Raw genomic sequence first — 72,089 nt, forward strand, 5'->3', positions numbered from 1 at the left:
CGAGTATTCTACTCGGGGTCGTAGCCGACCTATGAGGGAACCGACGTGATTTTGCGCAACCGACGTGACTTTTCGTGACTTTTGATTTTCACAGTTACGTCTAATCGAACGTCGCGTCCGTTAGAGGTTCGCGTAGGTATTAATTACCTTGGTAACGGTGCACCCATTAATGATAGGTTCATTGTTCCATCTATATATATGTTAGATTCTGGAATGGATTTTATCATAGGCAATAACTTTTTAAAGCTATATCATCCATTCATTCAAGAATTAACATATATAGTTTTAAAAGTTCCACACGATTCTTCAATAAATCAAAAATCAAAACGTATAAAAATACCAACTACTACTATAGATAAGATCTTAAAATTTAAAATATTTTCTATATTAGAAACATGTTATTTAAATTTATACTTTCAGATAAATATTTCAAAAAATAATCTTGAAATAAAGATAGAAGAACTTTTGGATGAAATTTGTGCTGAAAATCCTTTAGATATTAAAAATACAAATAGCGAATTAGTAAGCATTAAATTAAAAGATCCTACAAAAGAGATAAATGTTCCAAATAAAATTCCTTATTCCGCAAGAGATAGAGAAGAGTTCTCATTAGAATGTAAAGATCTTTTGGAAAAAGGAATTATAAGATTAAGTAAAAGTCCTCATGCGGCTCCAGCTTTTTACGTCGAAAACAATAATGAAATTAAAAGGGGAAAACGAAGAATGGTTATTAACTATAAGAAGATGAATGAAGCAACTATTGGTGATGCTCATAAACTTCCAATAAAAGATTCTATTTTAGAAAAAATCAAAGGAGCAACTTGGTTTTCATCTCTTGATGCAAAATCAGGATATTGGCAACTTCGTTTAGACGAAGAAACAAAGAAATTAACTGCTTTTACTTGCCCAACAAAAGAATCAACAAGTGTGTTGCTCTATGAATGGAATGTATTACCATTCGGATTAAAACAAGTCCCAGGTATTTATCAAAGATTTATGGAAGAAAATCTAAAAGAGTTAAATGAATTTGTTTTAGTGTACATTGATGATATACTAATTTTTACAAAACGGGATAAAGAAGATCATCTTCAAAAATTATTAATAGTTTTAGAAAGATGTAAAGAAAAAGGATTAGTTCTTAGCAAAAAGAAAGCAAGAATAGCAAAACAAGAAATAGAGTTTCTTGGATTAATTCTATCCACTCAAGGAAAGCTAAAACTTCAACCAAATGTTTTAGAAAAGGTAAATTTATTTCCTAATAAAATAGAAGATAGAAAACAATTACAAAGATTTTTAGGGTGTATAAATTATATTTCTGATCAAAGATTTTTAAAGAATATAACAGAATACACTAAAAGCTTATTTCCAAAAATAAGTACTAAAAAAGAATGGAAATGGGATGAAAAAGATAGTATGCAAATTCAAAGAATTAAAGAATTATGTGAAAAACTTCCAGAACTTTATATTCCAGAAGAAACGACTACTTAATAGTGGAAACAGATGCTTCAGACATAACCGGGTCAGGATGTCTAAAAGCTAAGAAAGCTATAAAAAGTTTGGAACAAGAAAAAGAATCACTAAATTCTAAATATTCCCTAAAGGAATTACTTTACAGGTATATTTCAGGGACTTTTACTCCAACAGAACAGAGATATATCACTCATGAAAAGGAAACTCTAGCAGCAATTAAATCTCTTAAGAAATGGAAAATTGATTTACTACCCAGAGAATTTACATTAAGGACAAATTCAAGTTACCTAACAGGTTTTATACGATATAATTTAAAAGTTGATTATAATCATGGACGATTGATAAGATGGCAATTATTTTTGTTACAATATTCAATAAAAATTGAATATATTAAGGGTGACAAAAATGTTATTGCAGATACATTAACAAGAGAATGGAGTTCGTCTACAACGCATTAGATCAAGAAATTCAAAAATATGAGCAAGAACTCGAAAAATGCAAGCATTGTCAGCAAATAAGGACACAGATCCAATCCCTCAAGAAGGCCATTGAAGCAATGAAATCAACACAACAAACAAAACCATCAGAGTTCAGCCAGCTAAGCATGGTGGACAAATCAGGTGAAGAAAAAATTTCAGAAATAAAACAATTGCTGAAATCATTAAAAAATTCACCCAAGATAAAAAATATTATGTAATTTATAATGGCCCCATGAAAGGAGTATATGATGCCTGGGAAAAAGCAGCACCATTCACACATCAATCAAGGATAATTCATAAAGGAGGGTTTCTAACACTGGAAGAGGCAAAGGAATCCTTCAGGGAATATGAAGCTCTCCATCCAGAGCAAACCCTAAAAAGAGCAGATAAAGCTCCAATTCAAACCCAGAGAACAGGGATAATAAGAAACATTCCTACAAGGGCTGAAATTAAGGAAAAGAAAAGGGTCTGTAGATCTAATCTCAGAGAAACCCTTAACATAGTCCTGAATTGGACTGAAGAAAAAAGGGCAATTTTGGGATATTATCCTATTACCAAAAAACAGCTAACAAAGCTGGTTATATTTCCAGATGCTTCCCCATCTGACACCTATCAGTTTTTTCAGTATGAATTAATTGATACAATTTTAATTTTTAATGATCTAAAGATTATTAGTGAGTTTCTTGCAGGATTCATTGATGCAGTAAAGAGATTTAAAAATATGATTGACAATGTAAATCCAAGGGATATATCCCTAAAATTTACAAACAGTCAACCTATTTTTAATGAAGAAGAAGAATGCTTGGTTCCAGCACACCAAGTAATATTCATGTCCGTCTTCCCAGAAAATTTTTAACCAATTGATCAGATTCAAGATTTAACAATTTACAGTCATGAAGGAAGGCTAGCCAGCACATTAGCAAGGGTCTTTGAAAGAACTCAAAAAATAACGAAGGAATCTCACACAAGGATTAATTATAAAAGTAGAAATACTCTACTTGTGTCCAGTAAAAGAAATGAAATTGAAGAAAGAGAGATGAGACTCTTGGTGGAATTTGAATCAGCATTCTACAACTTATCTGGACTTTTAGAAAAGCTCCCTGAAGGGATAAAGAGGAATCTCTGCTATTTGATAAAAGACAGAGAAGACCACAAGTGCCAGCTATGTGCCTCAAAGATATCTGAAGAAAGCAATAATGAAACGGAATCAACTCACATGATGAAGGAAGAAGACAATGCATCTGAGGGTCACATGATAAAAGAGGAGGACAGTGCATCTGAAGCATCTCTCAACATTATTGCATAGTGACGTAAGCACTTAGGTCATAGAGCACCAACAATGTAACTGGTGCAAGAGAACAAACAATGACGTAAGCAATGACGTCATAAGAAGGGTAAGGATGGGAATTGTCCATCAAACTCAACTATTATAAATAGGTTGCTTAGGCAATAGTAAAGGCATCAGACAATAGGAAGCAGGAGGCTAAGAGTACTCATATGCTAGGAGAGCAAGGAGGAAGCTGCCGAGGCGATTCTATAGTCTGAGGAAGAATTCCCTTAGGAAAAAATTCTAAACTCCCATCTGGAGTTAGTATCTACAATCTCCCCTCTGGAGATAAAAACACCTTATGTAAAATATACTAAATAAAGGAAGTTTTTCTCCAGAAAGGTACATCTGCATCCTAGTCTTTCAATTATGAATTATTTAGAAAGTTTAGAATTAACAGAAGAATCTGATTATTATAGATTAACTGCTTTATTAGATAATGAAAACAGGCTGTTCTAAAAACAGAATTAAATCTCAAATCAAATGAAAATTTTAATAAACAAAACCTTTTAAAAGAAGTTTTTAATAGAAAAAATATAATATACTATGGAAAAATTCAACTTGAAGCCCCTATAAAGATAAAATCCGCTAATGGAGAACTTGAAATAGCTTTGATAAATGATGAAGAATTGAGTAAACAGATTGAGAAAATTAAGGATCAACAAAAAAGATCTAAAATTGGATGGATTCATATTAGTACTATACAAGTCTTAATCAAATCTACATATATGAAAGGAATTAATTCACCAATAAGCTTAGCACTCTGTGACAAAAGAATTACTGATGACCCAATAGATCAAATAATTGGAATTGTTCATGGAAACTTGGCAAACGTAAATGTTAAATTCAATGCCCATCTTGGATATGCTATACCTTTATCAACTAAAAATCTTGGAAGATCTATAAGTTTGGCTTATAAATTTCATAGAAAGAATCTAATGGAACAAGATGATGAACCATTTTCAATTACATATGCAATAAATTATGCTTTAATAAATAGTCATCATAGTATAATATTTAAAAACAGAGAAAGAATTTATGTCGATGAATTATTTCAGAAAATTGTAAAAACAGAAATATCAAAATTTAAAGCTATTGAAAACCCAGTTCTATTATTAAAAGAACCATCAGGAAAATTAGTTTCATCGAATTTTCAAATAAGAGAATCTAAAATTAATAGCCCTTTAAGTTTATCTAAGTTAAAGATTAAAGAAGAAAACTCTGAAATAAAAGAATTAACAAAAAAGGTCGAAAAATTAAATGAAACCCTAAACACTAAATTATGACAATAAATAAAGAAAAAATATATGTAACTTATCAAGACAAGAAACAAGAGCTCTTTGAAAGAGAAAATCGGTTGAATTATTTACAGTTTTCTGAAATAAATCAAAGAGCATTTGAAGCTCTAAAAATAATCTATGACAAGTTGAAAAGAGAAGTTGAAGAGTTAGAAAAATTAATAGAATCTCTAGAAAATAGTGATAAATCGATGATAGAATTTGCAGAAATTCTAAAATAAATAATGAAGCATACAAAGATTGAAAGACCAGAAAATAAAATAAAAAGAAAAAGGGCGAAAAAATTAAAAAGTAAAATAAAGGAGTATAAAAGGGAATTAGATAATCTTCAGATCGAAATTGATGACCTTATAATAAAAATGATAGAAATAAGAATAAATATAAACAAATTGGAGTTAAACTTAAAAAATTTATAAATGCATGGAAAACCATATTATGACTTAAAAGAATTAAAGCTGTTGAAAGAAAAAAAATGGAGAATGAAGTTGAAAAACTAAAAAGATATTTAGAAACAACAGAAAGTGTAGAAATAAAAGAAGTTATTGAAGATTTGAGAAATTATATTAAAGAAAAAGACAAACAGATAAAAGATTTTATATACAATAATCCATGCAAAAAAGAATATTATAAATTAAAACAAGATTGAAAAATTATAAAAATGAAATCAGAATTATAAATACTAGTAATAGTAGAAATGGACAACACTTTTGATTATGAATTTGTAAATTATTCTATACAAATTATAAACTTATTCGAAGTAAAATATGAAGAGTTAATAGAAATTTCGAAAAAGAAATTAAAAGAAAAGTCGACTTTAAAAAATTGGTATTAAAGCCAAGTTAACGATTAAGGGTAATATTTTCTCTTTAAGCAACACTTTTAGTGATACGCTTTTAAATCAATAAACAACCAAATAAAAACAAAAATCTATAAATCTGTACCAAAATACATCTGTACACTAGATGGACCCTTGATATAAATATACGAAATTTATAGTATACGAAATTTGTTGGTTTAAAATAAAGATCTTCTTAGTCAAACTCGCTAGTGTAAATAGATGGGAAGTTATGAAACACCTTTATTAATAGAATCCATCCAACTTAATTTGGATGTGAAAAAGAAAAAGATAAATTCAAAAGTGAGCAAGCCTTTTTAAAATGTCAACAGTGTTTTGGAATTCTTAGTAAAAATGAAAAAAACAATGTGGCTTTTGTATTCAGATCTTTTAAAGTAAAAAAAAATTAATAAAATAGTAAAATAAAAGATTAATTACTATTATTTTTATAATTTTTATAATATATATTTTATTATCTGAATTAATTTAAGAATGATTAATTTTTTATTTTATTATTTTAATAACTTTTTTTATTTTAAATAATCTTGATCCATCGCTGTTGTTGAGAGTAATTAGTAAGGATTAATGTTACTGATATTTTAATCAAAAATTGGTTATGTTGTGAAAGCATATGTATTTTTAAAATAATTATTATAATAATTATCTATAAAAGATTATCTATTTTACAGTTATTTTTGACAAAAATTTAAATAAAAAACAGCCTCATAAACACATACATATTCTCTCCGTAATATTTAAATATAAAATTTAAACTTCTTTCTAATATTTAAAATCCAAATACAAAAATTTATCAGTTTGTTTAACATTCAATTCAAAAATCAAAATTATAATCTAAACAAGTCCAAAATTACGTAAACAGTGTCATAATCAAATTAAAAAAAAAAATCCAAAACCCTAAATCCAAAAGGAAATAAATAAGCTATTAAGGTATTAAATTTTCCAATGGGTCACTTGCTCTCCTTTGTTGATGGGAGGAACAATATAAGATGTGTAAATACTTGAAGCAACTCAGTTGTATGTGCTTAATGGCCTCCACTTCCCACGCCACTTATGAGAGTAACATTAATGAATATAAACATATAAATAATGTCAATGATGCTAACATAATAATATTTACAATTGTTTCAACTCAATTTTAAATTAACAACAAGCAAATACAACTCAAAATTAAACAATATCAAAAAAACTTTTCCTCCTTTCAAATCTTCGTTAAGAAAGTTGTTGTCTTCAAACTTTTAAGAAAGACTTCACAAAGTGTCACTACAAAAATAATACCATTAAATATAAATAAAAACATTAAAAATAAAAATTCAAGTTTTGATGACGCCTAACTAAAGAGATAGATTCTATAATGTAAATTATTTAAAATATCCACACATATAAACATTAGTTTCTCGTTATATGTCCATAATAATAGATGTGAATTATTATTTTGTTACAACAAATAAAGTACGTAAGACTAGTCAAAATATTTAGTAAAGATTAGTCAAAAATAATATAGTTAAAGAATAAAATTAAAAGTTGGTGAAACAATTTTTCGATCATCATCACTTGAAAATTTTATCTTAAAAAATCTGGCTTGAAAAGTTGGTTTCTTATTAAAAAAAATAAATAAATAAATTGATAAACATAAGTTATTGTATATCTAATAAATTTATCTCAAAATTTATTATGATATTTAGTTAACTCGATAATTAACCTATGAGGAGGAAATATGAAAAGGTGTAAAAAACGTAAGTAGTGATATTTGAATAACATACTTAATAGTCAACCCTTAAATCATTGCATATAACAGCCAAAATGAAAAAATTAATTCTCAAAATCTTTTTATCTATAATAAAAAACAGAATTTTATAAAAATTTTATTCAATGGAATTATAATAATATTATAAAAGAAGAATATTTCTTTGATAATAACAACGAAAATACATATTTTTATTATAAAAATATGAAAAGTTAAACCGTGTTATAGATCTTAATTTTAAGACGATGAGTTATATCATTCTAAAATTTTATATAGTATTAGATTTTATCCACACAAAAAATTTATGTATTATTAAGTTTTATAAAAAAAATTTTGTACTACAAAAAAGAAGTCATACCGTAAAAGAATGTCTTATTAGTGTGAGTCTAAAATCAATTGAACAGATACAAAGTCTTGCACAAAATAATATCAAAGATAATTTAAAAAAACTAACACTAACAATTCAATAATGTCTCCGTCCAAATCAGTTTACATCACAAATGCATTACTTTTGAATTTTATTTTACTTTTGTTTAAATACTTGTATACAACTTTAAATCTATTTAATTGGCTTTAAACTCACACTAATAACTTAATAAGACATTTTTCTATGGTATGACTTCTTTTTTATAGTACAAAATTCTCTTTATAAAATTTAATAATGCATAAACTATTTTTGTGAATGAAATTTAATACTATATAAAAAAGATTTAGGGCAATCACTATATTAAACCAAGAGAAGAAAAAATGTACACAAATAAGCCAAATGAAAAACTGCTTCATAAATCTACCAATATCCATTTTTATATAGTTCGAATCTACTTAATTCGAACTCTATTTACATATAATTCGAATCGTATTGATTCGAATTATACACATGCACACACACTAATTTGAATCAACCTGATTCAAATTACACACATACAGTAATTCGAATCAGGGTAATTCGAATTACACCCTGATTTATTAAAAAAATTAATAATTTATTAAAAAAATTTATTAAAAAATAATAATTTAAAAATTAAAAAATATATATTTTATTTCATGCATTAAAAAAAGCTAACAAAATATTTAATTACGAGACTTCTTTAAAATATTAATGAGCTATCAATTTGAATTCCATACAATACACTTTTGTCTTTTTTTAATAGCTCATAAATATTTTTTAATAATTTTTTTTAATGAATTTATTTAAATTATACTACAAAAAATATTTTATTCTATGCAAAATAATTTTAAAAAATAGCTTAAAAAATGTTAGGAGTACTATAAAATTTTGTAATGTTCTAATGACTTAGGTAAATACATGCATGTACTCAAATTTTAAATAAAGTACTCTACATAGTCAATAATAATTTAGAAATTAAAAAAATATTTTATTCTATACAAAATAATTAAAAAATATATTTTATTTATTTTTCCACACATATTTCCTGTCATTATATTGCCATTGGAATCCTCATGTATTTCTAATTTCTCAACCTAACCTTCACAAATTCTAACACAATCTTCATATAATTTTACTTGAGATATGTGTCTCATTTTTTGTGATTTGTATAAGTGAGTCGGCTCAGGATTCGGTGGTCCAGGAACCTTTGGACCACTTAGTGGTCCAAGTAAAAAACATGTTTTTGGAGTTTTTTTATCAATTGTTACGTAGTCCTTGAACTAATTTTAATTACAAATCAACCCCATATATTTTATTTAATTATAAAAATAGTTTTTTATTTTATAAATTATCTATTATATTTATTAACAATCAAATACAAAAATAATAACCAATTATATCCTCCATTCATCCTAATAATTCCAATTGATTAAAAAATTAACTTTGATCTCGTTACGTTCGTCCATGGCTTCCAAATCGTGTTTCCTTGAAATTCAATCGATTGGTTTACACTATATCACAAAACAATCGATTGAAAGTTGTAAGGTAGAATGGTAAAAAGCTTAAACCAATCGATTGTTTATACTTTCCAATCGAATGAATGCCTCAAAACAATCGATTGTTGTTGTTACTCAATTGATTGAATTCACGAAAACAACATGGATTTGCCAAATACAATCGATTGGAAGGTGATGAAGTTGAATGTTTTGCCAATTTCAATGGATTGGTAATGGAATATCCATCTACTCAATCAATTGGTAATGTTCTTATTTTTCAGAATTCTATAGGATTTTGCACAATTTATTCTATTCTACATTCATAAATCACAAATAGGTTGTACAAATCCTCATTAATCCAATTTTTTTTTCAATCACCATGATCAGAATCTTATTATCTTCTTGCACCAATATCAATGTATTAACATAAGAACAATTTTTATCACTTAACTTAAATCATTGATCCTGTAGTTTGGTCTAGTTTGGACGAAGGAAATGTATTTTTACTAGTATTAATTAAATCCGTGATACTACATGACGAAATTATTTTGGTAACCAAGTTTAACCAAGTTGGTTCAATAGCTTATTGGTATAATAAAAAACAATTGATTGAGTAGATGGGTACCATTACCAATCGATTGAAATTGGCAAAACATTCAACTTCATCACCTTCCAATCGATTGGATTACATTACCAATCGATTGAATTTGGCTAAAACTTCAATGTCATCACTTTTCAATCGATTGTATTTGGCAAATCCATGTTGTTTTCGTGAATTCAATCGATTGAGTAACAACAACAATCGATTGTTTTGAGGCATTCATTCGATTGGAAAGTATAAACAATCGATTGGTTTAAGCTTTTTACTATTCTACCTTACAACTTTCAATCGATTGTTTTGAAAAACTAATCGATTGAATTTCAAGGAAACACGATTTGGAAGCCATGGACGAACGTAACGAGATCAAAGTTAATTTTTTAATCAATTGGAATTACTAGGATGAATGGAGGATATAATTGGTTGTTATTTTTGTATTTGATTGTTAAAAATATAATAGATAATTGATAAAATAATAATTTATAAAATAAAAAATTATTTTTATAATTAAATAAAATATATGGGGTTAATTTGTAATTAAAATTAGTTCAAGGACTACGTAGTAATTGATAAAAAAACTCCAAAAACATGTTTTCTACTTGGACCACTAAGTGGTCCAAAGATTCCTGGACCACCGAATCCTGTGCCGAGTGAGTCAATATATATAAATGGGTAATAGACGTACCAGTACAAGTTTTATTATTGACTAATGATAACTCTATTTATATTAATATAGAAAGTAAATCGAATAAATATTTAAATTATTGGTCTCTAAAACTTGAAAAAAATATTATTTTTCGTTATAAATATGTTTATTATAATTTTTTTAAATTTTAAAAGCTGTTTTACCAAACACAATTATAGTACTTGTGCTTATTAAAAGTTATTTTTAATGTGATTATACAATACTATTTGCCCATTCTTGATAGCTCATAAATATTTTTTAATAAATTTATTTAAATTATACCACAAAAAATATTTTTAAGCCATTTTTTAAAAATTATTTTGCCTAGAATAAAATATTTTTTGTAATATAATTTAAATAAATTTATTAAAAAATTTTATTAGAATTTGTTACGAAAAGGAAGTAATTTGAATCAATATGATTCGAACCCTTGTCACGTGATGCATGTAATTCGAATGGACTAAATTCGAATTATGGTTGTCTAATTCGACTCTACTTAATTCGAACTATTTGTATGCTTGGGTTGGTCATAATTCGATCTAGGTTGATTCGAATTACGAAGAAATATAATTCAAATTTAATTGATTCGAATTACATTATAGTGTACTCGATTCTTATTTGACTGATTTGCATAATATCAATCTCCCCTTGGCATATATGTGTTTTTTACCCAAAGATTTATAACACAGTCAAACTTTTCATAATTTTTATAATAAGAGCATGTATTTCCATCGTTATAATCAAAGAAATATTCTTCTTTTATAATATTATTATAATTCCATTGAATAGAATTTTTATAAAATACTATTTTTTATTATAAATAAAAAATTTTAAATATGCCAATGAGTTATAGTTTAAATGACATAGTCTCCCCATACTCAATTAAGAGATTGCGGGTTCGAATCTCCTATCTTTGGAAAAAAAAAATTGAATATTAATTTAATTCATAATTTTAAAAAACATTTTTTTCAATAGCAATAGTTCTTGTTACACACAATGATAATAGAGCACCTGATGCATACAAAAAAAATATATAAATATTAAAAAATATTAATTTAATAATTACAGATCAAATAATTAACAATAAATAATTATAAAAAAATATTATTATTCTTTTTTTAATTTTTTTTCATAATTATTAATTATTATTTGAGGTAAAACATTTGTCTTATTATATATAATGTATGTACAGTGGATTGTAAAAAATTAAAATATAAAAACGGAGTATGGGTATGTATGCATGATATTTTTCTGCCTTTGAAGACATTTGCTTCTGCAGATTGCAACTTCTGGGTCCGGGAAATAAACATTCCCATAAGATGCAAAGTAGAAAATAAATATTTTAACTGAAATTATATTAAATTTAAAATATTACTCATCAATTGCTATCAGATATTGAACAAAAATAATGATAAAATATTTTTACAATATACAAAGTGAAAGAATAATTATTCAGTAGCATATAGAAAAATTTAAACACAATAGCATTACAAAAAATAAAAAAATAAACAAAGAAAGATACATATCAGTCACAAAAAAGGAAAAAGAAAAAGAAACCAAAGAAAGAAGAAGAGATGGTGTGATAATTTGAGTGAGTTGAACACCCCAAACAAAACCCATAATTTATAAAGTAGCTTGTCTCATTCATGGACATGACTTGTCTCATTCAACAGGGGTTGGAAAAATTATCACAAATACCTCTTAAATTTGTGGAACTTCAAAGTTTCATGTACAATTCATAAACTAGTCTTTCAGTGAAAGGTGAAAGACAAAATTGGGTATCGTATTAATTGACTCTTTGGTGCTCTGCATATAAGTTGAAGACAGCTAATTGAGCTGCATAAGCCGTTTGGGATGAATTTTTGTTTTTGTTTTTGTTTTTGTTTTTATTTATTTATTTGAGGTTAGCTGTTCCATGGTTTTGGAAATTTTGCAACGGTGATGATGTGAATTTGGCTTAGTGGTCTAATTTGTTTTTATTTGTGGGAATGTGTAATGATTTTTTTATTATGTTTTATTATTCATTATGTTATATGTATATTAAAATCAGCCATTAAAATTAATTATTAATATAAAATATATATTAGAATATAAATATACATTAAAAATAAATTAAACTATACATATATTTATATATAAATACATTAATTGTTGATTTTAGTGTATCAATAACATTTTTATTTATTATTTGAGGAGCTGGAATACATGGTGTGAAACTGTGAATTATACACAAAAATTAAGGAAAAATGGAGGGAAAAAATGCTTATATTCTCATTTATCTCTATCTAATTGTATTTTACGAGTTATAATTTTTAAAAATAAATAATTCAATTAAAAATATCAATAAACCAATTTAACACACGAGGTAACTATTAAACTCTAGTAATTAGCAATTGCAATATGTAATTTTAGTTTGTTAAAGAAAAAATAAAGTGAGAATTACCACTAAGCCATTGATTTTTTTAAAAAAATAAACTATTGATTTTGTAATATTGTTTCTTTTATATCATTTTATGGTTAAAAATAATAATTTTTTAGATCATTATTATTATTAATTTTTCCTAAATTTATTTTTAAATTATTAAAAGACAGTTTGATGCACAAGTATCTATCGCATTAATACAAAATTTGAAAAAAAAAACTGTATTTAAAAGGTATAATATATACCGCCTAACTTAATAATTATATCAGTTTTCACAAGTCATAATCTTGAGGTCACATAAATTTATATTTTATGCCATTATACTTTAAATCTTGCTATAAATTATTATTAGTAAAAAAATACTGTCCAAAATATAAAAATGTCTCATTTACAAATTACAACCTTCAAATAAGGTTATTTTCGAAATTTTCTATATTCTTGAATTTTAAATTCTAAAAATAATATTACTTGTCATCATAGGGTTTATGATGGTTATTAGGTATATATTATAATACCCTTTTAAATATGAATCTTTAGGGCAATCAACATTATAAATATAAAGTCTTGATTTACTAGAACACTGATTGTCCATTTTTTTTTTCCCATTTCCATAGCATTAATACATATGTGTTTTCCAATTTAATTTTACAGACCAACAAATAAAAAATGTTATCTTATAAAAAAGAAAAAGGATGGTAAAATATGGTGCTATACTGCTATCACATGAATCTAACCATATCATCATACTATGTTCTAAAGAAGGATGATGTAGAATTTAAAAAAAGAACACATTTTCTTTATCATAAATGGAAAATTTTAATTCAAAATTTTTTCTACAACAAAAGATTATATTTGGTGGAAAGAATAAATACTTTTAAATTACAAAATAAGGATCGTATTGTTATTATTTAATGTATTTTTTTTAAAAAATGTATTGTCTAAAAAATAATAACAATTACTTTTAACAATATGACAGACCTATTTAAGCAAAAGTATCGGTTGAGCTTGGCTTGGAAAAAAAAGGGTATAATTATTTTGTCGGTTTCTACTGAATAATGCAACTGACATTTGGGCATGGCTTGTGCCTTACGGATTCATGAATACATCTATCTTATATAGTTTAATTTCTTCATTTTTTTTCTGTAAAAATTAAATAAGATTTTTCTTAAAGTTTTACGTATAAGGTAGCACAGCTTACATGGTTTGGCCATTTTGATGAAAAAGAATGGGACAGTACAACAGCTTTATATATATAATAATATAATATATCTCTTGCAGGACAGTATGTATTGTATTGTTTGTCGTATTAAGATTTTGTGACATACACATCCCTCAGCTCACTCTTCTTTGTTTTCATTATGGGATTTTTGTATATGCTCCACTGTGTTCTTTTGTCCTTATTATTATTCTTAATTATTTCAAAATATATTTCATGCTATATATGCCTAGCTAGAAATAAATTAGTGTCATGCAGGACGGAGCTTAGTTCAGATAAAGGGTGGTTATGGTCTTTTTAAATTTTTTATAAAAAAATTAGTAGTACTTTTTTAAAAGATAAAAAATTATTCAATTAACTTAAATAATTTACTATGACTTAAAGTACCCAATAGTTTAATAAGCAACACTTCCTTTATCTTTAAATTTAAATATAAAAAATTAGATATTTTTTATTTATTTAATTTAATATTATTTTATATTTTGCTGTTTATTTAATTTAATTTTTTATATGATAAAAATAATAAAATATTCAATAAGTATTAATATTATTGTATTTGTATAAATTGATAAAAAAATTCAATAAATATTATAAATTTTAATATTTGTTCTTCTAACTTCTTATTTACATATTTTACAGGATATATATTCAAATTTTATATAAAATAATAATGAAAAATCAAAGAATTGATGCATTTTTTAAAAAGAAGGCTAATATTTAAGAAGGAGAACATATAATTTTTACAATATCAACACATGTAGATAGTTCTTCTACTTTAATGAATCACGAAAAAAGTGAGATACAACCTTTAAAAGTTCAAAAAGTTACATCTGATGAATTTGACCTTAATTTTTTGGAACGAGACCCTAAAAAACGGCTTTAAATTTAGCAATATCACCCAAATCAGAAAGATGAGATTAGACGAATTTATCTTAAATGAGGTCCATATTAAAAGCATCTTGACAATTATCCTCTATATGGCCCCCAAAAATTTCTTTTCAAGTTCCGCCACCGGTGTCATGACATGCTACTACATCATTTTATTCTTCGACATTCTTATTCATTTCAATGATCCACAGAAAAATAAAATTACATTACAAAAACCTTTACACTACATACTACTTTTATTTAAGAGCCAAGTATTTATGTCAATTATTTAATTTGTCATATATTTATCTGAATTTAAGCTTTCATGAGAAAGCTTTATTTTCTTTGGTGGTTAAGAAATTAAGTATCCATGCTTAAAAGAGATAATTTAATTAAGAGCAAATCATTGAGTAGCCTTGTTTCATCATATATAAAGACAAGTATTCCTTGCATTGGTGAAATATTATTAAATACTTTTTTTTTCGGTGGAGATAGCAATAATGTTACGTTTGCGTTGGTATTTTACATCTATTATATGTCATACATTGTTTAAATAATTATTATAATATTATAATCAATTTTATTTATATATTTATATTATGATATTGCCTTTTAAAGAGATGTCAAAGCTAAGCTACACATATCTAAATAAACTATAAAAAAACTTTCACATGTATCATTTGCATTAATGGATCCAAATAGCCATACCATATTTTTTATTATTTGAAGAATATAAATTTAATATATCTTATTGAAATATAGATAAAATGTCATTAAAAATTTTTAAAATAAAATATTTCAGAAAAATTGAACAAAGATACTAATAAGATTAAGTATATAAAAAAATTAAAAATGTATTAACTTTAATTTTAATTGTATAAATAAAATATGGGAAAATATTTCAGTAGTACATTAGTACTAGGAGCTACTTTCTATTAGCTACCAACTCTAATAAAGTCCTTTAAATCACCCCTATTCAACCCCTACAAATAAGACAAATCTATATGTTCATGTGATGCTTTAAATTTCTGGTTTGTAGTCCCATAACATCAGTTATGTGACGTCTAGTCGCTTATTATTTTTTATGAGAGAGAGAGAGGGGTGTATAAAAAGAAGTGAAGAGAGGTGTGTTTTATAGATATATAAATCGGTGCTTTTGATTTGTTTGTATTATTTTTTTTTTAAAACAAATAATCACAAATTGGAGAGTTTGATTTGTGATTTCAAAAATAAAAAAAATTTTAATGTTAAAATTGGACTGTTTGATTTTTATTTTAAAAAATAAAAAATACAAATAAGACCATTTGATTTGTAGTTTTTTTTTAAACAAATCAGATCCTCCGATTTGTAACTTATTTTTTTCTTCAAACAAATCGAATCGTCAGATTTAAATAAAACACCGTATAAAAAAAATATCTAATCTTTTAATAACAATATATTATACATATATTTAATTAATATAAAAAAAAAATTAGCCACGTCTAGTTTTGTACACAGTCTTTACTTCTTTGTTATTTTCGGCAATAGAGAGTTATTTGAAAAAGAGATTTCTATATTATTTTTTGAAAAAGTATAGGTAATCAACAATATTGATGAACAATATGAATAATAATAAATATATCGAATACTCATTTTATTAGGTGTAAAAATAGTTATTCTAATATTAAGATTTAAGTGGATAATTTAAAAGTGTAGTATATTTTTATTTTATTAGTGGTTATTCATATTATTCAAAAAAATCATTAATTACATTACATTACCCTTATTTTTTTTGTCGTATTTTATTTTGAAAAAATTTATTTATATAAAATACGACTTATAATTAAAAATTTTTTTGTTAAATATGACTTATTTCGATATACCTGTGTATTTTTTGAGATGATGATAATGGTTGCCATTGTTAAATATGGCTTATTTTTTTAATTTATAATTAAAAAAAATCCTTAAAGAATCTATAATTGTTGTCTGTGTATTTTTGTGTATTCCTATGTACTATTTGTAGATTTATATACTATTTGGAAATGATGATAATGGATTAAAATGGATTAAAAATACGGATTTCAAAAAAGTTGAAGAAAGTTCCTCGGGGTTAGGCAAACTCTATATTAAAAGTGTGACGAACTTGCTTTATATAAAAAAAAAATCGTATTTGTAGAATTAAAGTTTAAAAATGATTTTTAAAAAATATAAATTTCTTTTTTTATTTCTAAAAAAAAAAACCATTATTATGGACATATAACGGGAATCATTACTTGAGGAAAAAGATTATGACAAACTTACAAAGTCTTTGTAATGATAGCACATTACATACATTATTTTTTTCCTATTTGAATGATGTTAATTACATAAATAATGTTATTTAAAATAAGTACAATACGTTTTTAATAGAAGGTATCTTTTCGAATTTTCTTCTTCTTTATTTACATCTTAGCAACGAAATTTGCTTTGTACTTAAAGAAATGAAAGTGCTAGCTAGGACATAATTCATTATTAATTATTTGTGCTTAAAAATACGTAGATTATTATGTAAGATTTAAAAATAGGCTATTGTTAACAAATGTTATTACTACAAGAAAAGAACATTTTTTTATATAGAAAATATCAAATAAATATTAATATTTTAAATTTTTATATATTTACTATATTTATAAAAGTAATAATGTTAAATTTTATTCTCTTAAGCAATATTCTTATTATTAGAGCACTTTTTAGCTAAATCATTAAAAAAAATTAAGCATAAGCTCATTCTCTAACATTTTCAAATATGACACTATTATTAAGGGTGAAAATAGGACAAGTCAGACCAGACTTTGTTCTTAACAGATTTAGCCTATCAATCTGTCATGTAGTTAATTGGTTTGAGTCTAACTTGCAGTCTGATGTAGACTTTTTGAAGTACTAAGCCTGATCTGTTATTCAACCTGGTCTGACCTAAAACTTGTTAAAAAGCCTGATAATTTTTTTTACAAAAATAAAAATATTATTTAAAACAACTATTTTTTAATAAAAATATTTATATGTAATATGTCATATTTAATATTTATAAGAATTTTTTAATTTTTAAAGTATTTATAATTAAATATAACAAATTTAAAATATCTCATAATTTTATTAATAATAAAAAAAATTATTTATATATATAATTATGTGTTAACAGGCTCATACGGGCCTGACAGGCCAATAAAGCTAATTAGTGAGCCTGGACCTATAGCTAGCCTATTAGCATATTAAGGCTTTTATAAGAGGCTGAACCTGTGCCTATTTTATAACAGGTTAAGCCAGGCCAAGTTAAACACAGGCTAGGTTGCAAGCTCCTGACAGACGTCTAGCCTTTTTCCACCCTAACTATCATATATATCCAACAAATATGGGTTTAAATAAAAGTGACAAATAATCTTAGAGAAAAGGACAAATAGGTTATTGACATTTTGATCTACAGACGTTTAAGTTTTCGAGGATTTGAAAATACATTTAAGTTCCTGACATTTTCAAAACTTAGACATATCGATTCCTCAAGTTCACTTGGATCTGTCAGACTCAACGGAAAATCAAACGTGACTCTCGTTGTACTGACCTGGTTGATACAGATGCACACATAAGAGAGTTTTTAAAATTGGACAAATTAGACTTAATGATCGATGTGTCCAGATTTTGAAGAGGTCAGGAATTTAAATGTATTTTTAAATCCTTAGGGACTTAATGTCTTTGCGAACCAAAAAGTCAATGATCAATTTATCCTTTCCTCGTAATCTTAAGATAAGCAGCGTCTTAATTTAATAAATATTGCTATGAGTACTTTAAATTAAGATTTTATGAGCAATTCCAAAATGAGAATGTTATTATTTGGAAAATAAATTTAAAACATAGTAAAATTGTTTAAAAAGAAAAAAAAAATTATGGAGATAATATTTTAATCAAAAGCAAGTCCAAAATAAATAAAAAATTGCAATTAAAAGTAAATTTAATTCATTGAAGTATTAAAAAGAAATTTAAGATAAAATCATTGTTAGCTTATCATACCTGCACAACGATTTTAACTTGTTTATGATAAATTATAAATTAAAATCCAATTAGTTCTTTTGAACAAGAAATGAAATGGCTTTAATATAATTAGAGCATTACACATTTAGGCTAGACCTGTTATTTTCACCTAACAAGTTACATTGATTAAGAAATGAGTATAATTGCTAGGTGATTTTTTTTTTTTTCATTTGAAATAGTCATCTATTTACTACAAGAGACACGTCGAATAGCAACAATTTTTATAGGGACTACCACAAAATAGTATATATACCAATAGTTTTAAAAACGTTATAATTTAAGGGGTAGAGATTTGATTTTGCAGCAGTTATAATGAACCACTGGCACAACTGCAGCAAATTAGATAATTGATTTTGCGGTTGTTACAAAACTGTCACTATTTGATCAATAGATTTTAAAAAAACTTGTGACAGTTTTAAACCCGCCACAAATTTATATAGAATTTTTTAAAAAAATGCGACAGTTTTGAACCGCCACAATTTTATACATGGGCAAAAAAAACTGAATAGTTACATTAGTTTAGACCCTTTTTCTTTACTATACCTTATTCTCTTTACAAATTTTTTTATTAAACTTGAGATATTAGTATTAAAGAACACTAAATAAATAATATTAAGGAGAAGTTGCATAATAATATAGAATCAGAAAGATTATGTATTATTTGACTGAAGTATATACAAAAAAATTCCACCAGCAACAAAAACAACAGTAGTAAATGAGAACAGTATAGTAAAATTGTTTTGAAAAAACTCTTAAAAAAAAAACAGAAGAGCAAGAAAGCAAAAGAAAAACTACAAAACCTATAAGGGTATGCGTACTATAAGTGTCATTTAAAACACAATTTCTACCATTATTAAAGGAAAAATAAAGAAAAATTACTGACAAACAATCAAAAATCTTAGAAGTTGCATACAATCTCAGGCTTTTTTACTTATATACGCACGAAAAATTCATTTATTCCCAAAATGCGCATAAGTGAAAACTGTTCTCAAAATGCGCAGCTCCATTTCATACATGGCGGCCACGAAATGGATTTCAACACCATTTCAGGCTAGGTGCCCACGAAATGGGAGCACCATGTCAGGTACAACATGCACGAAATAGAGATCCCATTTCATGGGTGGCAGGAACGAAATGGATAGACCAAATCAGGGACGACAAATGCGAAATGGACAAACCAAGTGTGTGTTTGGATTTACGTTGATCAAACTGGAGTATGAATAAAAGTGATTTTTTTAAATTGATTTTGAGTAGAAGTGAGTTTGTGCCAACATGATTTATGTTTGGCAATTTTTACCAAAATTTATTTTGATAAAATAAATATTGTTTGGATAATATTAGTTAAAATCAGTCCTAGATAAATAATTAATTAATTAATAAAAAATATAATATTAAATTATAATATTATTTTTTTAAATATATTTAATTTTTTTATATTTTTTTAGTATTTTTTATATAATATTTTTTATAGTATTCTATTTTAGTATATTATAATTTTTTATTATTATAATAAAAATTAATATTTATTTATAAAATTAAAAATAACATATAAAAATTGACAAATTTTTAAGTATTTTTTATATTAAAAATTAATATTTATTTATTAAATTAAAAATAATATATAAAATAACATATTTTAGTACTTTTTAAGTACTCTTAATCATCTTATTTTTATTATTATTTTAGATTTTAATTTTTTATTTGTTATATTTTATTATTATTTATAATTAATTTTTTATTTAATTTATCATTTTTAATAAAAAAATAATACATATTATAAAAAATTAAAATAGTAAACAGTGCACAAAAATTAGAATAATTGTTTTAATACTCTCAATATTTTTTATTTAAAAAAATTATGAAAAAATCAATAATAACTAGTAACAAATCTAAATGTACGTTGAGTAAATGCAGAAGCTATAATTTATTGCTTTCTAGCGTGTTCAGAAAAGAAAAGTTGCCAAACATCAAATAACAGCGTTCAAAGTACTTAACCGCACTTTTATCCTCTTCAACGTGTTTCACAAACACACCCTAAATCAGTTAGAATATGCAAAGAAAAAGTATTGATAAACTGTATACCCACTAAAGTTATGCAAAGATTCACTAAGAATATTTTCTCCTATGTTAGAACTTAGAACTTAGAACTATGTTGGTAATTAACCTTTCTTGTTTATCCTTTTATTATATTTCATAATTTGTCTCATTGAGCACTCTTGTTTAATGATAAAAAATTTTTGCCATCTTGTATAGCAAATTGTGAAGAAGGAAAAGAACGAAGCCAGTCACTTGTTGGGCCATTTCGTGGCTGGCTCCTCGGAGGTCTGCATTTCGCAGGTGTCAGGGACGGATTGGGCCACTTCGTGGATGCCCCATCTGAGATGCTCCATTTCGTGGTTGCCTGGCTTGATATACAGCCTCTGACATGCACAGGTCCGCTTCTCTCCATTTCGCGTGGAGCAGGATGGAAATGGTGGGTTAAACCATTTTGTGGGTGCCTCAGTTAAAATGGAGCTGCGCAATTTGAGAACTCTTTACATAGATGCGTATTTTGGGAATAAATGATTTTTTCTGCGTATATAGGTAAAAAAGCCTACAATCTCATGTCAAGCTCTTGAAAATAATTATAATAAAGGAATATAATTTAAGTGGTTAAGTAGAGAACTAGACAAGTAACTATTTTCATCTTTAATATGCAATATAAAATTATTGTAGTTGCCAAACAAGTATGACATGAACTCACCAGCTGTATCAATCATGTCATCGACCATGACGGCTACCTTTTCTTTTACATCACCTATCAAATTCATCACCTGCAAATAAATTTTACCAATCAGAATGCTACCAATCAGAATGCTTTAAAGGTATAATCTGTTTGATTCAAAGGAACAAAATATATGAAATAAACATAGATAATTTCATTCAATGCTTTATTAAGAATGGTTAGAAAAATGGAAAAGACAAGCACACTACACACATAAAAAATTGACATACTATATGCTTTGTAACTTTTCAAGGTGTACCGACAATGACTTCATTGACATAATGGCAAAACAACACGTTAAGGCTATGCTCATGAAAACACATAATAGGATAGTGACTCCCCCAACGTTCTCTAAAGGTAAGTTGTTACTTGGTACTCTTTTATTTAATATTAACATAATACTTAGATAATACCAATCAACAAATTTGCTAAATAAGAAATTATACCTCATTGTTTTATCTGAGTAGATACCAACTAAAAGAAAATCTTCAAACTTCCTAGCCCACTTAAAAATCTAAAAGAGTAGTGAATAACAGAAAATAATAAGTCAATAAAAAAATATCATCCATGAGTATTAGCTGAGATAGTGTCTTTGGAAGAATAAAATTTGAAACTTGATTAAAATACTATGAAACTTTTATGGACTTTAACATGCCCTGCATGGAACAAATCAAATGCCCTATCAATGTATACAATTCAAGTATTCGCTCCGGTCTCCTGAAGTTAGATGAAATGGCAATGGATTATCCTAATAAAAAAGTTTCTCACAACATTATAACACAGACAAGTATCACCATTCACAAAAATTTTGCAAAGATAAAAATGTTCCATGTTTTGAAGATTAGTGATAATTCATAATGTTAGAACTTGTCTCTGAAACTATGATAGACACCCTTTATGTCTCCTCTTCGTAGAAAATTGCCAATATATAAAAAATACCATGAGGCCAATGATATATCAAAACCAATGTGTTACATCAAGTAGATCTCCAAAAATATCAATATACTTTGCAATGGGGAATTAGGAATCCTAAAGATAGGATCTTTAAGCTGCAATTTCAATTTGAAGTCGAATGCGGAAGCGTGTGGTGTTGTGTTATGATGTGAGCAAGAAGGATTTGTGAGAGAGGTTCCAATAGGTAGAGAGGAGATTAATGGACATCCGCTAAATTGTTGCGTCCAAAAAATTGCCGACCTAACTGTCGCAGTCTTTTTATTTAACGGCGGTTATGTAAATCGACGTCAAATGGCTGTCGCAATCCTCTGCCTGTGTTGTAGTGAATTAATCCTTCTAAATCAAAGAAGAAATTACTTTAATCATAAAGGCGATATTTGTATTGTTGATATATACGAAATACTAAAATAAAATATACAGAAATATAAAACTATATTTAATAAATAAGATATGAATATAAATATTATATTTTTAAATATTAAATTATATCTATTTTAACATGAAAATATAAAAAATATTAATAAAAAATATAATTTTTTTATTATTTTTATTTAGATTTTTTATAGTTATATTTTTATCATTATATTTTTTTGTATTTTGTAAAAAAAAAAAGAAGTGATAAATAATTATTAAAATAGGATAAATAAGATAAAATAAAATGAAGTTACAATAGAACAACAGATTAACTTAAATATTAACGAAGGACATTTAAGAATTAATAATAATAAAATAGGTGTAGTATTATGTCACGTTTTTTTACATACTCTAGTGTTATTGTATTGACTTTTGGACTTATTTAATTTATAGTTGTCAGAACCGAATCGATAATTAAACCAATTAGAGTACTGGTTTATTAATTTGTTAGTTCAACCGATGAATTATTAGTTGAACCGACAGAACCGGTCCTACATAAATAAAAAATATAAAATAGTCTAAAACCTAATATATATATATATATTTAAAAACAATCAAGTTTCAACAAATTATAATCAACAAGTTATAATCTAATTATTATTAAATAAGTATATAAAATTCTAGTATTTTTTCATAATAAAGATTTTTAATTTTATTTTTATATTAAAGTAAATATTTTTTATTTTAATAACTAATTAATTAGTTTATATTTATTATATTATTATATATTGGGTAATTATAGGGTACAGATTGGAGGATACAGATATTCTCCTTAGAGTTATCTGATGGTGACAGGTGTCCAGGGGGAGCCCGCTTCTGACTGTTCGCTGAAGTGAAGCTTGCACGAAGCCGAGTAGCTGTGCTTGGACGCGAGGAAATTGGCTCCGTTTGAAAAGGAGGTGCTGTGCTTGGAAGGGGGAATTGGGCCTGGCTGAATGGACTACATACAAGGCCTTGGATAAAAGTGGGCTGTGGGAGAATCATGATTGAATGGGTGGGATGGTTTCAGAAAGTAAGTAATGGGTATATGACCCCTTGATCCGAGAAAAAAAATAAATAAATAAAAGATTGCATAACCCAATTGAAGGCAGGGAAAAAAAAAGGGAAAGATTATATGCACCTGAAATTTTTTGGTGACCACTGAAGCCCTACTTTATTAAGGAGGCAGTAGTTGTTTTGGATAATTTTATATAATTTAAAAAGTAATGAATAAAGATATGATTGAACTATTAAATATCTGAGTAGGCACTACTGGATTAATAGTAAAAGTATAATTCATACAGGGTGTGTTTGAAAATCCGTTGTAAGAGAAGAAGCACGTTTAAATTTTTTGAAAGCCTTAACTTTTGGTTCGTCAAATTTTTTTCCTCATGAAAGCAGAAGTGATTTTGCTGCCCAAAATCACGTTTACAAGAAGCAACTATTTTTAGCTTTTGCGTTTTCTTAAAGTGCTTTTAGCTATAGATACTAACCATCTATTTACCTTTTTTACCAACTTCATCCTTTATATATGTTATTGTATTAATTTATAAAATTCTTGTTATTTCTATTTATATGTGCTCTATTTTTTTATTATTTATTATTTTTTTTAAATGTTTGTTTGACATTATACGCCTAGTTGTGATTTTTGTATATTAGGTTTGTTATTATCTTTTTATAATATGATTTATTGATTCTATTAAGTAAAGTAAATTAAACAAAAAAATAACTGTAAATAATAATAATAATAATAATAGAAAATTATGACATACTAAAAAAAGAGTACTAAAAATATATTATATAAAAAGATCATCAAGAACTTTTAGATTTGTTTCAATCACTGTAAAATAATTATTTAATTTTTTTTATCATTTTCAGTACTCTCCTTTGTAATTGTAATTATCGTATACTATGTTTTAGTGTAATTTTTTATAATACAGATAATGATTCCAGTAAAAAAGATAAATTAAATAAAAAAATTAATCATAGATAATAATAAAATCATAAACATTGGATTTCAAATTAATATTAAAAATAAAATTATTGAGAGTATTAAAAATAGAGTTCGATGTAAAAAAATACTAAAGTAACATTTAATACTTAAAAAATGTAACATATTTGATTAAATATTCTTTTATATATATATCTAAAATTTATAATTTTTTATTTAAAAATATATTATGTCTATTTTAGATGTTATTTTTATTTTAGTAAGTAAATATTAATTTTATTATAAAATTAACTAATAAAATCAATTTAAATATCTAAATTGAAATAATAGGACAATATAAAAAAAATTTAAGTTGATGTCCATTTTAGTAATTTTTTATCTAAAAGTGATTTTAAATGGTATAAGCCAAACAACATTTATTTTACTATAATCTATTTTGATACAAAAATTACCAGACATAAATCACTTTAACACAATCTTACTTTTGATCAAAATCAAATTTGCACAATCAATTTTATGCAAACTCCTGTTTGCAAACTGTAATCCAAACAGACACGCAGTATCGAAAAAATGTTGAGATGTAAAAATATGTTGAAGTGAATACAGTTTAGCTGCACGTTAGATATGTTGATTCTATTTATATGTTAGAACGTTGACTAAATAAGATAGTGACAGATTCAAATATGTAAGTATACCGGTTGGCGATATACTGATTGAACGCTGTATAAGACGGCTATTTTTTTTCAGGTATGGAAGTAAGAGTAGTGATATAATGAAACACTATAATTTTTGGTATTGTACGAAATTGCGGAAAGGTATAGAAATCGGACTGTCCAATTAGTGAACCTCAATTTCTTTTAATTTTTTTAATGCAAATCGGACAGTCCATTTTGTGTACCTTCTACTAATTGGACGCTTCGATTTCTGTACCACTACAAATCGGACGAGCCGATTTCTGTACTTCTAAAAAATCGGATGGCCCGAATTCTATTTCTCTAATTAAACGGTTCCACCTTTGAGAATAACACCCATCAATCCACATTTTTATAAAACACCATTGTAACTCCAATATAAAAAACAAAAACTTCATGCAAGACTTGTCTCGGGTGTGCCGGTGTAGGGTTTGTTGACTTCTAACTGTTACTATTAATTAGAAGAAGGCAATAGGACGAGCCACTTTGTTTAGTGTACATGTGGGTATGCCTTGGTAGTGGATAAAGTGTTGGTAACACGTAGATTGTAAAGTCAGCTAGCAGTTTGTTGTGATGCTCGTCCGAGGGCGGAGCGAAAATTCTGAAGAGCTATGCGGATCGGTCCGGGGCAGGAAGGAGTTTTTCGATTTGGTCAAAGGTTTCAAAAGAGTGCAAGACGTAATAACGAGGAAAACCGAAGTCCAGTTACATGAATAATGCATATGATGGCTTCATCCTTACGGGTTAAAGTAAACCATAAGAGGCAGCACGTCGATTACAATCCGTACGCAGGAGATTCATGAAGCCTGAGTGATGAAGTGCCAAGTTTGAACCTCAACGCAGAAACCCAAAATCGTAGCTGTTAAAATGAAAGACCGGTGCGGTAACCAGTTACAAGGCGGTCGGTTGATAGGGGACCGTACGTCGGTTGATGCACTTGTGGGTCCTGGATGCAAATTAGGAAGACCAGAGCCCATAGGTTTCAAACCCTAAACCAGGGACACTTATGTTCGATTTGACCAGTTAACAACCAGGAGGACTGATGGATCAAGCAACAATGGTTAATTAATTGGCTTAGTTAGCCAAACAGAAAAGAGTGTTTTGGTATTCAAAGAGTTTTAAGAGTGACTTCAAAAGATAAGAAGGCTGGGACGCAAAGTAAATAAGTTGAAGATAAAATATACGAGAAAACAGTTAAGACTTCAGAATTTTTTATTTTCCGGAATGTCCTTTTTTATTAACTATTTTAATCACGCAAGATTTAAATCATGGCAAACTATATGTGACTAGACCCTAATTCCTTTGACCTTCATAGTCTCTTCTAAAATTCATTAACTTCCAATTTCTTGGTCAACTAATTCCAATTAGAAGCTGCATGATCAAATTCCAGTTTATATGTCACAAAAATCCTAATTATCCAAAAAATAAGAGGATTATATGTCACGCATCCCGTTAAATCCAGATAATTAAAATTTAGGAGAAATTGTTTTCAAGTTGTTGTTCAAGTAAAGAGCTTTTCCAAGTTATACAACAACTCAATTAGAAAGAGGGTCATACTTCCGTTCCACCCAAGCGTTCACAAGATAAAGAACGATAACAACTCTTGAAATATAAATCAATTCATGAATTAGAATAGAAAAAAAATAATAGTATCAATCCATACATTAGATAGAGTTCCTAAACTTAACAGTGGAGGTTTAGTTGCTCATGGTTCAGAGAGAAAATAAGGATTAAGGTAAATTGGGCTTGGGTGGAATGAAAAGTTAACTAATGGAAGTCAATGGAGTGTAATCCTAGAAGAGAAGTTTCTGTTCTTGTTTATATGTAATCCTAAATAATTTAAAATCTAATTTTTTTAAAACAAAATAATATCTATTCCTATTTTAAAATAAAAATTAAATCTAAATCAGAATTAATTGAATAATCCGCGCCTTGTAACATGGGGATCACTTGGCTTCGCTGGAACCACGCCTAACTTGCAGCCTTGGCAGAGTTGATGGAAGAGAAGTATGGATGATATGGGTTTGACCTAGAAGTAAATTGTTCACACGTGTCATAATTTTTAAATCTTAAGCGCGACATGATTCGCTATTCCTTATAATTTTCTTATGATAACTTTTATGAAAATAAAATGTAGAAAAATATTATGAGAACTTTTAAAAATGATTTCCCAAAAGGTAACACGAAACTAACCTCTGTAATTTATCTGTAGTTATTGTTTTATTATTGTTTTCATTTTTAAATATAATTAGTTAGAACTATTTTCACTAAGATAATTTTTTATAATTATTGTTTATTTTCAGTGTTGTTATTTTAAAATAATTTTAGATGTTAACGTCGATTTTATTCTTAACTTATTCTAATTTTTGAAAATAATTTTCTACAATGACGCTTTTTTGTTTTTTTTTACGAGAATGTTAATGTTTTTTTCTTTCACAATTTCAAATACCTAATACCAACATGAAATATTTTTTATACTTGTGTCTAAAAATTGATATAAAAAAAAAGAAATAACTGGCGTTGGTATTTCATCGGTCAAATAACATCATCCTAGTGCGTGGCTATGCATAAAATGGTTGCATGCTTTACCAGGTGATGTCCAAAGTAGGTTGCCACCCGGGTAGACTCGCGCGCAGACGTCTCGGGTGCGGCATAAGCTTCCGCTACAGTTGCATTTGCGTTGCGGGTGAAGCCATTCAACTAGAAAGGGAGACTTAGCATTTGCATCTGCGGGACATTTACAGATGATGGAAGCAAGCATTGGAGGGCCATGACGAGCCTACATTAGCCGGCGGAGGTGGTTGTGTTGGACAACCTCTGCTCCCCGCCCCCCTCAACCTTTACTTAACATGATTAATAATGATGGCATCGTTGGAGTTGTTAACACCCTTCAGCGTAACTTAAGGTGTCTCCTCCTGCCAGTTAACGGATCTGGGTACCAACTCAAACGGGGATTACAGTGCAACGGTGAGCATTTCGTTGGCAACTGTTTATGGTTACCCGTGTCATGATCAGCTCGTGTGGGTGGGGTATAAAACATGTTTCTTTTAACGAGCTACATGAAGGACCAGTTCATGACTTATTTTGAACGATACTAAAGTTGTATGAGACTAGAAGATCACCGGCACAGTTCAAGAAAGGTTCATTTCCGGTAAAAAAAATCTGTTAAGAATTATATATGTCGCATTAAATCTAATTTAGTAACAAAACTAAAAATTAATAAAAATACTTAATAATGATAATGTTCTTTTTAAAATAATGAATTATTTAATTACTAAATCGATGTTTAATTTTCCAAATATGAATAATTTATTTTAGGACTTCAAATATTAGTTGAGATTAAAAAAATATTATTCATACATGAAAAAAAAATTCTAAAAAACTGACTACAAGTGATGCAACATTAATTATATTTTAATTATATTAACTTTACTGTAAATTAGCCTCCATTAAAAAAAAATGTGGTATGCATATTTGAATAAGAAAATTATAATAACTTAAGATGGCATATTTAAAAGTGAATATTCGAATTTGAGTTACTGCATCAAGAAAGGAAGTCAAAAATTTATGTTAAATCCTGAGATAAGCCAATTTGTTTGGATAAAAAGTATATTAATTAAGCGTGATGCCAATCATAAAGGATATTTCAAATAAAAAAAATTCTAACACGACAAACAATGTGGTGACTTGAATTGAGGATCATTTAATATTAGGTAGGGATGTAAGGTAAAAATATTTTAATCCAGGAGGTCATTACACTACCAGAAACACGGTGATTAGCCACGGAAAAAATCGTGGCTAAAATCAAGAAAAACCGTGGCAATGAAGCGTTAGCAACGAATGGGTATCCGTGGCTAACAAGGGCGACGCATTTTCAGTTAGCCACGGTTTTTGGCCTGTTAGCCACGGTTTTCACTACTTTAGCCACACTCTAAACCGTGGCTAAATGATAACCATATAACCAACAAGTATAATTTCGCCACAATTTTTTCTGTGGCTAATATTAGCAGGCTGGGCTTTTTTGCCACAATTTTATCTGTGGCTAATGTTGGTGGGTTATTTAGCTACGATTTTTTCCGTGGCTAATCATAAAAGATAAATTAAAAATATATATATATATTACAAAATTATATCATACAAAATTAAAAAAAGTAGCCATATCCATATAAGTAGTATTCTTAGTAATAAAAATGTGAAATTTAAGTAATAATGTTGAAAAGCAAATATCCTGAAGTAAATGAGTTTAAACTATTACAAAATCAAGTATCAGAATGCATCATTATTAGATCTTTAACGTCTTCATGGGAGTACCTGCAAAAACATTCAAATAAGATTGTGTTATCTCTTAATTCAAGAAAAAAATGTCCCAAGACATTATTTAAAATAATAATTTAACGTAGTTAAAAAAAAAAGTAAGAATGCATATCCAATAAGGCTGAGTTTTCATTTTCACAACATAAAACATATATCTCATTAAACTCGTCATCAATCAATATATATATTGCTAGACTTATATCCTGTTAAACAACTTTCAATTCAATTGCTTCATGTAAGTAAGATATCATATTGCAATCAAAACCATTTAGAGACAAAGAATTTAAAAGTAAAAATAGAAATGTGTTAGCAATTATCAAAGTCAATATTTTAAAGTAGAAAGTTGAACTTGCCAGGTAACTATCGAGCATGCGAACCTCCCAGGTAAGTGTTCCTTGTTCCATGGCAACATGCATCCATTACTCTAAGTTACCATTATTCACATACTAATCCATTAGTAGCTTGAACATTGAAACAAACGCTAAAAATGATTTGCTTTGCTAAAAATAAGTACCTGTTTAACTCCCTCCAAACAGGCACACAAGATATTTATCTCTAACATGACCTATAGCCTCCACTTCAATTATGAATTCTCTCTTCTTGTTCTCTGTTAAATAATTTCAAATTTCAATCACACAACAACAACTACGCTTTAATAATTGAAAGAATCATCGTCAACAAATAGTCTCAACTACTGTCTAGTGCTATAACGAAAGAAAGAAGTAAATCAAATAAAGTATCCTTACATTTTTTAAGAAGTTTTTTTACTGCCACCTCATTTTTATTGATCAATCTGCCCTGTAAATACATAAAATACTTCTTACCATTCTTGGAGCTTCCTTCTTCCTCATACATCGAACTAAAATCTCTCTCATGGAAATAGTTTGAACTACACTGACTAACATTATTATGATCACAAAATAACACTCATATAAAAAGAAATATTCATAAAGATTAGGCTCTTAAAAAAGTTGAGTATATAAAAAATTACATGTTTGAAGAATGGATGCTACCATAGTGATCTAAATGGTGGAACTTCTTCTTCTGAAGTGATTTAGAATATACAGAACTAAATGCATAAAATCAGATTCAAAAGTAAGAAACACAAGAAATGCTAAGGAATGTAAACAATAACTCTTGTTTGCTACTTTGCTATGGCCATGAGCATTACCATAATAATGTTGATTTTAGGAATTTCAGCATATAAAAGAGAACTAAGGTTAATTAGGAATGTAATTAATCACATTAGTACATACTACTAAGTAGCTACTTATATTTATACATTTAAATTATACTTTGTACCAGTAGTTCATTCTCTATACCATCAAAAGGATAAATGAATAAAACATGCAAATCCAAGCCAACGCACTCATCTCCACCAACAACAGGACAAGAAGAGAAAACTTAAATCCATCGGATAGTGTTTTAGAGAAGTAAGATTCAGAGCACACTACCAGAGAGAGTGACGGTGAGCGGAAGTCTTCTTTACGATTTGGGTTTGGATTGATTTTGCTTGTTTCTTTGGCGACTCGAACTGATGGCACTCGAACTGCAAATCGTGATCCCTTGCTCTTCCACAAAATGTCCAGTGCGATCGTACTCAGAACCTAAACAGAAACGGATTGAGTGAAAGGTTAGTTGGCTTGATCTGAGTATAGGAACTAAGAAATTACGGATTTAGAGAAACCGAAGAAAATGTTATTAGCAAAGGGGTTGGCGGCATGTTATCAAACTTGGGGATTTGGGAAAAAGAAAAGTGTGAGGGAGTTACCATGAAAATTGGGTAAGTGGACTACCAAAAAGAAGTTACATTTAACATTGCCGCTAAAAATTTCATTTATCTTATTATAGATGTTAATTTGAATTTTGTTTAGTGAAGTAACTCTCAATTTTAATTTAGAATAAAATTTAACTTTAATAAAAAATATTAAATTATAAATTTTATAACTTTAAACTATATTTCAAAAATTTTACATACTAATTAAAATTTAGAATTTTAACTTGTTGGATTTAAAAAAATGGTATCAATAAAAATTAAAATAAATAAACTTAAAATTTAAGAATTTGATACCCTTGGATTGAAAAAGAATACAAATTTTGTACATAGTTAGAAAATGAAAATTAATTTTATTTTATTTTTCTATTAAACTAATCAAATGATAATAAATAGATAGAATAATAAAATGTATGTATAAAACTAATATTCTGAATTTTAAGAGTTAGGACTTTGTTCATTAATATTGTCGTAAATTAATAGTGAGTAATTAAATTAGTTATTATTCCAATCAATCATAGTTAGTATTTTTTATTTTCTAGAATTAATTAGAGTTATTTTGTTAAAGATAAATATGTACTTTTTTTTGTACTCCTTTGGTACTCTTTTTATAATTTTAACATTTATTTTTAATTAAATCATTTTATTCCATCACTAAAGTCTTTAAATTAATGCATAGTGTGGAATTGGGCACTGAAACTGCATTTGGTCAGAAAGAGTACGAATAAAAAATTTGACAACTAAAAAATATAAATAGTAAAATTGTATGTATATGAATTAATCTGTTTAATTACATTACAATCTGATTTTTATAAAGTAATGAACAACATAACCACACTAAAAAATTAGTATTAAATTAAGAAGGGTAAATTAACAAAATCAGCGAATTAGTAGTAAGTAAGAAAAAAACAAAATTCGGAGATATGGCAGAGTATAAGAATCATAGTAAATGAAAAAATTGCACATGATTAACCACATCTAAAATCAAACTATTAGCAAACTTTATTACTTTGTCAGTGGCAGCACTCGAAAGAAAGAAGAAAAAAAAAACTAACAATTGAGGAATTGGAAAAGCCTGCACCCTGATAAATTGAATTTACCTTAGATTAGAGTTTAAAATTGGAAAAAAATATAAACTGCATAAAAATATTTTGAGAGGGATGGAGGAAAACACAAAATTAAGCGCAAAATTTTGAAGTGAAAATCGTATGAATTTGTCACGGTGATCATTAGATCTGTGGTAATTGAGAGAATTCATCTCAAGTTGGCCACGAACAAATAAAACCGTCGAAAAATTCCAAAAATTTAGCCACGGAAGTACAATACGTTGCAAGTGATTAACACGATAATATAAATTTACCACTGTTTTTGATTCGTGGGTATCTTTCCGTTGGTAACGCCCGTATTTCTGGTAGTGTTAGTAAACAAGAAAGGAAAGAAAAATTTTATACCTTCACCGGGCAGTTTGCAATGAGAAAGAAACCTTAATTTCATTCTTACACCAAACGAAAATTTGGCTACGATCTATTAACTGCACCCGCATGCATGGAACTGCATGGTTGGACGTCACAGTTGACACTTATTAAAGTCTAAGTGAACATGTAATATTGTTGTCCCCAAAACATGTGTACGGTCGTTGATTCCATGCATACATATATTAATTTTTGTGCAACGGATATAAGCCATGCCTAGAAATTTGGTTCAAAGGTATATGCTATTTTTTTATGGGAAGTCACTTCAAAGTGATATTTATTAACAAAGTTAATAAAGCTAACAACTATGTTTGTGGTTAGAAACTTTGTGTACAGTCATCGATACAAAATCTGGGGTTTGTGACACGCAGTTTGAAAAGACTGTTGTTATAATATTCTTACTAACGTAAATGAAAACAAGGTTTAGGACGGCAAATAATTCACGGAGGGCAGTTAGAGTTAAATTAGGATTACATGTCATTAAGTCATTTTTAGCATCGGAGGGTAAAAAATAAAACAGCAAAGAAAGCGTGTTAATACTTTTGTTATTATTTTCGCAGAAACGTGTTTTAGCTACCACCGTGGAGATGAGAGCCGCACGAGTATGAAAAAATATAGACTCCTGTCACTAGGTTTTTCAATATTTTTGCTAATATCAGCCCGACTTATGAGTTAAAAGCATGAAACTTATGAATAAAATGCAATGGTGGGTACATAGCGAAAACAGGTGACACTGTTACATGAAAAAAATTGAAAAAGAGAAACATAAATTTGGATAACTCGAGAAAACTGTTCTCTTACCTTGCATGGGTTGTTGCTAGACACATTGGTAGAGTGGCTAGCTTGCTAGTCGCCGCGGCCTTCCTAAACGTGAAATTTGCCGCGGCATGCAAGGACGGCGAGGATCCTGGTAGTCAGATTCTTACAAGGTTGATATATTTTTTGCCAATTTCACCCAATCCCATGCATGGAGTCGGTTATGAAGATATAGGAGTGGGAGCTTGTTTTTGCATCGCGAGGGGGGTGTAGCTCTTGACATCTTGGTTGTTCGATGCGCCCTTGGCATCACGGGAGCATGCATGAGTTATGAATTGTTGGGGAGGTTACCCTGATTTTCTTTGCGATGCAGTTTGTGGTGGGAGAGTAATATTTATAGCAAAATGTAAGGGTCCACAGGGTTAACTCATGGAGAATTCTGACCATTTGGTCTTTGTTGGTGTGTGTACTTACAATTTGGGTTGGACCGGACCGGACTGACCGATATTTTCCAACAGCGTCATGAACCCGACTATGGACCTGTTCGTAATAGTTAGTTCAGCATAACAAATCCTATTCCCCATAGCATAAACCAAGATTTGTGTAGTTATCAAAACAGAAATAATATATATAAGAAACAAACACGTATTATAGTTACTCATTATATAATAAAACGTGAATTTTATTATCCAAACTAAAGATTACGTATTAAGTAACATATAATAGTACATATGTGAGTGGTCCGAATAAGTTTGATAGTGTGCTTGCTTGTTGAACCTGAAGTTTGAGTACATTTACCTTTCAATATGAATTTTGAACTAATTTCCTTAAATAATTGCACTAATAGTTTATCTATATGGACGGCAAATTATTATTTTAATAGCATATGCTGATAAAATAAATATTTTTTAGATAATGTTAATTGAAATGGCTGTTAGTTAAATAATTAAATTATTATTACGAAAAAAAATAACATTAAGTTATGAAGGTTTTGTTGTAAGTATTATCAACGTTTGTTCGTACTGCTTTTTGTATAATTTTTATGAAACATTTTTTATAGTACTCCATCTTAGTATGTTTCAGTTTATTATTATTATATTAAAATTTGACAATTTTGACTAGGATGAAGATAACATATAAAAATTGACGATTTTTGAGTGTTGTCATGATAGAAAATTAATTTTTATTGATTAAAATAGAAATAACATATAAAACAGCATGTTTTACGTATTTTCTAAATATTAGAACCAACCTGGCTTGTCCGGTTTCGAAAACCCTTTGTATATGGAATCATGATTTCCGAAGAAAATTGCAGATTCAATTGGCCTATCCCTTAGGGTTCGACGTCGTTTAATATTCGCATGCTTGAAATGTTATATTCGCGCCAAAGCACATAAACTGTTCCCATTCTTCTGAATAAGATGCGACGTCTGGATTGACATAACAGGCTTCAGTCTCGGGCATTTCTCGAGAAAAGCAGAAAGGTAAAAGACGATAATGTACACGCCAACCTTTTTGTGTCTTAACTGGCCTGTATAGGGTTACGCATAGTGGTATTCAGCTAGCAAATCGGATGATATAGTCAGGATATTTCAGTAAATGTGCGCAAACTCCCTTCAACAAAGATGGACATGCGTGACAATTGTTAGAGGAATGCCTCAGTACTTGTTGGTCTCGACTCCACTTGTAATAGGGAGAGAGGTGGAGGAACCCTGAAACCCCATGTGAAGTTCTCCCTGGAAGCGACTTCTTATTCCCACGCGGGAATCTACTGCAGCTACGAGACAAAACGGCCAGACGGTGGAGTCTCCCGCTCCCGTGAGGGCTGACGGATTCTCGACACATGCAGCTAACTGTGCCAGGAACTCCTTCCGCGCTAGTCACGTGTAGTAGGGTCCCATGTGAGTAAATTCCGCATTACAATCCTTGCATGATTTTTTTGGCTGCTTTTTTCTCGATACATCATGTATTTGCACTGTCCCAATGGTCCTGTTGTGTCGTCCATGTTTGCGCCTAGTTGCTTATCCTGTGCTTGTGTCAGCCTTTCATGGTCGCCTAATGAGGTGACAACATTGGGCAGGCAGAAAGTTAACTAGAGGCATACGTTACTCATATAGGTTGTAGAAATTTTTATCAAGTTGAGTTAACCGAATAGCGACCCAGTAGCCTTTGCATTTGTTTTCCCTATTCCGTACAGGTCATCGAGGTTGGGGAGTTGGAAATCACTGCGATTGGTGCCCGGCGAGGGTAGACGAAAGTCCTGTCCGCAGTGACATGTGCCACGTGGGTTTTTTTTTTTTTTGGGTCTTTACATGTGGGGTTTAGAAACCTTGTAACATGACATGCTTTTTTCCAAACTGAGCTGGTGGAAAATATTTTCCATTCCTCGTGGGCTTATTTATCCAATAAGGATTTACGAGCCACTGTACACCTCTGTGGGCTTAGTCCGTTGATGGCCCAACTTAGTCAAGAAAGCAGATCTTGAATAGTATCGTGTTTTCATGGGTCATGGGTCAAAAAGAGGGTATCCGCATGTTTACGGAAACCACCCAGCAACATTTAAAGAAGGATCCATCAATTAAGAGCCCATTTCATCCGTCGATGTTGCTATTGGGCACAGCCCACCAGGGAAGCGAGCATAGGGAAACCGGATCCATGTGAAGAAGGGATGCGGACGGGTGGGTCGGGTGATTGGCCAGTTCGTGGGAAGCCTATTCTGGTAGGGGGATCCTTTTGAGTAAATGAGTAGGGCATGTAGAGGGCCATCATCGTGTGTTGTGTCCCCCCTCCCTCAACGTAAGCACCCCCAAAGGGTTTCCAAGGTCTCATGCCGCCAAGAGCTACTCGCCCGGGCTCGGTTGATACACCTCTACGGCCATCGTTTGAATCCGTTGGGGTTGAAGACCGTCACCGGCTGTTTGCGTCCCGGTCGTAACGAACCCAGTCTATGGCTCCAATAGTTGCTGTCCCCATCCCGAGCGAGTTAAGCGGGTTCTCTCGTATAGCTCGGTGGTGGACGCACACCCCTTCGGTTGCCTTCGTCGCCGACAATAGCTGGAAGGCGTTAACCGAACCCCATGGATTGGGTGTGCAACAATTGGGGGTTTTGGTCGAAGGTTTTCGCCGTAGGTGTTGTCCCATTCGTCTGAGACAAGGGCATTTCGACTTAGCATCGACTAGGTTTTCTGATGAAAGCTTTCGTTGTTGAATGTTGTCTTTCTCTATGTATATCTACATTGGTAACAACATAAGCCGATTAACTGTATGCACTCATAAATTTAGGAAGCGTTTCCTCAGGTTGTCTTGCTTGGATATTGTTTTTTTTCCTGCGTGGTATTGATCCATATTTGACCCTTTTTACTTTGCAAGCTAAGTTGTGAGTTCTGTTGACTATGTAGGTGTTCCCGGCGTCTATCGTTTGGGGAGCGGCCAGGCGACCGCATCGCCGAGCCACCGAACAAATCTTTTCTTCGGGTTCCCCGTTCCAGCTCGAGATGCTCAGCCTCGTGTGCCAGGAAAAGGTTAAAAGCGAGCCCTGATTGGTGAGTAAGAATCCCTTTTATTGTCATCTGTCTACCTGTAGAGAAAGTAGTCGCTAACAACCTGCTGCATCCTTAGGCTGATAACAACATGAAATTGTGATTGTCAATGCAGTGCACCTACGCAGGGGGAGGACGATCCTGTCGCCTCCGCGGCAAGTTGCGGGTCCTCCTACGGAGCTCCGACTCATGTAAGCATACTGCTCTTGAAATGTCATATGGCTGTTAGTAGGAAAGTCGTTCATCGAAGAGTAACATTCAATTCTAATGTTGTGCAGGAATGCACCCCAATTGCAATGAGCGTCGTGACAAGTGTGTCGGGAATGAAGACCGATATAAGGAGACTGTCTGACGCCGTTTCCCGCCATGCTGCGGTGGTTTCGGAGATAAGGGATGCAATCAAGTTGCTTACCGGGCAGAGGGCGCATGTGTTGGCTGGTGAGCCTACTAAAGGGCGTTGCGGGGAATGCGAATGCTGCCGAAGGACCCCCGCGATCAAAGTACCGAAAAGGAATCACGCACCAAAGAAAACAAGCAAGACTTGCCGGCAGGGAAACATTATCACAGGCCCGGAGCCGAAAAAAGGTCCCGTCATTGACACTAACTTTACCGTGGATCACATTCCCTTTACCACCAAGAGATCAAAAAAACAAATGAGGAAACCATGCAAAGGTCGGAAGGAACCACGGTTCGGCTGCACCCTGACCGTTGTCTCGTTCCAATACATTTTTATTGAGCTATTTTCATCTGCCGGTTATCTGCAAACCCATTCGATGAATGTGTTCCAGGTGGATCTTACTTCGGATGACGGCGTGGGCAAGAGTCGAGGGCGCACAACTCCAAAACCTGCAGTGGAGGCCACGAGCCCTCCTGGCCGGCAGAAGCGCGATGTCCATCCTTTAGATTCTACTGGAGTCGTCAACTTAAGCGGACAACATAGTATACATGTGGAGGCCATTCCAAAGGTGCGTGTATACGTGTGATGATAAGAGTTTTGGCGTTTTGGGTTAGTTTATTCACCATGTCTTATCTGCTGGCCTTAACTATAACTCATTGGGCATCTCGTAGTCCATGAACTTGGTCTTCCGTCCGACGGAAGAAATGAACTTGTCTTTAGTGGACTTGGCAGTCGCCGCTTACATTTTCAACCAAGATCTTTCAGAGAGGTTCGTATTCTGGTTATGTTGTGTTAACAGTCATCTCTTCCAACTTCACTCAGTTGTGACCACATTGATTCCAACGTGCCACATCGTTGTTAAGCTATGTAAAGCATGGTCATAGTAACATCTTGCTGTTCATGTTACAATACGTGCAGTGAGGTTCTGGTCGACGTCGGCGACTGCTTTGCAAGTAGAGGAGCACTGATGACTCTTGCCCCGAAACGTGAGGTTGTTGACGACGTAAGTATCCTTAAACAGTTGATCTACTCTATAAATTTCAAATATTAACTACCACTCATTGAATGAAAAAGTTTATTTATTACAACATTCATGACATAAAATACTTTGGGCTCCTAAATAATTGTCACAAGCAAGAATAATTAAGAGATACAACTGAATATGAACCATACAATTTTAAGATAAGTAATAATAATTAACAGATACGTGTTATATTTTTTTTATCTCATTCAATTTTAATATTTTTGTAAAACTCTCAGTACTCTCTGGTACTCCAGTCATGAAACCAAAGAAAAAAAGTTTCACATAAAAAACAAATAACAAATAGTTAGCCCGTGTACATACGTACGCAATTTCATCATACATGTCTTTTATTACAAGAAACTGTATTTAAATACGTTTTCTGCGTTAACATGAATTAATTACAAATATGTGATATTGTTAAATGAATAAAAGCAACATCTCTAATTACATGTATAAATATTATTTAACCTAAGTAAAATAAAGTGCAAGTTGATCTGGCCCAAAATTAAAGTTATTTTAAACATCATTAGTTCTAAATGAAATTTTGTTTTTTCCAATAAAAATCCCCAATAATGTACTCATCTCGCAACATTTAGAAGTTAGTACTTTCTGTTAAATAGGTCTCTATAGTATTATTTGTCTAGTGGAAGTTTTCATTATATATTTTTTTAAATTTGATGTTTGTTCTATTATTCAAAAATTTTGGTATTATTTTGGAAACTTGTGTGGTTTTTATAATTTCTTGATGAATTAGCTTAAAACTTAATAAAAAAGGCGGCAGAAATGAAAATTTTAAAAACTTTAAGTAAGACTTAATTTAAAACGAAAGTTGGTAAAAAAAAATAAAATTAACAGTTGAGTCTGTTCCAGCATGTATCGATCCCCTCCTTCCCAACCTGCGTCAATGCACATGCTTACTTATATTGACATGGTTTGTACGTTGCTGTGTGTGTAGGTGCTAAATGCTGTGGTGCGCATGCTGACGAATGGGTCGAAGCGCAGTTGTTGGTTCCTTCCCACGATTATCATGGTATGTTTGTTCACATCGCACAAACAAACTTGTGATCATATTGTTTGCTGGTGTTTCTGTTAATCTTAAGGGGAATAACGGCCTCAAGCCGTGAACTATGCTCTCCGCATGTGAATTGTTGATCGGATATATCTTGCATTAAATTACTTAGTTTCCATTCATGCAAACATATGACTTAGCCTGTTCGTGCACACGTGTAATCCTTGGTGCACCTGGTCAAACCGAGCCATTCCGACGGTGTTATAAAAGTCATGATGAGTGTGATTATTATTTCTAAAACCCATTGCTACACTTCTTTCCTCACAGCCATTGTAAGTAACCGACCTGTAGTTTAAGTTGTTGGTTTCGCAAGTAAGTTTTGTTGGTAACCCACATGTGAAGCCTGTGTTTAAATAACGGTTTTTTCATCGCAGCAAGCTGCACTTTGCGGCCGGTCGCTGACATCGGCGAACATGACGTCGATACGCAACAACTACATGCGTAGCAAGGTTGACCAGACCACCAGGGTAGGTACACCGTTGCCGGGTTCATGTATTTATGTGCATGGTAACCACATTGTTCTGCTTTTCATTCTTACCATTTGTCCGGATTAATTTACAGATTTATCAGCCTATGTGGAGTGACCAACACTGGTACCTGATGATAGTGGACATCCCGCGGATGAAGCTGGTCTACCTGGACTCACTTCGAGACCCACGTGAAGCGGATGCTAGGAAGACGGCAATTATTCGGGTGGTACGCCGTGGCATTCATGGCACCAATACATGGCCTTGTGTCAACCGGCCAAGATACATCATTGGTATCTAAGAATTCTGATTGTATTTTGTAGGCACTTTACCTGGAGGGTGTGACGCTTGGAAAATCCTGGCTATCGGGACCTGAGGCGATGCGTCCCAGGTTCTCAACGTTCGAGTTCGAGGAGCCGGAGGTGCCTCAACAGCAGGGGGACTCGTAAGACCCTTTATTTCCATATTTTGTTTATATTTGTGATTTCCCTGCATACATTCAGCTGTAATCTATTCTGTATTGCCTAATAACAACAAAACTCTCAATTTTTGACCTGTTTGTGGCCAAACAGCATGGACTGTGGTGTGTGGGTCGCCCAGTGGATGATTCGAGAGCACTTGTGGCAAGATTACGGGGTACAGGTAGAGCTAGTCTGATGTTCACGTTGAATGCGTTAAGATTATTATGAACTATGGAAACACGAGTCCTCTATTAAGTAGCTAACACTACTATTCACTTGTTATGTTGTTTCAGCATGTCTACAATGCGACTCGGATGCGCTTGGCGGTGGATTTGGTGATGAAGTCCCACAACAAACTGGCAGAAGACGCTGTCTCCAAAGCATTTCGACATTGGAAACAGAAACTTGTGTAGCATTGGGTTCATTTTGGTTGGAACGGTTGCGCGTGGTATATATTTTGGCGCTGCTTGGTATATATTTTGTGTCACTACCTTATGGGAAGGAACCTTTTTTTTGCATGCCAGGGTGAAATTTACCTATATGCTTGTTTTGATTATGTAATTTTTAAAGGATATACTTTGAATCTTTACTGGAACCGGTATCCTTTTGGATGTACATGGAACCCACCAGAGGTCCCGGAATTCGTAGTATAGGTTACTGCAAACTAACAAGGTTTTAAGGTTCTTATTTATCTGCATAGGACATGTGTAACACAACCCATGTTCCTCCATCTTGTACACTCTTGGGGTCTGATTCAAGTTAACGGGGATATAGTTGCTCTTCATGACTTGTGTTTTTTTTTTTTGGGTTTCTATGTTGGGCCACTAAGAGCTAACAATGGCAAACATAAATATTATTCTATGGTAAGCCCATGAGGGCTTTCCAAGAGGTTTTCAATCCGAGAAGAGTAGTTTACATCGGCAAAAATAAGATGACAATAAAAAAGGATCAAATTTTTGTGTGATTATTTTTCTGCATTTTGAAACCATCTATCGGAACCTAGACAACGCAAATTTGGTTGCACGGCTATTTCATTTGTTAACGACAACATAATTTGCTTGTCACTGTAATGAAAACAATGTCTAACAGCTTTCTCCGGAGAACAAATTTGCTATGATAGTGAACAAATTCATGATAGATATCTAACAGCTTTCTCCAGTGAACAAATTTGCTATGATACTGAACAAATTCATGATAGATATCTACACCCACACGTTCGTGAAGGATTTCCACTCAACCATATATAAAGGTCTATCCCAATTTTCAATTGCTTTATCATGTGCAGCTGAAAGTTACCGACTCAAATACAACAAGTTTGTTTCTTTGTGACTATTAGAGTCACGAACTTGTTCGCTGCTGCGTCACCCTTCCTATCAATCTCATTGATTCCATTCAGTGATGGTTGGAAAAAATTTAACTATGTATTGGCACCAAATAAAGAATTTTACTAGGGAAATAAAATTTCAGCCACACCTGGGTTGGTGGACCCCACCCCAGTGGACATGTATCCGTCCCTGCAGATTCATGGTTCTTAGTAGCTATTTCAGCACGTGTTTCTATCATTTTCATGCCATCAACACCTCACAAATTAGGAACAGAGAACAGCTCATTAATCATAATACAAATTCATGGACATCTCTATTACACAGAGAAGTGTTACAGTACTAGTAGACCTCATAGGTTCACAACCACATGTCCTCCCCTAATAACTAGCTACTGCACAAGTGATCATTGAATTTACACCGAAATATTACAACCCCAAGTCACCAATAGGCATGCCCACTAGAGTCCTCTGAGTATAATAAGAAAAATGTGACCCCATCAACATGCTTATCCCAGTGTTATGGTGCTGCCTAATGCAAGCCAAATTGCTCATGCCTGTTTCTTCTCAACAGCCATGTCACTGCATCTATGTCCACCCATGCCTTCTGCTGGACGAGGGCCTTCCCGCAGCATTCTATTCACGGCGTCAAAACCAGCACAGTCCATCAACAATCCATGCAACTTAATATAAAAACATAATAGGGGAAAATTACTCAACTTAACACAAACCACAAGTTTTTCCACATCTACCTGTGAAAGCCAATGCTCGAACAGTTCGTCGTTTGTGTGCCTTGTCGGATTAGACATACTTGGGCTGGCAGCGGTTCCATGAGACTCTCCTTTTTTGACCGAGCAACCTTGCGAAGCAAAGAACTGTTCAATGTGTTGCCCGCCGAGAAAGATGTTTGTCCCCCCACCCCCAACACCCATTAGGGGGTTGCAAGCCGTACGACTACAGCCATGATTGGACGTCATTTCTGCACCCTCAGCACGGGTTGGAGCGGTGCGGCCGTTGTCGCCGGTGTCGGAATTAATCGCCTCCCACACCTGCATACAACAGTCATATAACTCACCAAAATGCAGCTATAACCCATTTCTCATGCATGCAATGCATCACTGGAATTGAACTATCATGAAACATCTATTACGAACCAAATACATCGCGCTAATGCATGACCAACAGCCTCATCAACCTACTTAACCATTTTTTTTATAATGCAAATAATTCTATTAAGTTTTGGTCTATCGTATGGTGTCATCGTTAACAGTTTCCTAGCTTAGGTGGCTCAGAATAGGGTATAACTCGCACACTAACATCGAATTTCCCTGAAAACTTTACCTTCGCAGTTGCGGACGGGAAACTACGGACATCAGAGGAGCACTCCACGCAACCTGGGACCTTTCCACCCTCAGTGCCGGCCCCGCGATGCTCGCGACGCCAGCTGCATGTCCTTTTTGTATGACCAGGAACCCCACAGCTTGTACAACGTCGTCGCTTCGTTGGAACCTCAGATTGTGTGCCCGGTTCCGGTTCCGGTTCCTTGCCCTTTCTCGGAGCCCCCTTTGTTTTTGCAACCAGTGGGTCATTGAGTGCCGACAGCGACGACAGCCCAAGTTGGCTTCCGACCCGATCGTACGCTCTTCGTTGAAGTTCCTCCGCGAGGTTGGCAATGCCATCCCTAGCCACCACAAACTCCTCGGCATCTTCAGAGCCAAGTTTAGCAACCAAACTCATCAGCCCGGTAAGGGCACCATATCGAAGCAAGCGTCCTTGATGGCTATCTGTAACTTGGGATGGTTTCGACCGCCAGTCCTTTGCATCCTTGCACCACCTGCTCAAAATAAGGCTCTCCGGGATTTGTTCCAAACCCTCGTACTTCATCACACAGAAGATGTGACTACATGGAATTCCCTCACTGTTCCACATTGAACACTCACACTCAATCTTTTCCTCGTTCGGATCATACAACACCTTGTGTGTTTTCTTAGGTTTTCCCATCTTCAAAAATTGGTATACACTAGTGGTGCAAATGCTATCCTTGCCCCGAAACAGTAACGTAGCAACGCCCTTGATCTGTTTCTTTACTTCTCTGAAAACTGCTCGTGTATACACCTTTGAGGCAAACAGCTCGATCGAATCAAGGCCGGTCGTTAGCACCGGAGTATAACACGTGGAATAGAATTGGGCTGTTACTTCATTATTACGATAATCTTTTACAACCTGATCTAAACTGTGTACGAGCTCCAAAATGCTATCAGTCGATTTAAGAAATCCCTTAATAAAAGCATTTATGCCTTCACATCTTGAAGTAGTCCTGTATCTCGCACAGAAGGTGCCCCTTAGGTAGGCCGTTGCCCAGCTTTCTCTGGTTTCATATGTGCTTTGAACCCAAATATTATCAAGTAGGCCGAGCGACTCAACCGATGTCTTCCAATACTCCTCAAAGTCGTCGATTTCAAAATTTGCATACAAAGCTTTCTTAAAAACCTTGCGGAATTCTGTGTCCTTAACCCTTTGAACGCAGTTCTTCTCCAGGTGCCACCCGCACAGCCTATGCGTCGCGCTTGGCATCACCTCCGCAATTGCAGTACGCATCGCCTTGTCCCCATCCGTCACCACTACACAGTGCTTCTTCTGTCCCATAACATCCAACAGGTTCAACAACACCCACCGGTAAGTTCGAACCTCTTCATCCTCCAGTAGCGCGAACCCGAATATGCATGTCTGTCTGTGGTGGTTTGAACCAGAGAAAACCACCAGCGGCTTCCTGTACTTGTTAGAACGATACGTGGAATCAAATGCCAGGACATCACCAAAGACCTGATAATCCGACATCATCTCACCATCCACCCAAAATAGGCTACCCAAACGATTCTCTTCAGTCCGTGTGTAGCGTGCGACCGTCATCATGTCTGCATTCGCCTTCCCTTCCAAGTAACTGATAGTTGCTGCTGCATCACCATCACATATTCGCGCAACCCTTTGCCGATGAACATAATTATACAAATTCCTCTTCGTAAATCGAAGCATGCCATATCCACCAGACTGCCCAGCCATGTAAGCCATTATTTTTGATGTTGCAATCCCAAACTGTTTGAAACTATCCACTTGTGCCTTATCGCCGTCACTCATCTTCCGGTGACTGGGGAGGAGATGTGTGAACATCGCCGGGGCAAGCTCGTGGTTGTGCTCGTCCATGATGGTTCTCACCTTCCAAACGCTGTGTTGCACATCGTAGTAAATCTTTAACTTTGCCTTACAATCCGTCCGGCTCTCGAGCCTCTCCTCCCTTACTCGCTCAGGACGGTCGTAGTGCTTGGGATGTCTTGTCCCTTGTCGATGGCAAAAAAAGTCTCTTCTGACCAAAACCCCATTAACCCGAGCTACATCTCCCTTCCGAACTCCAAAACCCCTGACTCTGGCAAACTCCTTGTACGCAGCGTAAGCATCCTCCTCGGTTGCAAACTCTCTGCCCAGGAAGTCATCCGCGAAGACTTGCCGGCTTGGCATGCCGCCTGCCTCCTCACTTGCACTGCCAGACCCCCTACAATTGACCCCATCACCAACACCTTTTTCCCTCGCTTTGGGACCACATTGGGCCTCAAAACCCTCCTCTTCATCGTATTCTTCGTCAGTACCATGATAATGTCCAGAACAATCATCTGAACTGTCCCCATCCGAGTCTTGACCCTCACTGTCGAAGATACGGTTGAACTCCATCGGCCAACGTTGTGCAACGTTCTACCCTGAATCCATACAAATAAAATAAATGCAAGTCATGATCGCAGCAGATATACACTAAAAACTAGAACCACAAATATACAACGAAGGAAATATTCACTTCCATAAATAAGGTATACAACCACTGCATTGAATCTATTTTAACATACAATTCAACAAGGACTATTTCAAATTGACGAAAAGCAACTCATTATAATACAATACAACGTTAATAACTGGTGAATCCAACCACACCTTCACAGCAAAAGAAAAAAAATTTAAGCGCATAACTAACCAATCGACAAATTAGCTACCATCAACTCTCTTTCTTAACAGTAAAATTAATTCAGCTGTTTCTGGGTTCAGTGCAAAACATGGTTCATAGAGGTGTTACCACCCTCACCATAGCTCATCAATTGTAACTATTCTTAACTAATAACATCAACAAAAATACTAACAAGCTACAGCCTTGGTTCGGGACAAAGCGGTTCTCGTCACACCTATTAACGACGGGGTGGAGCACCCTCTCCACCTCATTACCACAGGAATTAACATACTTTAACCAATAACATGTATTATAATATACAACCTGTTGAACATCTTACTATACCTCCTATACAAGCTTCATTGTGAATCCCATACATGGCATGAAACAAAAAATCTAACCTTCCTTATCCTGCCTACCATCCAATCAATTCCCAGAGTAATAAATAACGTCTTTGATTGAACTAAATTAAATGAAAACTACACAGCAGTAGAAAAATACAATGTAAGGTGAAGAATTGGAAATTCAATTCAATATTGGTAAGCAGGGACATTTGTATATCTTTTGAGGCAGCTAGCTGTTTCCTTTATTTACCTCACATGTGACAATTTCATACATACACCTCTATGTAATAATGGATGAGGAAGTTAAGAGAGTAACTAAATGGATAACAATCTAGTCAAATTGATGGAATGGAAAATCACTTCTTTATATAATCATATCATTGTAGAAATGTAAAAGCATCAGTATTCAGTATGAGCTATATGGTGAATTTTAATTGGGATGGTAACCTTAAAAGTGAAAAATGTTAGTAGGAACAATATTTTCTATTAATATTAGTCTAACCATTTTCAAAACCAAGAATCATCATCCATAACACCAAACTAAGTACTCTATAGTTGTTTAGCTTCTAATTACAGCACTTGTTCGTTGTTTTCTTTGCCTCCTGCAACATATATTTTTCCAACAAAATTAATTACTCTTACAATTGGATTAAAAAATTATTTACCCCAGCATCAAAATATCACTTCTCTTAACTAATTTTCTATCTACTGTATTTTCTCACTTATACACTAACACAACAAAGAACATGACACCATTCACGATCTGGTTAATCCTATACCATTGCCCATTATTAAAGGGTAATTATGAAGGATGAATGAGGATAGGGACCACGCAGCTCCTTACTTACCAGGATGACGACTCGCTGTTCCTCAACTCCACACCTACCACGATGAAACTAGGGCCTCGCGCAGTGGGCCAGCACCTTCACCGCCTCGGACCAATTTGACCACGAGCGGATCCCGCGCGCCACCGACACGAGCGGCAGCAACAACAACAGCGACGTCGGTCCTCCTCACTGCACTTAGGGCTTCCTTCAATGTTATCAGATGGTTGAAGCCAAGACCCAAAGGCTGGGTTCCAACCTTTTTTGGTTTTTTGGCCCCAAACAAGGCCCATGTCGCCAGCCTCCCTCCAACGGAACGCGAGACGATCAAAACCCCGTTCAACTACACCCCCACCAAGCCGGCTCCATCCCACCTTCCATGAGCTCACGCCCCCTCCACTGAGCCAGCTACATGCTGCAAGAAAGGAACAACACGTGTCAACATCTAAAACTAAGTCAAAACAAATCTGTATATCTATATCAACTTTGATCTGTACACTAACACGACCCATATATATTATATGTATTTATTAAAAAATAATATTAATAACTATCATGTAATCGTAAACAAATAATTATATTGTAATTAATAAAAATATTTGTTATTTTTATTTATACATATTTAATTATATTTATATTAATAATTATGAATAGTAAAAAATATAATTAATTTAAATATAAGTGAGTATAAAATTAAAATAATATATAAAAAAATTATTGTACATTTTTACTATATAATTAATAATGAGCATTTAAAATATTAAGGAATAACATAGCTTAATGGCAAGGAAAGCATGCAGGTACATAAAAGTCCCAAGTTCAAACTAAATCTTCATCAATTTTGGAATAATGAATTATTTGGTAAGAAATGTTTGAAATAATGAATATATACATTAAAATATTAATTATTATGGTATAAAATTGATTATAAATAAATAATAAATGATAAGTATTATAAAAAATAAAAATGATCTTAATTTGATATTAGTTTAAAATTTTAAATAAAAACATTTAAGAACTTTACAAAATTATAACAATATTGTGGACATATTTATCTTATTATTAGAGATAGCCTTGTAGTAACTATCATTTTTTTTATTGGTCAAAAATGTCTTTTTATACTAGATAAATAAATAATTCATATATTAAGTAAAATATTTTTATTTTTTAGACTTAGAACAGTTATAATGTTCCAAATAATTATTGAAACATTTTAGAATGGTCCTATTTGATTAGATCAAGAGAGAAAGGAATTTCAAGGCTTTTTTACCTAAATGCGCATCTAAAAAACATTAATTCCCAAAATGCGCATGGCTGGAAATCTTTCTGTAAATGCGCATTGTCAGTTTGTGGCCTCTGCCCGTGAAATGAAAATGAACTCCATTTCAATTATGGTGCCCACGAAATGGGCAATCCATGTCATGCCAACCACACACGAAATGGATATCCCATTTCCATGAGGGCAGCAGCGAAATGGAAGGAGGAATTCACGGCAGGCATAAGCGAAATGGGTGTACGGCTGAGTTTAGAATCCATCTCTCCTGTACCGCACACGAAATGTCACAAATTTGTGTGTACTGCACACGAATTGGGACAACGGCTAGGCTATAAAAACCCTTCGCCAGCAAAAGTAAACCCACATTCCTCACTCTCACTTCTTCTACCCTTCTTTCTTCTCCGAAAATTCCACTCTCACAGGAGCTAGTTTCACTAATTTTTGGGTGTCATAATAGCATCTGAATATATTTATGTGGTCATATATCCCAATGGTGAAATTTCGTATACAGGTGAGGGAGTGACCTTTATGTGTGACGACCCACTTTGGATAATGATTTCCCCACAGTCTTGTCTGCAACAACTTAAAAATATGATTCTGATGAACACTGGGCTGATTGGAAAAAAGGAGATCAATACGCTTATTTACAGGATGCCCGTTGCTGTAGCTAATTCGTTTACATATCAGAAAATGCACATTAAATCTGACCAGCACGTGTCGATGATGTTTTCATATCATCGTAGCATCGGAAGCATCTATTCGATGGAACTCTGCGTGAAGCTCCAAGATGTGGGGGGAAGCTCATCTAGTTCGAATAACGTGGAGGAAATGCGAAATTCCGGTGCTGGTGAAGGCATTCCATTTTTGGACATAGGTAGGGGTCGTAGTCCGTCCTTTAATGCCTTCGTGGCCCCCGCCCAGAATACAGAAATACCTGACCGACGTCCCTTCCCGAATGTCCATGTTGCATATCCGGAAGGAATGGCCGACGGGTTGGCTGACTCATCTGAGGAAGACGAGATTGAGAATGATAGTGGAGAGGAAGCAGAGGTTGTTCCGGAAACCCAACCGGTTCAGGGCGAAAGGGTCATCCCAAGTGTTGTTGAACCGATCAATGTTGCAAGGGTCGGAGCTCTTTCCAGCGGCACCCCCGACCATTACCTGCACCTCAGTCTTGGTCCAATGAACTCGACGAATGCAGAGGACATACCCAGTAACTATGGATTGACAGGTGAAATGGAGCTAGAGGTTGGCCTGAAATTCCTGACTAAGGATGCAGCAATGCTTGCTGTTAAGAACTATAACATACGTCGAAGTGAGGAATTCAAAGTAGTGGAGTCAGATCATACCAGGTATGTTTGTCGATGCAAACTTTTTGGTGAGCAATGTTCCTGGATGGTGAGGGTTGCGAAGACGAGGGCGTCCAGATTTTGGGAAGTTCGAAAATACCAAGGGCCTCACACATGTTTGGCGTCCGCGACTTCCCAAGATCATGCTCAACTGGATTCAAATGTCATATGCCAGCACATATTCCCCATGGTTCAAGCAGACGCAACGATTTGCATAAAAGTGTTGCAGGGGTCCGTGGAGTCGGCATACGGATACAAGGTGTCTTACAAAAAGGTTTGGCTAGCGAAGCAAAAGGCAATAGCGAGAATTTATGGAGACTGGGATGATTCTTATAACCAGTTACAGAGATACTTCAATGCGTTGCAAACCTTTGTTCCAGGTAAGCCTATCTATCGGATTGCATACTAGTTTTGTAATAGTTTTCATGCTCTTACGAATTTGCCGTTTCGTCATAGGGACAATTGTTGACCTACAAACCCGACCATACTACGTCGGCAACACCCTCGATCGTGAAAGCGTCATGTTTCATTAAGTTTTCTGGTCATTCCCATCGTGTGTTGAGGCATTCAAGCACTGCAAACCTCTAGTTTCGATTGATGGAACACACCTGTATGGTAAGTACACTGGTACCTTGTTGATGGGAATAGCACAGGACGGAAACAACAACATTCTTCCCATAGCTTTCGCGCTAGTGGAACGGGAGAACACAAATGCATGGTACTTCTTTCTGACCAACTTAAGGAGACATGTGGCTCCGCAACCAGATGTTCTACTGATCTCTGACAGGCATGCTGCCATAAAGGCTGCGCTGGAGCGAGAGGGTTGTGGCTGGGAACACAATGTTTACTGTGTCAGACACATTGCGTCCAATTTCGCAACAAACTTCAAGAGTAAAGAAGCCAAAAGACATCTTGTTAGCGCGGCATACTCGAAGACCCAAGAGCAGGCACAGTACTACCTAGAGTTAATCAGCGCGGAGGATCCAGCCACGTCCCCGGCAATGATGGCTTGGATAAGAGGGTTAGAGCCACCGAAATGGCTCCAACACCGCGATGAGGGGCGCCAATATGGTCACATGACAACGAACCTTTCTAAGTGTATCAACTCCGTGATGAAGGGCACTCGTAACCTTCTGGTGTGTGCAATTGTGAAGTCCACGTACCACCGTTTAAATGCGTTGTTTGTCTAGAAGAGTCGGCAGGCAGAAGCACAGGTTGCATGTGGCCAGATGTTCTCACAGTTCTTGCAAAAGGCAATACTTGCCAACAGGGAGGGAATCACGCAGATGCATCTGGGATCCGGCTGTGTCACCTACATAAACAGATCTCCTCCTTCCGACAGGGGGGTGACTACCTGAATCAGACGGTCGAAGTGCAAGTCCTAAGTCGGTGGGTGTGCGTGGTGATGCCTGGGAAGGAATGAATTGATCTAGCCGTTAAATAAAGATGAAAAGTTTGTCCAACCAACTCGATCCATAGAGTCAATCAGGTCCTGTGTACCGCCCCCCTGCGATGAACCACCCTCCTCATAGGTACTATTGTAAGGCATATACTGATGGACCGTGGATGACTGAAAGGGGTCCTCTGCGACGAAAGGCTGCGGGTAGTAGACATCTCCAGGGAAATTCACATCCACCGGTGGATGATCCTGTTGACTCCAAACATTAACCTGACCTGGATCCGGAACTGGAGTGTCTGGGACCTGCATCTCATCAGCTCCGACAGCCTGATATCTTCCACGGCGGGAACGATGGCGTCTCCTGTCCTGCGAAACTGCTGGTAGCTGAACGACTGGGCCTCTACCGTACTCTGCCGGAGCCCCTCTCGGAATATCATCTCCTCGGGGATCATGGAAGGCCTCCGGGGGTGACAGAAACCTCTTTGTTCTCGAGCAATACCACCTGTAATAATCATGACTGGGATGCAAGGTATCTGCCCTATCAATCTCTAGCCGATATGATACAGTCCGTCTGTTTGCCCATACTTCAAACCATGTCTGCAGGCGGATGGGCCACCATCCATCGTCGTTTCGAGCCGACTGGCGATGGAAGGTGTCTATGTTTAATGGAGGGTTCGGTGGACCTTGTTTGCCGCCAAATTGCCGCATGACTCTATCGATGTTAACAATCTCGATCCAGCGGAACAGAATAAGTGGCATGACCGCCGTATATAAATCCCCATGCGGAGCACCAAGAAAGTCCGCAGGCACCCTCGACAAAATACGTGCATCCCTGTATGGCATCCACACAAACTACCAAATCCAAATGTCATTTACACAGGTAGACTAAATTTCATGGGAAAAAACAATATCATGCGAGAGTGATGCAACAGGAATAGTTACCTCATCCACCTTCAAATTGTCCAACCTAAGCCGGTGCCTTTGTAGACGTTGCTCGGCGTAGTCATTCTTTCCTCTCTTGCCCGCCCACCTGCGAAAGAACAGAATGATCTTATAACCACATTTAAAAAATTACGCAGAGGAAATAAGAACACAAAGCACAAATAAAGAACATATGGAAGAAAAATTTATTACGTTGTAGCTACCTATAAACGTGTATGGGCTCGTCACGTCCGGTGCCCAGAAAGGAAGCCTGAAGTATATCCAAGACATCAACAGTGTATGACAACCAGACATTCCCTCGACGTTATAATCAGTCGCTAGGCACATGCCTCTATACAACCAACAGAGCACGGCACTACCCCAACTATATGTACTAATGGCTTCATAGTTTGCTAGGAGAGGAAGATAACGTACGTGAACCGTGTTGTTCGCTTTGTCAGGAAGTAAAACGCCACCCAATAAATACATAATGTAACAACGTGCATACCGTACGAGGGCCTCATCGGGAGAGTCAAGAGGCATCTGTTGCAGTCTACTCCTGAGCCACTTCAGTTTTATGTTATACTTCGTGGTCCCAACATGTCCGTCAGGAACTTCTCCAAGGAGTTCCTCACACCATTGCCAAATATCTCTCTGGTGGTACTTACTCCATGACCTCAGAGTGCCACTGACCGGTTCACCGTCGATTGGTAACCCCACCTGCATGGCAACATCCTCCAAAGTGATAGTACACTCACCCCATGGGAGGTGGAATGTATGGGTCTCAGGACGCCATCTCTCCACAAGAGCGCTAATCATTGGGTTGTCGTACTCAAAACGCTTTATCAGAGACGCATAATAGAAGCCGGCTCTTCTTAGATACGGCTCCAGCATCTGCCTCCTAATCTCCATACTCGGATCTGCTTCGTCTACAGAGAAAACATCGACCAGCGTGCCATGCGGAGTCAACACACGTGCCGGCTGAAATTGAAATAGATCAAAACACAATTAAATAGTTTAAAACAATTATTTAAATTATTAACAAAATTTTTTATATTTTAATTAAAAAAAATAAACTCACCTTAACATGTAAATGAGCAGAAATGTGAAATTCATCCAACCTATTAAGATTTTCTTCCACATTAATTCCACTTCCACTCATTATTTTAATAATTAAATTACTCATCAACTTCTCTTTTTTTTCACCGAAGCAACCCACTACTTCACTTCTCCTTTTTACCTTTGCTTTGGTCCCCTCCCCTCCCACAACCTCCTTTTATATGCTTCAAACTCACAACCCAACAATAAATTGCCTCACTTTCACCCAATGCATGCACGTACAGGAACTGCAAACTTGCTGCTTTGACTGCCCCCCTCCCCACCCCATTTCGTGCCTGCCACACTTGAGGAAGGCCATTTCGTGTGTGCCTACCATGAAATGCCCAAACTCGTGGATGACACACTTGATTTGGTCCATTTCGTGTGTGCCATCAGTGAAGTGCTCCATTTCGTGCTTGCCATGCGTGTAATGGTCCAATTCGTAGACACCAAGCTTGAGTTGCTCCATTTCGTTTGTGGCAGGAACGAAATGGTTTGTGTCAGTTCCCTGATCCCATTTCGTGGACACCCTCCTTGATGTGTATATCATTTTCATTTCGTGGTTGCTCCTTGCGAGTTGGGGGTGCGCATTTGCAGAAACATTTTTAACCATGCGCATTTTGGGAATTAAAGTTAAAGCCATGCGTATTTACGTAAAAAAGCCGAATTTCAATATGTCCTGCACTCACACCCTCTTAAGAAATAAGGCAATTCTTTTGATGTGCTTTTCAGAACAAAAGACTCATCATTAAAAGGTCTTTTCCTTAAGGTGAATTTTCTCTCAACATTAAAAGGTTTCTTACCATCCTTTGCAAACGAAAGTACTTATTCTAATACTAGCAACCTTTTTTTTAACAAAAGAAAAATTAGTTTGTTGGTGAGAGTTGAGAGAAAAGTTTAAAAATGCAAATGGCTGGGGGTTTATAAATAGTTGGGTGAATAGGGCTTTAAATACTTTAATCTATCTTTAAAATTTTTTAATAAGATACTTTAGTTTTTCATAAATTTTAACTATTAAATTAGGTTTTAAATTTCAATTATTATTTATTATTGAGCAATGCTAAGAATGTACCTATGTTTGTCCGTTTTTACACGCAAAAAAGTGATGAACTTGCATACTATGCTGCTATGCCAGTTGTTAATTTTCACAAAAATGGGAAAAAAAGAACTTACTAAAAAGTAAAACTTGAAAGAATGAAGATATAGATTGATTGTCTTTGTTTATTTCTTTTTTTTTTCTATTATTTTTTAAAAGGAGAACGGACTAACTAAATAACTAAAGATATTCCATTATATTTGATATAGAATTAGTTAAAAGTTAAAAACATATATGAATGTCACGATAACTAAATAACAAGTTACGCTTTTTAATTTTCATATGGAAGTATAGTATGTGTTGGACGTCGTTATAGATAGGGGTGTGCATGGCTCGACCCGGTCCGAAGACCCAATCCAGTTTCGAACATTTTAGGAGTTATTTTGGTGTGATTTCACCGGGTTTAGGGTAGGGTAAGGATCTCAAAAATAGATCCGGTCATTATTTCAGGTCGGGTCCGTTCCACGGCTCGGGTCACTCGAAGTCGGCCCGGTGGCCCGGTCATCATACACAATTAATATTTTGTAAACCTTAATATCTTGTGTTATTAGTTATTATAAGACTATAAGTTAATGTTTTATGTTTAAAATGCATAAGATTTTAGACTAATGTATAATATTATGTTATTTATATTGATTTAAATATTTGGTGTTATTAGACAATATTAGTATTGATTATGGTTATGCTTTAATTTTAAAGAAGAGTTGGTTCTTGTTATATTTTTCTAAGTGAAATTTACCATGTCAAATAATGGTTGGAGTCTTGAAAATTTGGATATTTTCATATGCTAGCTTATAAGAAAGTATCAAGGTATTGTAGTCTTAACGGTCCGGTTTTCACCCGGTTTTTATCCGGTATAATCGTGGCCCGAAAGTATATAAGTTTCATCGGGTTTAGGACCGGGTTCGGGTCTAATAAATAGGCCCGGTATATATTTCGGGTCGGGTCTGGGTCACATCAAACCCGATTTCACCCGACCCGTGCACACCCCTAGTTATGGAGAAGGGGGATGCTTCACCTGAGTGTGGTGTCAGGTAAACCATAAATCAAACCGTGTGTCTTGTATGATGCTATCCGGACGGTCCGTGTTGTAGGTGAGAAAACGGATCCTCCGACTTGTGTTTTCCCTGCCACTTGTCGCGCTCAGCTGGCTCCCTCTAACGGTGCCCTACCCAACATTAAGCTCCCACACTCACTATCCGTTTTCACTTTACTCTTTTCACCAAACAACATCTATTACCAGTTCCTCTTCTTCCTTTTTCCACCCTCCAAACTTGCATGGTGATAGCAAGCTGAAGATGCCAAAGAAAAAAAATTTAGAAATGTTGATCGTTATGAACTTCATGTTATACATTATCTCAGTGATCTAAAATATGTAAGTTTTTTTTTTAATTTTTTTTATATTTCGTAATTATAATTATTATTGTTCGGTGGTTAATTATTATTGTTGTGGTTATAAATTGAATTTAGAAATTATTATCATTTTTACCAGATGTAGGTTTTTTTTATTTTTTAATATTTTTTAATTAAAATTATTATTGTTAAGAAGTTTATTATTGTTGTTGTTATTGTTAGAAGCTGAATAGAAATGTGTATTATTTTTGTACTCTATCATCTAAAATAATACACTTTCAAAAGTACTCTATCATTCATTTCTCTCGTTCTACTAGATAATAACAGAAATCACACTAACAAATTTTTGAATTACATACCATGAAAAAGAAAAATACAAATGCAGAGAAAGAGGAAGAAGACGAGCAAACTTAAAAAAAAACACGGAATTTAGACGGTTGAACGAGTTGCACACTTTTATATTTTCAATAACCCTAAATCGGAGCCACCCGACTTGTTTGTTTATTTTTTTTTTCTGATGTATCCATTATCTATAGCATCACAAGTCATAACCAACTATTATAATTGGTGTATAGTATTTATATTGGGTTGTTTTGTACTCTAATTGAATGGAAATTTTAAATTTCAGTTTACTGATTTATTTCGCAGCACTATTATTTAAGTATATTTTACTTGGTTGATCCAGTATTAAATTTTTTTATCCTTATTATTTATCATCTATTTTTTACTTTAGATGTATGGAAATAAAAGGACATTTGCCAACATATACTATCATTGTTCTCTAGTTCTAACTATTTATTTATAATCTTCATTTTTTTTAATCAAAGATAGGAGATTTGAATCCGCAACCTGAGTATGAGGAGACTATGCCATTTGAGCTATTAGTCATTGACATTTATAATCCTCATTATTACCAATAAAATATTACTAACTTATTTGATGATAATTCAAGTTTTCGAATGAAATATTGTGGCATGAATTTTGATAATGATATATAGAGTATAGATATTCACATACATTGATAAATACATTCTGCAAACAACTTCAATTGAAAATACAAAAACATTTTAATTTTTTAAAATATAAAATATTTAAAATTTTTCGTATACAATATATAAAAATAAATTAATCATTCAAAGAGACTTAAATACTTTGCTTTTGAAAAATAACACATATTTTTAGTCAATAAAAAGTTTTATTTATCTTCGAGTATAGTCGTAAGAATCGCATTAGTGATCGAATAAGTTAGTCTACCAATTCATTAATTTATTAGTTCAACTGATAAATTATTAGTTATGCTGATAGAACTTGTCATAGGTAAATAAAAAATATAAAATAATAAAAAATCTAAAATTAAAATTTAAAATAGATATCTTTATTAATATTTAAAAAAAAATTAAATTTCAACAAATTATAATAAAAAATTTATAATTAAATTATCATTAAATAAGTATATAAAATTCTAGTATTTTTTCATAACAAAAACTTACTACTTTTATTTTCATACTAAAATGATTATTTTTTATTCCAATAAGTAACTAATTAGTTTATATTTATTATATTATTTTTATTAAAAATAATATTTAACGAATATCATATAATTATAAAAAGAATAATGATATTTTAATTAATAAAAATATTTAATAATATTTATATTAATAATTGTGAATAATAAAAAGAGAAAATTTCATTCCTTTCTCCTGTGAGATGCTAAAATGACACTCTCCTCTCTTCTAATTTATAAATGTATATTCATTCTCTTCTAACTTTTAAAAAACCTATTCTTTAATCCATTTTAAACTTTTTGTGTTAACTAATGTTAACTTTATCCATTTTTTAAGAAAAATAAATTATTTTTTAAAAAAATACCCATTAGCAAAAAAATTATTTTTTATCTTAAATTTTGCTTACCAAAATATCCTTTAATAAATTATTCTTTTATTGACTAAATTGTATTTTTAAAACAATTTAATAATTATATTATTTTTTTAAAAATACCCTTTAATAATTTTTTAATTATTAAATTATAATTTTACCAAAATTTTTGTTAACAATTTTTTTATATTTTACTATTAATTTTTTGATATTTATATATATTATTTTAATATTAAATAAAAAAATTTTAGTAACATTATTTTTCAATATGAATATATATTAATTGTTATACATATTAACAGTGATAAGATTTTTTTATTTAATGTTAAAATAATATATATTGATATCGATAAATTAATAGTAAAATATAAAAATAATTGTTAACAAAAATTTTGGTAAAATCACAATTTAATAATTAAAAAATTATTAAAGTGTAGGTATCTTAGAAAAAATAATTTAATTATTAATTTTGTTAAAAGTATTTTGATAAAAATACAATTTAATCAATAAAAAATAATTTATTAAAAGGTATTTTGGTAAGCAAAATTTATCCATGAAAAATAAAATTTTTGTTATTGGAAAATTTTTCAAAAAATAATTTAATTTTTTTTTTAAAATTGGATAAAGTTGATATTAATTAACACAAAAAATTAAAATGGATTAAAGAGGAGGTTTCTTAAAAGTTAGAAAGAAGGAGAATGTATATTTATAAAATAAAAGGGAGGAGAATGTCATTTGATTTTAGCTCTCACAAGGACGGGAAAGTGAAATTTTCTCTAATAAAAAATATAATTAATTTAAGGTGAAAACTCAGACGAAGTCGACTTCACGTGAAGTTGATACTTGAGAGCTGTTAGATAATTTGACTGATTTGACTAAATTTTTATCCAACAGCTCTCATATATCAATTTCACGTAAAGTCGACTTCACTTGAGTTTCCAACTTAATTTAAATACAAGTGAGTATAAAATTAAAATAATATTAATAATTAGTATATAAAATAATAAAAAATAATATTATTTAGTAATAAAGAAAGTATACAATAATAAAAAACACTTAGACTAGAGTGGACCGGTTGAAGGTTGAATTCACTAATTTTTCGATGGGACCAGTTCAGATTTATTTGTGTTTTTTTGGGACGTTTTTGTTACAAAGCTTCGAATTGTGTGGACTGTGGAACGCTCTCAAGCACTGTAAGTAGAACCGGACCGGAATGACCACTTCAATCGAAAAATTGATAAACCGAATTTTATATAGATTCGGTTCGATAATTAGACCGCACAAGATTCAGAACCAGTAAAAATTGGTCAAATTCGTAAAGAATCGGTAGAAATCGGTCAAATTTGATAGCAATTGGTCTGACCGAACTGGAACAATTTAAAATTTTGTCAAAATGAAGTTCAAACACCCATCCCTCCAGGAAATAAAAGGTAACTACATCCACCAGACTAACTTATCTATTACTAATATATATACAAATTAAAATACATATTAATATATTTCAGTAAATAATTTACTTTTATTTAATTTATTTTAATTTTAGTTATAAGCTCACTTATTTTTAAATTAATTATATTTTTATTTAACAGTAATTATAAACTCACTTATTATTTTTTTATAATTATATAATATCTATTAATATTATTTTTCAATAAATACTTGTAGTATATAATAGTATAATAGATATAAACTAATTAATAAATTATTAAAATTCAAAAATAATACTTATTTTAATATAAAAACAAAATAAAAATATTTTTGATAGAATAAAATTAACAAAATACTTATTGTTTCTGTTTCATATTATTTAAAATAGCTAGATATTTTTAAAATATATATAAAAATATATATTTTAAATTTTTAATTCTAATTTTTTTATTATATTTTATTTTTTATTTACATAGAACCGAATTAACCGATTCAACTAGTGATCCACAGATTAAACCAATAACTCAGTGACCCAATAATCTGATCGGTTCGATCACCAATTCGGTTTTGACAACTATTCTCTCAAGTCTATTTTATATTTTATGTTTGTTTGTTTGATTTTTTAATATCATTTTAATATATTATAAGTAGTTCAGTGTTTCACTGTCACCCACAAAGAAGCAGAGAGTACTGCTTTAGAGTTCCCTTTTCTTTCTCCAAAGACATAACTCCTTTGTTTTTCTCTCCCTCTCTCTCTCTCTTTCTCTCTCCTGTTCTTGTTCTTGTTCCGGAGGATGGACCGCTAGAAATTTATCACCAGAACTTGGATCACAGCAAAAGGAAAGTGGTTGATTGAGATCTATAAAGGCTGGAAGAGGATCCGGCCGATGTAGTTAGGACCTTTCTGCATCACTCGCTGGAAAATTTTCTGCTCACAAAATGCATGTTCGTTGCATTTGAAGGTTTTCACTTTTCAAACTTCTTTTATTCTTATTTTTTAATTTGTTGATGCATGTTATTGTTGTTCTTCCTTTAAGATGAAAGGATTTTTTTTTTTAATGTGTGGGTTGAGAATATTGGGAAAAAAGAAGGGGTTTTTGTTGAAAGAAGCTTTGAAGACTATTTTTATCAGCGGTCTTATACTGTGTTCTAAAAGATCGGTTGCAACTTTTTTTTTTTTTTACTTTCTCACCAATTTTTCTTTTCTTTTTGTTAAAAATAGTATATTTTTACCTGTGTTCAATTTGTTATGCGGGCTGTTGTACAACTTGAAACCAAAATTAGTTCTTTTTTTGCTGAAGAAAGTTTGTCTCTCTTTGGGACAGATAAAATCAAGTTTCTCCAACAAATTCTGACATGTGTTGTGTCTTTTTTTTAGTTCACAACAAATCAAATTTTCAGTTGCAAAAACTTATACTCAGTATTTATTTGTTGTATTTGGTATATAAATGAACGAAAATAAATTTAAGATATAATCAAATAGTTTATTTTTAAATCAATATATAAACATAATGGATGATTTCGTACTTCATATATTAAGGAGTTATTAGATCTCATTAGTGTTTATGGTAGTTAGCTTAGCAATGAAAAGTCTAGGATTTATCAGTTGATAACAAAATTTTGTATCATTCTATGCAGGGTGTAATTGTGGTCATTTTCACCTTCATTGTATAATCTTTAGCTGAAACGTGTTTTTCACAAGTTATGATTTAATTTTTTAGTTATTTTTATATTCATATTTTTCATTTATATTTAAAGCTTCTTTTTCAAGTTTTAAATTTTACTAATAATATTTTTTTTGAGTTTGTTTTCTTTTCAACTATCACACCTCTTTTCCTTTTTTTTTCTTCGCAGCATTTCTTTCTTTACTTTCTTTTTCTTCTTTTTGTTCTCATTTGTGATTGGTATTTTTTTGTTCATTATAATGTTGTTGTGTTTAAATTTTTTTTTTGTGATATTGAATAATTATTTTGTCTATTTTATATATTGTGAAAATATTTTACAGTAATTTTATTTATTATTTTGAATATCTACTCACAAAATACAATCTTCAAAAGCATATGCTTTAAAATGCGATGCGCAATAAAAACGGAAGCAGATGTATGATATTCTTCTGGCTTTGAAGATGTATAATATTAATAAAATTATTATATATTTTTATTATATAATTAATAATTAGTATATAAAATAATATTATTTAATAACAAGGAAAGTATAATATTATAAAAAAGACTTAGACTAGACTGGACCGGTTGAAGATGGAATTCACTAATTTTTCGATGGAACCAGTTCAGATTTATTTGTGTTTACAAAGCTTCGAATTGTGTGGAACGCTCTCAAGTCTCAATCACGAGTGGGGTCTAAAGAGAATAACAAATGGACAAAGGGTAGTAGGTCACTGGTGGACCCTACAAATTAAATGAAGACATCTCGCTGCATTGAAAATTTTCTTTACATATGCATACTTCTGAATCACACTTCAATGTCTTTAAAGCCAAGTAAAATCATACCTTATATATAGCCGTTAGTAATATATAATAATTAATTAACTGTGTAGCCAGAATGCATGACAAATATGGTATTCTGTATCATTACCTGTATTGTATAGCAAGAGATTTTGAGCGCAATGTTTCCTTTTTGATATCTAAGATTTGAAAACAAAATTTAAGCGCCAACTTTTTCTTTTTGAGAGCACAAATTTAAAGTCAGATTTAAAAATCAATTCCTTCCATTCATTTTCTCTATCTCTCTTTCCGTTTTTCTCCTCTTTTTCTCCCACGCTCTCTGGCTCTCTGATTGCTGTAATTTGTAAACACAATTGCAAGATGACTGATGAAGCATGGTGAGGTGCCAACTGCGTTTGTAGTGAGAGCAAATGGTCACACTGACACAACTGAGGATGAAATTAAGCAATTCGTTTCCAAAGAGGTCAATATAATTACCCTTATTTACTCTTCCCATAAAAAATTGATATTTGCTGTGACTAATAATTTTATTATTGTTATTTTCGTCTGTGGAAATTTTTATATGCAGGTTCTGGGATCTTTCAAAAAAGGACCCATATATTTGGGGAAAGAGAATGTTATGATTTGGAACTATTTAGAAGATGGAAGTTACTTAAATAAGAAGCACTTGAAGATAGAGATCATCGTTTCATCCATCTGGTGAGTATTAACATGCTGAACTTAATTAATCACTTAATCAAATCCAACCGGTAAAAAAAAGTGCTTTTAAAATAAAAAATATATTATTAGAGAACTAGTTTTTTTGTTTGCCGTGGTTCAGAATTCATTTTACTTTTGATATATTTTTGTCATAAAGCATTTTTCTTTCTATATCAAGTTTCTGTATCTAGCTAGTTTTAGTTTTATTGAAAACATAACTATCAGGTTGCTTCCATGATTCCATGGCTTGCTTGCTAGTGCTCAGTTAGTGTGGTTTTTTCATACCTTGTGTTGCATGTTTATAAGAAACACTTTCATGTATATTCCACTTGATTGATTTCATGTTAAAGCTATCATTAGACGTATTTCTTTTTTAACTTTCTTGAAGCTGCATCTTTTATTTTTTGGATTGGTGGCTCGTATTTGTGGCTAGACTGGTCCTGCAGCTATGGTCATTGGTATAATTTCACAGAAAGTAGCCAATTTTTGTTACAATCAAGTATCTATTTGTTTTATCTTCTCCCTTTCCTTGGGAGGTAGACTTAATTTTAAAATGTTACTTTGGCCAAGTAATTGCGATTTTCTTCTTGTAGCTCCCATTTGCTGATTAAGTGTACTAATACCAATTAATATTATGGATTAAAATTTTCTATTGTAATTTTCTGGTACATTAGGTAAGGCTTGGTGTCTATACGGTTATGGCAAGGACTCTGATGTCATTTTCTGGTCTCTTTCTCAGGTATCCAAGTGATGCAGATATTTGGTGGTGGACATGAGATATGTGCAGCCAATATTCAACCAGTTTTGAGTCTACTTGGTAAGCAGTTTTTTCTTCTTCTACTGCTTTTGCTTATAGGTTTAGTGTTTGGTGGGGTTTGAAAATTGATAAAGAAAAAGAAAAGAAAGAGGTTTTAACAGTTCAAAGTTTAGTTATTATGTCATTTTTTTGTGGAAGTTGATTTAAAGCATTGATGAATGGATTTTGGGCTTGTCAATTGAAAATCAAGAACTCAAGCTGTCAAAAGAACGTGGAAAGAACATAGTTAATCACAACCAAACATAAAAAAAATTCTTATAACAGAACTATTACTGATTTACTTAATAAACAGAATAAGATTATCTAATTAACAAACTATATAGTTATAACAGAACTATAATGGACATAATGTTTTTTAATACTAATGCTAACAGCATCCTAAATATCATGCACTACTATAATAGAGTAATAGATTCTGCCCAAATTGAAAATTTTATTCTTGTCAACATTATATATAATATTTTTTTGTTTCTAGGACCTGTTCTATAACAATTATATATTTATATCTGACCGATTTTTTGTTTTGGGTTGTTTTGGTGAGCCCAACACATGCGAAAACCTGAACCCGCCCAAGTCCCAACGTTGCATATAGAATCAGGCATAAATAAACATTTTTTTGCACTATGAAATCAGCAATGACAGTAACATTAATGATATAAAGGGGTTAATGGTTACTAATCCATGTAAATCCGCAAGATATCACAGCATGTGAATACAATTCTTAAAATTATAACACAAAACAAATCAATAAAAGTATTAGTATTATTCAAATAATTAAAAAAATTAGCGAAAAATTATATCCCTACAATAAAAAATTATAGTAAAACGTGGAGTTCAATTATAACTAAATAATAAAATTATAAAAACTAATAAGAATTATCATCCGTCAACTTTAAGTGACTCACTTGTAATAGCTCTATTCAATGAAAAATAAATAAAAGTTAATTCTAAAATTTGAATTATTTGTGATGTTTTTTAAATTTATCCTGATTGTCTAAAATAACTAAATATAGTAATTAATTAATATAATATCTAACAATAATAAAAGGAACTTAAACTCGTTATAAATATTTAATTCTTCACAATATAAACTTAATATTTGTATAACACCATGGGCATCTCATCCTAAAAATCTAAACATAATTGAGCAAGGACTCCTTAACTTGATTTTCAATATCTGTAAGTAAACTCCATTAAAATAAAAAAATATATTTTTAAATTTTTATTAAAAATAATTAAAAGTAAATAAATTAAAATCTTACCAAATTTGTTCTCATAATATATGCAGATATATTTTTACAAAACCAGTTGAATTGTTTATATCCATCGTCATTTTTTATTAAAGTATTTCTGATTTTTGGAATCATATATTAGAGTTTTTATTAGATATTAATTCTTTCCTATCTTGTTAACCCACTCAAAATATGTCACCAAAAAAACAAAGAAGTCGGACTCTAGAATTAGTTTTTTGTTTATTTTTTATTGAATATGGATATTACAAATGTGAGGACGTTGATGGAGGTAATTCTTGTTGGTCTTTATCTTGAAGATTGCATCCCGCGGATTTACGTATGTTAATAACCGTTAACCGTTTTTTTTACTCATGCCTTTACTAAAATCCTTTCTTAGATGCATCTCAAAAATATTCTTGACCCAAAAATAACAAATCAAACCCTAACTTACAACAATCAACTTATATGTTTGAGTAGTAAGTTTATGCATCCACTTCAATAAGTGTCGGAATTCGAATCCCATCATGAAGCAAAAATTTTTGAAGGAAAATCGAAAAATCCATTGTTGAAGATAATTTAGGGAAGAATAGTTTGAAGATAATTTTTTTAATGAGGATTTTAAAAAAAGGAGTTTTCTGATTTTGTTAAATTTTGAGTGGTATTCAATTATAGTTACTTTGGAACTAACTTGAAACAATTGTAAAGTATTATGTTAGCATCAATGATATTGTTTATATCATTAATGTTACTCTCATTGCTGATTTTATAGTGCAAAAAATGTTTATTTATGTCTAATGCTATAGATAAATCAGTTATAATTCTGTTATAACTATGTTAAATTGTTAATTACTAGGTTTTCTTTTAATTTGTATGATGATGTAGAAACACATTGACCTTCCTTAATTATGATTCTCTCATGTAATGAATGTTATATTTTCATAAAAGCACTTGAATACAGCAATAATTGCCAACTTGACATAATATTATTACTTAATCTACAAATGTTGCTTTGTATGTAACCCTGCTTTGAATATTAGTATGACATAGCACTTGAAATGTTGCACTTTAATTTTTATTTATACAAGTGGCATGAGGTATCTCTATAACGGGCATCCCTTCCCAAAATAGAGAAAGTTTCAAAGTTCAAAAATCAATTATAGTTTATCTAGCCAAATTATAAGCACGGATTGAAATTGCAACTTTGTTTGGATTCTAATTTATATTTCCCCATAAAATCAACTCCTTGGATTATCTATAAGGATTTGTTTCATTGAACTTTTCAAAATCTTCAAAATCCGTTCACACATAATTAATTAGGCTAAATGACCAAAATCTAATCTTTTGTCATCTTTAAAAGATGGGAAAATTATCACGTATAACTCTTCATTATAAATTACAAAATTTTGAAGATTAATTTTTTTTCATTTTAAAAATGTTTTCGGTTCAAAAATCTTTTTCTAAAAATACATCATATAATTCAAATTCTTTTTCAATCTCTCATGCAGTTAGTTTTGGTTCTTTCAATAGATTGGCTATTTTCAATTCTTCTTTACTTGGTTGGACAATGCTATTAATTTTAATTCTTGAATGATCAAATATATTATCATAGAATGTTATGTAGCTTTGGTTTCATTCATAAAACGAGTTACTATGTTAATAACTTTCATAAAGATATTCTAGTGTTGTGGAGAAAGAATCATAATCTCGAAGGTTGTCTTTTTAGTATGGGCCGAGAGCCAATTCCGCAATCCAATGGCGAGCACGAAATCAGAAAAAAAAAAAAAATTATAGATCTGGCCACAACAATTGAATCATGTCTTAGTGAAAATCAATATGCATTACATGTAAAACTACTTTCGGAACAAGGTTAGTATTTGACTAATATTGAAAATGATTATCTTCGAAGATTGAGGAAAACTGGGTTTTTTTAGGGGATTTAATCTACATTTTTAAAGAATGAGATGATTTATTTAGTTTTTCTATTTTTCATATGTTTATTTTCTTTTTGTGAATTTTATACATTTTATAAATATATATCTTGAATCTTGATAGTGTAGTAGGGTACGGTGAGGGATAGTAAAATAAAATAATTCAAGATGGAAGGGACTAAAAATGATAAAATTAAGAATGTTAAAAAAAATAGAAAAATAAATTATAAGTATAATTTTGATATATTTTCAGTCTAAAATATTTTACAGAATTATCTAATTATATCTGATGTTTTGAATTATTATTCACACAATTGATCCAAAAAATAGTTATATTTGCTAACGTAACATTTTTTATGGAATGTACGAGTAAAATTATTTTATACTAACAGTATATTCAAATTAAGTTCTTAAATTATTGCCAATAAAGATAATAAAGGGTTAGATTTTGGTCATTTTGCCTAATTAATTATGTATGAAAGGACTTTGAAGATGTTGAAAAGTGTATCACGCAGATATTTTTGTATTTATATAATTGGTTCTCTATCTGATCAATCTCTCATGCAGTTAGTTTTGGTTCTTCCAATAGGTTGGCTATTTTCAGTTCTTCTTTACTTGGTTTCTTTTGAATCAAGAATACTGATTTTGGAAGAACAACATTATGGATTTACATTTTATATTACAAGAGGTTGTTTTATGTGCAGGTGATTAAGACAAATTGATTTGGAACTATTTAGAAGATGGAAGCTACTTAAATAAGAAGCACTTGAAGATAGAGATCATCTTTTCATCCATCCGGTGAGTATTAACATGCTGAACTTAAATAATCACTTAATCAAATCCAAGTGATTTTAAAAACAAATAGATTGTAATTAATTCCTTTATACTATGTTAAAATAAAAAATATATTATTAGAGAATTACTTTTTTTGTATGCCATGGTTCAGAATTCATTTTACTATGATACATTTTTGTCATAGTGCATTTTTCTTTCTGTATCAAGTTTCTGTATCTAGCTAGTTTTAGTTTACCGAAAACATAACTATCAGGTTGCTTCCAAGGTTCCATGGCTTGCTTGCTAGTGCTCACTTAAGTGTGGTTTTTTCATACCTTGTGTTGCATGTTTATAAGAAACACTTTCATGTATATTCCATTTGATTGATTTCATGTTAAAGCTAGCATTACATGTATTTCTTTTTTAACTTTCTTGAAGCTGCATCTTTTATTTTGGGAATGGCCTCGCATTATCATCCCCTGTTGTTGTTCTGCAGGTAAATAACCTCACTACTATATGCTTTTTTTTTTCCTTTCTCTTTTTCTTTTCCCTAAAAAAACAAAACTTTTGAAGGTTTTGAATCTCTGAAATTTTGGTATAATTTCACAAAAAGTAGTCAATTTTTGTTATAATCAAATATCTATTTATTTTATCTTCTACCTTTCCTTGGGAGGTAGACTTAATTTTAAAATGTTATTTTGGCGAAGTAATTGCAATTTTCTTCTTGTAGCTCCCATTTGCTGATTAAGTGTACTAATAGCAAGTAATATTGTAATTTTCGCTTTTGCTTATAGGCTTAGTGTTTGGTGGGGTTTGAAAATTGATAAAGAAAAAGAAAAGAAAGAGATTTTTATACTTCAAAGTTTAGTTATTGTGTCATTTTTTGTGGAAGTTGATATAAAGCATAGATGAATGGATTTTGGGCTTCTCAATTGAAAATCAAGATGTCAAAAGGACGTGGAAAGAACATAGTTAATCACAACTAAACATAAAAAAAATCTTATAACAGAACTATAACTGATTTACTTAATAAACAGAATAAAATCATCCCATTAACAAACTATAATAGAACTATATATAATAGACATAATGTTATTTAATACTAATGCTAACAACATCCTAAATATCATGCACTATTATAATAGAGTAATAGACTTTGCATTGAAATTTTCATTCTTGTCAACATTATGTATAATATTTCTTTGTTTCTTGAACCTGTTCTATAATAATTATATATTTATATGTGACCGATTGTTTTTTTGGTGAACCCAACACATGCGTAAACCTAAACACACGCAACATAGCATATAGAATGAGACATAAATGAACATTTTTTTGCACTATAAAGTCGGCAATGACAATAACATTAATGATATAAAGGGATTAATGGTGGATAATCCCGGGTATGCCATCTGCGAAAATCAGGGTCATAGTCGCAGTAGATGTCCTAAATATGCAGGATCAAGTGGGGTTGGTGGCAGTGGTGGCTCGTAGGGTTTTGTTTCCAGTGGTGGGTTTCAAATCATAGTTGTAGGAAGATTTGGAGCACCCTTCAATACCGAATTAATGTACTTACTCCTCCACTGTCCATACAAGAAGCTTGTGAAGATCAACAGCAAGAACAAGTGAATTACATACACAATCAATGCTCTGGACATAATGAGGTTTATGGTGACACGTATAACCCATCCTGGAAGAACCACCCCAATCTCAAATGGGGAGACAATCACACTCAGACTCAATAGCTGTGGCAAAGGAACTCAACCCAAAATAGTTGGAAAAATACAAACAACAACAACCAGCAGAATAACAACCAAAATACATACAGAAAATCACAAAACAATTACTCCAACTCTAACCATCATCCATCCAATAATCAAACCACCAACCAAAACACTTACCATCAACCTTCAACATCCCACAACCAACCAATCACACAAGACTCTCAGAGGATCACCAATTTGAAACTCTTAATGGAGAAAATGATGAAATACCAAGAGATGACAACAAAGAACCAGGAAGCTTCCATGAAGAATATGGAGAGGCAGACAGCTTTCCAAGCAGATTGCTACTGAGAGACCATCAAGCTCATTAGCAAGCGACACCATTCCTAATCCAAAAGAGGAATGCAAAGCTATACAGCTAAGGAGTGGAAAGACATTGGTGGACAACAAGAAAAGCAACAAAGAGCCAACAGAAAAAGAGGAAACCAGCAACAAGGATGTGACAACAGGCAAGCAGGCCCAAAAAAAAAAGAATCAACTAAGGATCACAAGCAGAGAGTGAACTTCACACCTCCGTTGCCTTATCCACAAAGGTTCAACAAAGAAGCAAAGGATCAACAATTTCATAAATTCTTGAAAGAGCTTATTAACAAAAAGAGAAGTTGGCCTGAGACGGAGACTATATTACTCACTGAAGAATGTAGAGCATTAATCCAGAAAAGACTCCCCCTAAACTTGATGATCCTGGAAGTTTCTTTCTGCCTCGTACCATTGGAGGATTGATCATCAACAAGGCAATGTGTGATTTAGGGGCAAGTATCAACCTAATGCCCTCTTCTTTGGTGAAAAAGCTTTGTATAGAGGAAGTGAAGCCAATACAAATGTCTCTGTAACTAGTGGATAAGTCAGTAATATGTCACAGGGGTGTGATTGAAATGCTTCTAGTTAAGGTGGAGAAATTCATATTCCCTGCAGACTTTGTGGTCTTAGACTCAGATGAGGATGAAGGTGATTCCATTATACTTGGAAGACCTTTCTTGGCCACAGCTAGGGAGCAAGGAGAGCTGACCCTCAGAATGCATGATGAAAGCATCACCTTGAATGTCTTTCCAGAGACACAGCTCAAAGATGAAAAGAAAAACTGCATAGAAATTGACAAAGAAGACTTGCAGTGGAAGGAAGGAACTAGCAAGAAAATCACTTATTACTTTCCAAAGCAAGAAATAGACAACACAGCATGAAGAAAAGAGAATGGGACGATGCTGAGTGATGAAGGAACTCAAGAAGAAATTGAAGTGTTGAAAGAAAAACAAGAAAAAGACTCAGAAGGGGTAGAAAAACAAGAAGATTCCAACTGAAGTTTCTCCAAGGGTGATGAAGTACAGTTGATTTATCAACAGTTAGGAACAAGCCAACAAGCCAATAACCACTACACAGTTTGCAAAATACTCTCACTTGAACATGCTGGAATTGAGCATCAAGGAACAAAAAGGAAGCTCACAGTGAGGGGGGACAAGCTGAGATACTATAGTCGTCAACCACTTTAATGGGGCCAATGCCAAGCTAGTGACAATAAACGAGCGCTCCATGGGAGGCCGCCCATGATTTAGTTTTCTTGTCTTTAATGTTTCAATATGAATAATAATTGTTGCATTAACTTGAATTCAATTCTTTCTAGACAAAATTGGCAACTGTTCATGGCATTGGACGGCATATGATCGAGTTCTAAGTTTGGTCTGCCCACAAGCACACTATGACATATGTTTCTTGGGCTGTGTAAATCAATTATTCAGCCTAGTGTAGTACATATTGCAAGAACAAGCCATAAAAGTCGAGAATCTTTTGAGTTTTGAATCTCATGAAAGTACAACAATATATATATTTAAAAAAAAATGGTTATGAAGATTTAACCGAAAGTGATATTGAAATTTTAAAAGGTTATAATTGGAGGAAGCATCATTTTGGACTATACAACCAAACATTAAGTTTGGTGTCCTCCAAAAATGTACAAAAGAAAGTCACGGTTAAATAAGCATAAGGAATGATAGTCAATCTATAGTCTAAATATAAGCATAAGGAATGATAGTCAATCTATAGTCTAAATATGAAAGGTTCTCTTGTTGCATTTTGATAATGTTTGTTTTGTTGTGATTGTTAAGTAGTCGGAGAACTATTCTATGGAGGGGACAAGACAAAGGAAGGCAAGTTAGCATAAGGAAAAAAGTGGATCACATGGCTTGAAGGGAGAATCTGGAAAAATACTTTGATGACCGAAGAGATGCACTTCATGAAAAGGCAAAAGTTTGTTCTCATTCAACTTTGCATGCACACCATTGATTTATAAATTGTCCCTATGAATCCTAACCATCCATCTTTCATAAAAGTGACTATAAAAAGCCTCACTTGAGCCATGCACATGAACGAAGAAGTCACACACATCTTGCATAATCAAGCCTTGTATTCTTCACTACTAAGGCTTAGAAACTGTACCTTGAGCAACAAAACACCTTTGTTCATATACACTTTAAACACTTTTCTTCCAAGAGTGCATCACATTATCCAAATCTTCCCCATCAACTCTTAACCTCAGTGCTACCAACCACTCAAGGGAGCATGGCTTCTTCAACGGCCAAACGAAGAAGAGGAAAGGAACCCATGGTTGAAGAAAGTGAACCCTGAGTATGATCGATGGAAGTTCAAATCATGGTACCATCAACTTTAACAGGAATGGATGAACGATAAAAAGATATATCCAGAAGTTCCAATTCTATTACAAGATGAAGGATGCCAGGAAATGAAAGCCAACATTAAAAATAGGAGATGGGAAGAGCTCACCTCACCAATCACTAAGATCAATGCCAACATCTTAAGGGAATTCTATGCTAATACCCCAAGGCTTGATATGAATATAGCTCCAACCTACAAGAGCTATGTAAGGGGAACGGAAGTTGATTTCAGTTCAAAGGCTATCATGAAAGTCTTAGGCCTACGAACAGTCCATTTTGATGAGCCAGGGTACCACCAAAGAATAAGTGAAGACCCAAACTATGATAAAATTACTAGTGAAATCTATGTGGTGAACACGGATTGGGTAGGAGATGCCAACAATAAGTACAAATACTTGAGAAGAGGAAATCTCACCCCTGAAGCAAAAGGGTGGTATGAGCTAGTAAAAAGATCGATCTTAGGCACAGTGAACACTTCAGAGGTCAACAAAAAAAGAGCTGTCATGTTATATTGTATAATAGTGGGAGGAGAAGTGAA

The 72,089-nt window shown here is 32.1% G+C and overlaps 2 protein-coding genes and 1 long non-coding RNA gene across 9 annotated transcripts; 1 reads left to right on the forward strand and 2 right to left on the reverse strand.

Moving 5' to 3' along the window:
- Positions 1–29,759: 29,759 nt before the first annotated feature.
- LOC112728448 (uncharacterized) lies at positions 29,760–34,329 on the reverse strand. 3 transcript variants are annotated; one of them, XR_011869226.1, is made up of 6 exons: positions 34,003–34,329; positions 31,410–31,562; positions 30,702–30,753; positions 30,470–30,562; positions 30,309–30,379; positions 29,762–29,952 (listed from the first exon to the last, which is right to left on the reverse strand). It is a non-coding gene; the product is annotated as an uncharacterized lncRNA (long non-coding RNA). The 3 variants fall into 3 exon arrangements; XR_003166240.3 differs by having other exon boundaries at positions 29,760–29,952; positions 30,702–31,562; XR_011869227.1 differs by lacking the exon at positions 30,702–30,753 and having other exon boundaries at positions 34,003–34,328.
- Positions 34,330–36,696: 2,367 nt separating this feature from the next.
- On the forward strand, positions 36,697–41,698 carry LOC112728450 (uncharacterized). 4 transcript variants are annotated; one of them, XM_025778589.3, is made up of 12 exons: positions 36,697–37,254; positions 37,356–37,499; positions 37,612–37,687; positions 37,775–38,461; positions 38,565–38,662; positions 38,812–38,896; positions 39,873–39,947; positions 40,361–40,453; positions 40,548–40,682; positions 40,777–40,898; positions 41,026–41,095; positions 41,208–41,698. In XM_025778589.3, the coding sequence occupies exons 1-12, from the start codon at positions 37,166–37,168 to the stop codon at positions 41,325–41,327; spliced, it is 1,794 nt and encodes a 597-aa protein (XP_025634374.1). In that variant the 5' UTR covers positions 36,697–37,165; the 3' UTR covers positions 41,328–41,698. The 4 variants fall into 4 exon arrangements, with proteins under 4 accessions (XP_025634374.1, XP_072065945.1, XP_025634371.1 ...); XM_072209844.1 differs by having other exon boundaries at positions 40,548–40,679; XM_025778586.2 differs by having other exon boundaries at positions 36,721–37,137.
- Positions 41,699–42,502: 804 nt separating this feature from the next.
- LOC112728449 (protein FAR1-RELATED SEQUENCE 5) lies at positions 42,503–47,891 on the reverse strand. Of its 2 annotated transcripts, none has more exons than XM_025778583.3 (4): positions 47,416–47,891; positions 43,577–45,984; positions 42,988–43,284; positions 42,503–42,871 (listed from the first exon to the last, which is right to left on the reverse strand). In XM_025778583.3, the coding sequence occupies exons 2-4, from the start codon at positions 45,956–45,958 to the stop codon at positions 42,824–42,826; spliced, it is 2,727 nt and encodes a 908-aa protein (XP_025634368.1). In that variant the 5' UTR covers positions 45,959–45,984; positions 47,416–47,891; the 3' UTR covers positions 42,503–42,823. The 2 variants fall into 2 exon arrangements, with proteins under 2 accessions (XP_025634368.1, XP_025634370.1); XM_025778585.2 differs by having other exon boundaries at positions 47,412–47,802.
- Between the last annotated feature and the right edge of the window lie 24,198 nt (positions 47,892–72,089).

Source organism: Arachis hypogaea, chromosome 12, assembly GCF_003086295.3.
Source record: "Arachis hypogaea cultivar Tifrunner chromosome 12, arahy.Tifrunner.gnm2.J5K5, whole genome shotgun sequence".
Lineage (NCBI taxonomy): Eukaryota > Viridiplantae > Streptophyta > Magnoliopsida > Fabales > Fabaceae > Arachis > Arachis hypogaea.

Coding starts and splice junctions, on each gene's coding strand:
- LOC112728449 (XM_025778583.3), bottom strand. CDS start 45,958: ATGGAGTTCAACCGTATCTTCGACAGTGAGGGTCAAGACTCGGATGGG. Junction 43,285..43,576: donor TCCCGTCCGCAACTGCGAAG/GTAAAGTTTTCA, acceptor TGTTGTATGCAG/GTGTGGGAGGCGATTAATTC. Junction 42,872..42,987: donor TCGAGCATTGGCTTTCACAG/GTAGATGTGGAA, acceptor CGCCGTGAATAG/AATGCTGCGGGAAGGCCCTC.
- LOC112728450 (XM_025778586.2), top strand. CDS start 36,905: ATGGCTCCAATAGTTGCTGTCCCCATCCCGAGCGAGTTAAGCGGGTTC. Junction 37,138..37,355: donor TTCGACTTAGCATCGACTAG/GTTTTCTGATGA, acceptor TTGACTATGTAG/GTGTTCCCGGCGTCTATCGT. Junction 40,454..40,547: donor AGGTTGACCAGACCACCAGG/GTAGGTACACCG, acceptor ATTAATTTACAG/ATTTATCAGCCTATGTGGAG.